Source organism: Pavona decussata, unplaced genomic scaffold (assembly GCF_977016875.1).
Source record: "Pavona decussata unplaced genomic scaffold, jaPavDecu1.1 SCAFFOLD_41, whole genome shotgun sequence".
NCBI lineage: Eukaryota > Metazoa > Cnidaria > Anthozoa > Scleractinia > Agariciidae > Pavona > Pavona decussata.
Window position 1 is genome coordinate 1,880,001 of NW_028145463.1, and position 54,549 is coordinate 1,934,549.

A 54,549-nucleotide genomic window follows, 5' to 3' on the forward strand; every position below is an offset into this window, starting at 1 on the left:
AGAGAGCCGTAAAGGGTAAATAGGTAAAGATACAATATGATTGATGATGATGATGTGATCATTTGAATTGTAGTGTACTGTAAAAGACAAAATAAGAAAAATGAAACAACAAGAGATAAAAGCTCAGTATACAGGAGATACTTGTCACGTCACTGGATAACAAATTAGTGTAGCTTATTAAGTTCAACTTCAGAATGTTAAAAAATATCAGAATTTTGACAAGTATACCATAGTATGGCTTATTTAAATTCAAAAAGTTAACATGTTGAAAAGTAATAAAAACGTTGTTCTTTGAAAGACAACACTTTGGTTTAATATTTCTGAAACAACGGAAAGGTAAACTGTTCATTATCGGAGCTCGGACATTTCACTACACGTCATAAGAAACGTAGATCTTAGAGAGATGCCGTGGTCACGTGTTTAGGGCGTTTGACTTTCATTCTATCATAGCATCATTTCCTTGGAAAAGAACATTTGTTTCTCAATTGACTTTCTCTCATCCCTGACCTATAAATTTAAACCATTTAAGGTGGCCGAACACAGTTTTCAAGTATACCGGTGTTAGTAAACATTAATTGAAAACTACATACTTCTGAGTACCCGAAATTAGCATGGTGCAAAATTAACTATGAAGGAATAAATTTTGATACTTCTTGTTGAGCAAGGCAGTTGCCATGGCAACACAGCAAGCTATTAACCGTCCACAAATAAAGGTTTTCCTTAATTTTTAGAAAATGCACTCGTTAGATTTTTTCCATTTTTTGTATCCAGACAAACTCACAAAATACTGACATAGTGACGCTGCTTTCATGTAATTTTAACAGAGAGATCTCCTGTAAATGTTGGTTTTGCACTTTAATGTTTTTTGAAGACACCCTCTGTTAGATTTTGTTTTTGGTTTGTAGGCGAGTTACGCTTTTAGAGAACTACTGTTTTGTCAAATTTCACGAAATTCTAACGAGCGGTTCCTTAGAAAACAGTTCATTTCCATCAAAACAACCAGTCACAATTTTTTGATCAAATGCGCATGCGTGGCTTTCAATTAGATTTTCTCAGCAAAGATGAAAGCGTACAAAAAGGCTTAGCTCTTCGTGAACTCACTTTTTTTGTTCGGCGAGAAATGAAGAAGGATTCACAAACAAGAAACTGAGTTATTTTAAGAGCTAAACTTACATTTGTGATTTATTTAGTATAAAATCGAGGGATCGATAGTATTTGCTTACCACAACCCTAGCGCGCGCTTGATAGCATCACTAACAGAATCTGTAAAGCGCGCGCAAACTGTGTTCGGCCACCTTAACTGTAAAGCATGTTGGAAAAATACGAGGAAATGACATCCCTTCACGAGGAAGCGAGCTTAAGATTCACCAATCACTTTATAGATAGAAATCATTATGCATTTCTAGTAAGCACCGGGAATTTTGAAAAAAAAATTTTTTTTTTGAAAATTTGTTTTGCCACCACCCTAGTGCATATAGATTTTAACCTGTCAAACTGCAACCTGATCAACTAGACACCCACGCAGGAGGGTGGGGTGGGGGGAAGACTTCCAGTCTCTTCATGCTTTAGAATCTGAAAATAATTACCATTTTGTATATACCACACAAGTGAATAGTGCTTTTCGCGCGCGCTGATTGGCTAGCTCGGAGGTGATTAGCCAAGTGCTATTCACCTCCGAGCAGCCGAGGAGAAACAAGATGGCTTCCCGTTTCGCTAAGGTCACTTAAGAGGAAAACATTTCGATAAAAGAGACGGCTATTACAAAGAATACAAAAATGGTAACAAGGTTTGGTTTGAAGGCATTACATGGTAAGTTGTTTAATCTTTCAATCCTCATATTCTAAGGCGAAAAATTAAAATACAATGCATTGTTTACGAAAACTGTCGAGCACTATAATTACAATGTAAACAATGAAACATCTAATGTTTTGCAGCATGGTTTTAACAACAGGACAAATTTCACACAACAATCTGAGAAAAGACACGTATAGCATCTAAATAAGTGCCTCCAGAAGTTTTATTTCTCCGCAAGAAAGTGAGAAGGAACTTTCTACAATAAGATATCGCTTACCGCGCGGCGCGCGAGATTTTAAAATTTCCCACCATTTGTCGTATGTTGTCAGAAATAAAGTATTTTTTGGTCCACTTCTCATTCAGCTTGTGTGGGATATACTAAAACAATTATTCACCTCAGTGTCGGTGAAAGTGATGGACCATCACTATTCACCTCCACTTTGGTGAATAATTGTTAATCATTCCTGCGCCTCTCACCTCATTTCATTAGTTGCTTCAAAGACGTTACACATCTTTGAAGGCCTACTCTGGGACCTTAAGTCGCCTTAAGTCACCTAAAGTTGCCTTAAGTCGCCTTAAGTTTCCTTAAATACCCCACGGGGGGGGGGGGGGGATCTCATATAGAATTGACCGGGGTGGTCGCCATACATTTTAAGGGGTTAATAGTTGTGGTTGGTTACCCCTCAGGGTATTAAAATGTAAAATTACTTCCATCAGATAAATTGTGGAACCTTTTAGGGTAATAAGCCAAAAAATACGACAGGCAGCAAATGTCAATCAACTGACTTGGTACCTCTTAAATAAAATGATAAAAAAATTGTTCAGATCATGCCTTCAAAACAGAATTCTGATACTTTTAGAGCTTCTTTTCAGAATTTTCGAGTTTATCCCTGTCACTTTTATGTGGGAGCACCCCCCACCCCCCTGCCGGTCTTTTAAAAATTGCTTAGATTAGAAAAAGCTCAAATTTTCCCTAGAGGATAAACTTCCCATTTCAATAAAAACAAATATGAATTTGTTTTCCATAATAGTGTATTCATTGGGTTGTAAAGCAATTGTTGTTTTTCCGGAGTTGTCGTACAGATCTCGTAAGTAGTTATATTTTCGCTTGTATATTTTTCGCTTGATTTCTTGTTCGATTGTTGTACGTTCACTTTTTCTGTTCGCGTTTGTTAATTCTGTATTTTCTTTCGTTACATTTGTTCTAGTGAATCGCGTTAAAGTATTAAAGTGCGAATTTCAAACTGTACTTGGAGTGTCCATTACAAGGAGTGTCAGTTGTGTTCCAAAATTGGTTTTAGATATGATTGTCAAAGAACTTTTATATTGTTTAGGTTAGATTTTGCACCTTTTTTTTTTGTCTTGTTGAAGAGAAATAAACTTGTTATCCCTTGTCTTGTTATTCTCTAAAAATGTCCTGGCTTGCTGAAAATGCCGGGAAAATGATAAGCGCCCACCCCCATGGTCTTAAAATTAAATAAGTGCCAAGCGTGGTTAATCGAATAAATACGGTATTAACACGAGTTTTAAAGCAGGTATGAATTAAGCAATGGATTCAAATTGTGCAATTACTGAGATATGGAAAGGAAAACATAAACAGACTTGTGGAAACCTTTTCCTACATGAACTTTTTATTGGAATATTTTGGATAACACAAATAAATAAAATGAGCTTTTCTTTTCTTTTCTTTTCTTTTCTTTTCTTTCCTTTTCTTTTCAAGAGTCATTGTCTCTCATCAAGAATTGATAAACTTTATAAGCTTAAGTGCACACTGTATGAAGGTTAAAATTATCCACTATTAGTCACTTACCGATTGGAAAACTTATCAAGTGCCGTCGAACAGTACATAAATGTAAGAAAGGATAACTTCTGGATATTGACGTGCCAAATCCATTCGCGATGAGTGTCTGTTTCACAACAACCATTTGACTAAGCATTTGTAAACAAACGGAAAAGCTGAAATGTGCCAGATGTCCGGACCAGCTACCATACTGGAAAACATGAATGTTACGCCGAAGGCGCCAGACGATTTACCCAAACTTCTGGCGCTTTTCGCGCAGCTTTTTGGCGGGTCCAATCGTTGGCGTGGCGTTAACCCGAAACATTTTAAAAATAATGTTTCCTGCGGTATTTCCAAAATACATAATCTACTTGCTGTTTCGACAAATATTTTTGTGGGATCAGATGTTTGTGGTTTCGTTTCTTTGGAGGGTTGACAATGTTTTTTTCGTCCCCTCACCCATTTTTGCCTAATACCGCTGAATTTATGACGTCCACATAGGCAGGGACCGCGGAGGAGGTGGGGCTGGGTCAAGAAATATATATTATTTCATTCCACTTGATCATATCTATCACTTACAGAAACAACTTACCTTACATAAAAGTATTTTAAGGTTTTCTTCGACAAACTCGACAATTTCAAACGGTTTGTCGTTAGTTTTGCTGCTGAACGGACGACTAGATTTTAACCGCGACTTTTAATATTTCCATTCGTTCTTGAATCAGTGTTTCACGAAGATAAAGTTTCATCACTAAGTAAGTTCGAGGGAGTTTTTGCACAAAGGCGTTCATTTCAGTGAAAGCTACTTATCGCCGTTACGTGTAAATATTTGAAACGGAGAATAATGCACAGCTACGGTCATCCTGGATCATTCAATCCCGCTGCCATAGAGAACAAAGAAACACATATGATTTACGGAAACATGAACAAGGAAACTGGGTCTTCAAATTACAAAAGCTGCTGGCTTTCACAAGAAACCATGTCGAAAATTTCTCCCTCATCAGCCTGTTGTGTTGATCAAATGTAAGGGCCAGACTGAAGCATTGACTCCTTTAAGTACTTCAAAAGAAAAGAAAACATATTTTAATTGCTACGATTGAAAATTTACATCAGCGTTGACAGTTTTTAATGCATTTCTAGCCATTTTAGAAGACTTTAAGTTTAAATTTTTTTTTTTTCCGGAGGAGCTCGCCCCCGGACCCATAGATCTGGGGGCATATTGAAGGCCTTTCTGGGCCTGAACTGGGGTGTCTGTATTTTAGGCCTTGAAGTCTTTGTGATGATGAAGCCTGGGTAATTTCTCGGTAATCTTAACAGCTATTTGCCTTCTAAGGCTTGGTTCCCTGATTGGTTGATTACAATAGCTCATTCACAGGCACGAACATCCTGCTTGCCCTTTAGATTAAGGCTTCCATGTGGAACCTAAACAAGACAAATTGCAAATGCCTACTGAGGTATTTTAACAGGCCTAACTATACATGGAAAACAGTCTAGCTTACTCACTGCGCCTTGGATAAAATTCTCCTTAAGTCACCCAAAAAAGCCTTAAATCGCCTTAAGTCGCCCAAAATCGTCTTAAGTCGCTTAAAATCGCTTCAGTTTTACAGTCTGTTTTGCTTAAGTCGCCTTAAATCGCCCAAAGTTACGGCGACTTCAGGTCCCAGAGTAGGCTTCTTTGATATACCTCAAATTATTTGAAAATAAATTACGTGGCTAGAAAACAAATGCGACAAAAGTAATTTTCTCGACGAATATAACTCCTCTGAAAACGATTAAAATATCTGTGTAAAACTTAAAACACGTAGGCTGAATTTTTACGAGCACTTTTTCAGGTCGCTAAGCGAGTGACAACCAGAAATCTCGTGAAAAAAGTTAAGTTACTTTTTAGGTTAACAAGGTCGGCGTACTTTAATAGAATTCTGCTCAAATTAAAGCCACCAAACCAGGTAGCTTAAGCGAGTCGCTAATTAATTTCTCCTGATTTTCACAAATAAGGAGCTACTTGCGAACACTTATTTGATAAAGCTATCAAAGTGGAAAGTAATACACGTTCAATGCTACTCGCTTCTCCACTCGCAATCTCAAATAGGCTGCAAACAGTCTCTCTTTTGTTCGAAAATCCACAGGGAAGAACGCCAAAAAAAAAAAAAAAATGAGCCAGCACAAATTTCGAAGCGCGAGTGGTAAAACCGCGAGCCGGGAGTAGCGCGGGTACCGGAAGGCGAGCCTAAAGAGAGACTGCTCTGCTTTCATACAGCGATTGTGAAGCCCGAAACAATAGAAAACTCCCAAAGCACAGTCTCAGCCAAAACGCTAAAAATCTTCAATGTTTACTCAAGTTTGGGCTTATAGAAGATAATGTCACAGTTTTTCAATGACCATGAAATTCAGAATCCGGGTAATCAATTGTAGCCCTGAAAAAATTCGAAGGAAAAAAAATACGAATTTTTAAGAAAATGCTTTTTTTGTGAGGAGGACTCTGAAACGTTGACAAGCGTCAACAAATAGCTAAAACTATAATTTCTATATGTTTGCATTGCTCGAAATCGGGCGCATTTACAAGACCCTAAGGCTTTCTGCTGACTTGCAAGGGCCCACCTGTTATAAAGATCCCCAAAATAAAGGAATAAATCTCATAGTTTATTAGATATAATCGTTTAAAGTTTGCTTATCATTTTTACATAAATTATGACCTAAATTTGGAAAGCGCTAAATTTCTCGAATTGGGTCTTTGCGATTTTGTTGGAACTCTGTTCAGCGCAAGGCACTAATGCGCACTATGTGTAGCCGAGAGATTCTCACGAAAAAAAGCCGGCAACAGCAGAATTTCGACTCAGACCTAAAAGGGGCGTGGCACTATAACCACGTGACATTTACTCCGATCGCCAATTTTTTTTTGCTATATTGTAGATTGATCTATATGTTATACATTCTATGTGTTACACTTACGATAAAAGTAAAGGTAGGGATACCAGAGAGCTTCATAGTAGGGTGGTACCACCAAAAAATAACTGGGTCGAGTCACCTTAAGGCTTTCCAGCTTATTTTCCTTATTTAACTTGACGAAAAAATTCGTCGATTGTCGCGCTTTTGTTGGCATTCAATCGTTTACCTGCCGACAGCGAAAAAGCGTAAATGAGTGCAGATGCATTTTGTGAAACATCTCCGTTCAAATTCTCCATCCTTCTTTAAAATATTTTATCCAAGCTCATTATGCATAAAAACCTTCCCAGGACGTGCAGTATCTTTGTTCCTGCACATGTAAACAAGAGCGCGTGAAATATTTTGTGTGATTAGCAGCGATTGTCTTTAGTTTCTAATTGATATTCATGACTAATTTTGCAAGCCTCACGCAGATTTCTGAGTTATCCTTTCGAAACATCGGTTGTACTGCCGTGTTGAATTTTAAAGTGGAAAATGATGAAATTTGAAGGCATTAGGGAAAGAAAGAAGTTTGAACAAACGTAGAAGGTAAGCCCTGCTTTGAAAATATTACTGGGTTAAGTTTGCATTAGTTTAGCTGACTTTTAAAAACACGTGCGCTAGCTTGCTGTTCGCTCAAAGTAGGTTACTTGGAAACTTGTCTATAAAGCAGATATTTTAGCCTCATTTCTGCTCTGTAAAGTGCCCGCTGTTTTGAAATATAAGACGAATTTTATTTAGTCTTGTTATTTAAGAATTGGAAGGGATACTGACGCCGTTCTGTTTGGTCAAAATTGTAGATTAACAATGCTAATTTTGAAATTATTTGCGCGGGCAAAATTTGCAAATAGATGCATAAATACATGCGATGCTTCTTTCTGTAAGTGTTTTCTGTAAACGCAGGCTATAAAATTGGAAAGGGAAATAGGAATTAGTATCGTTTCTACGGCGATAACATTTAGTAAAAGCGGTTGTAAATGCATATAGCTATATTTTTTTTAGTCAAAATTTAAAAAAGCGATCTCTGGCTAAAAAGATTAAAAACTACGAGCTTTCGACTGCCCGAACTGCAATCTTCGACGGGTAAAATGAGTGATGAGAAAACGATGAGAAAAACTTTTAAACAAAAATGTGAATTGCGAAATAATAAAAAGAATGTAAATAATTATGAATGTTTGTTAAAAAGAATGTTGTATTGCCCAGGTAACGGGCAAGAATTGTTATCCGCGTTAGGTGTCACTTTGGTGTGCCACGCTTCTAATGTTTTTCTGGTTCTAAAGCTGCCTTTGTCAATAATTTTTAACAAACATTCATAATTATTTACATTCTTTTTATTATTTCGCAATTCACATTTTTGTTTAAAAGTTTTTCTCATCGTTTTCTCATCACTCATTTTACCCGTCGAAGACTGCAGTTCGGGCAGTCGAAAGCTCGTAGTTTTTAATCTTTTTAGCCAGAGATCGCTTTTTTAAATTTTAACTATGTTTCATCCTGGCTACGGCCCCTCAATATTTTCATATATTTTTTTTGCTTGTTTTTGGAAATTACAATTGATCTTGCTTTTTTGCAACTTTGTTAAAATGACTATTGATTTGATAATCTGCTATTTCAGAGAGGCTTGGTCAGTAAATTTAATGTAGTCAACTGACGTGGAAATGCGATGGAATGATGTAGAATGATGGAACGATGTAGAAGGCAGTCTGAAATCATTGAATAAAGATGCGAAACTACAAAGGTGAGAGCTTTCAAATGATACAATCAGTTTCTTTACAAAAATTGGTGCGGATTTATAAAACTACAGAATACTTTTCACTGTGGCTGATCCTGTATAGTCTTCCGAATACTAGGATTATCTTATACGTTTGTATATATTTAATATGATTTTCACTAAGTTGCATAATTCAATCGAAAACTACTAATAAGGAATAACAATGTTATCATGTTACAACCATTTACTTTGGAACGTGGGGTTGAGGAAGGTGGAAAACAGAAAGTCTCCGCCTGCAATGAATTTAATTTTTTTTAAATTTCGTCTTTTAAAATTTCAATCGCACAGTGTTTACGGTATTGAAGTTATGGGTAGAGTCACCCCCCAACCCCCCTCCCCCTCCCCTTCTCGAGGTTTGGGAACGGGTTCCATAGGGAAATAAAAGGATAAAACGCATGCCCTGCAGAATCATTGATATTGGAACTTTTTGTTTTCATTGATTTAACTACAGGAATATGAGAACAGAGTCAGAGGGATGAATCTGAAATGAGTCTAATCAGCATGGAGGAAAGATATCAAATTGAGGTAAAGTATTTTCATATTTTAAGTTTATGTTAAAGATGGTGACTTGCGCTGACTTTATTTCTTTAGGTCAATGGTATTACATTCATTAAGCTTTGAGAGTTTTATTGTTGGGTTTGCTTTACTACGCGCTGTGATTGGTTAGAAAAACTCTCGCCACTTTTTCAAGCAGCAAAGACCACAACCCATTCCCGCGCTTGGTGCGGGTTACATGTATTTGCTTCCAGTTCTTAGTGGTTCATTGCACTGTTTACGTCTTTTGGGATTAGTCAGAGTGACAACTTTGGTTTCGGTTTTAGGACACAATTGAAAATTGCTCTATTTAATGGATGTGTTTTTTCTGAAGACTCAGGGTGATTGAAAATTTAAAATTTGACGTTCAGTGACTTTTGCACTTTCTGGTTCATAATAGTACCACTGTGTCGTGATTATCCCAATTTACCGTAAATCTCTATTACGCCTTCACACCCCCACCCCTCCCCCTTAAGAAAGCCACGGTAAGAGAAGGGGGTGCTTATAAGGAGAGGGGAACTTATCAAAAAAGTTGAGAGGATGATTGAATTCAAATCACGAGTTTTGAACAAAACATAAATAAGCTTTTCCAAACTTTTACGATGATCAGCATCTTCATTCTTGTTTCTGTAGAATATCAGTATTGGAAAATGATGAGAATACACTGATTTCCCGTCAGGGGTGGGGGGGAGCTACCTTGATACTGGCACCGTTATAGGGGCTAGCTGCACAGTTGGAAAGACTTACATGGTTGGTTGAGGGGACAAAGAAACGAACAACAGAACAATGATCCCAGCTCTAAAAAACTTTATAGAGCTGCAGGTTATCAGGGTCCAGTTAAAATAGAGCTTCAAAAGGTGCAGGTCTATACGTTACATGCTCCCAAGAAGGGTGTGGTTACTGACTCATTTTCGTCTGAAATAGGCTGCACCTGTTCATTATCTTTTTCAGCAACAGGGTAACGTTTGTTCTATCCTGGCTACAAGGCCTCGTTTGTTTTTGTTTCGTTTTAATAGCGTATTTTTCTCTTCAGATACACTTAGGCGCGAAGGAATGGAACTCCGCAAGTACTACTAAACAGTGACAAGCAACTTGGATTTGAAAGGTGAGCTCATAAGCTTCACTCGTAAGGGTAATCAGAGCACTGTATAGGTTCTCTATCAGTTATCAGTAAGTATAAAAGTAACAATGATGTGTACAGCGTCCCTCATTTGGCTCTTCAGTAATATGTCGGCACTCTGTCATGTACAAACTGGTCTTAAACTGAACACGGAGTGAAACTTCCCTAAGGATATAAACTTCTTTATGACCTTTGTAATGACAATGTATGTGAAGCACGCCAAAGGGTATTGAATTTTTCAGATTTGATTTCTCGGTTATTTGTGCCCCTCCCTTGATCCTTTATCTCCTTTCCTAACGTGTCTGCTCAATGTTACAACCATGATCATGGAACCAACAAAGAGAATAATAAAAATACTATATAGAGTCTTGACGTTGCTATGTTTTTCTTTCCAGGCCGATTATATCACGCACGGATGGACGGATTTGAGACCAAAAACTACAACCAAACGAAGACAGACTTCTTAAGGATGAGGGTGCGTTAAAGGGTGAGCTAACAAATTTTATTCTTGTTTCTGTAGCATATCAGTATTAAAAAATGATGAGAATACACTTATTTCCCGTCGGGGGGAGGGACTACCTTGGATTTATTAGATACTGACACAGTTATAGGGGCGACCTGCACCTTTTGCAACGTCTTACATGGTTGGTCGAGAGGACAAAGAAACGAACAACAGAACAATGTTCCCAACCCCAAAAAACAATGCAGCTGCAGGTTATAAGGGTCCAGTGAAAATAGGTGAAAGGTACAGGTCTACTGTAGTTATATGCTTCCAAGAAGGGTATTGTTATTGACCCAGTTTGGTCTGAAAAAGGTTTCATCTGTTCATCAACTTTTTCAGAAGCAGGGTAACGTTTGTTCAGTCCTGACTTTAAGGCCATCTTTGTTTTTGTTTGCCTTTAATTGTGGTTAGGCCCACAAAGTGGGGAAGGTTAAAAGACTACGTCTATAACAGAACCGAGATAAAGTTTGGAGTTTCACTTCTGGGCTGTGGATCAGACACTTTTTCCCAAACTGTTCAGGGTTCCCGGAAGAGAAACATACAGTACATTATATACCATTATTGGGCCTTGCTCCTTACATGTATACATCCGACCATACGAATGTTTTGCAATTTATTTCTTCGCGTGCAACCCTAAACGAAACCGTCACGGCTAAATATAATGGCGTTTTGCCCAGGACACCCTTTGTGAGACGAAAATCCAAAATTTACACCCTAAGCGAGGCGACGAGCATCCCCGCCCCTTTCATATGAGAGTCCCCCTCCCAGGGTTAACAATGATGCGGTCAGGATAATGTTCATTTTGCTGGGCTGTATAACTCTGTTAATTTAGTTTTATTTAACTCGTCTGCCTCAAAACAAGGAGACATGACTAATGATATTTTATTGCTTTGTTCATAGCTATTGTAGAAGTCCCTGAGGAATGGAGAGGCCAGGTGTGGATTAAAAAAACTGGACTGGATTACCGACGGAGGACCGAGGAAGACCCGAATCTTTTGGTGCAAGATAAGGTTTAAACGTTTAACTTGTAGTTTACTTACGATTCAGGGCGCAGTCGTTCAAAGCTGATTAATGCTAAGGCTTGACAGAAAAAAGATACAGTTTCACTTGCCAAAATTTTATCTCTCTTTATTACAAAGTAAAACCTTTTATTTCAGACGAGAATTAGCGTTTTTATCAATGCTAAAATCAGGAAAGGAAACGAAATAAAAAAGATTGCGATTTAATTTTTGAATATGAATGTTAGTTACTTATCCTTGATTAGCGTAAGTTTGCTTTGAACAACTGAGCCTAGGTGCAGGCCCGTAGCAGGGGGAGGGGCAGGGGGGGGGGGCTTGAGCCCCCCCAGAATTTTTGGAAGTTACAAAAGAGTTTGCCAAAAAATAAATAATTAAACCAAATTAATGTGCAGCAATCAGTCTTAAACTCTGACGCTGCAAATGCCTTTTCACAGCCCTTTAAAAATGTGTTTACTACCTTTCAGTTTCCTTCGCTAACAGTTTGTTTTTATATACAACAACAACAACAAAGGTACTCCTACCTTGTGAATCGGAAATAAGAACCAAAATGGATCGAAATCAACCAATCTTAAGCCCTAAAAGCTGTTAAAATAAACTACTTGTTTTCTAAGGCATCCGCTCATTTATAGCAATACAAATGTCCTTAGACCTCCTTAGTGTATAACAATTTAGTGTTCGCGCGTTGTCGAAAGACACACCAATATGTCCTCTCAAGAGCCAGAGATAAAATTCTCCCACAGTCGGATTCTTACTGCCCGGTTAAAGCCAAATTTTAAAAGAGAAAGAAAAATTGGTCGTCGTTTGTTTACGTCCTCCTTCAAACGTGAAATTAGGAAACTTCACAAGGTAGTCCACGTAAAAGAAACAGCAAAAAAATGTACCAAAAAGTGTGATGCAAGTTCAAAGTTAATGTTTTACTTACTATTAATCTACTTTCTTTTTTTTTTTTTATGTTCTCGTTGCATCTTAAGGTTACCCTATACCTTCAAGCGATGTAGCGCATCCGGTTTAAACTGTAGATACCTGACCCCTTATATCAAATTAAAGCTTATAGAGCTGTGGCTATCAAACTATGCCAAGAATTTTGAAATAAAATGAATTGCCGAATTTTTAGCGCTGTTTTTTCGATCAATTTTTTCACTTAAAGGAGCCACTTCAAAGAGCTAAAACTCAAAAGGAATTTGTTCGTTTGCCTTCAAATTTGGACAGTAGCTAGTTTAACATATAAACAACAAACATGTGTCTGCGAATTTTTTCTTTCGAAATATTTTTTCTCCGAGAGCGATTTTTGTACGATCACTCCACATTTTGTTCATCCTTTTTCGAAAATGCCCTATAACTTTTCATTGCGATTGGATATGGCAAAACGCAGACACGATTTTGTAGCACTTTGGGTCCAGAAACTGAGGAGCAAATTAAATTAGCGAAAAACAAAATTCGCTTTGACTTGTAGCTTTAAAAAGGTGATTCGGACGCTCGCAATTAGAGGTCGTGAAAAATTCGACAATTCATTTTACATGTATTTTAAAATTCTTGGTATAGTTTGATAGCCAGCTCTATAAGCTTTAATTTGATATAGGGGTTTAGATATCTACAGTTTAAACTGGACTCGCTACGTCGCTTAAACGCGAGACACCTCTGAAGGTATAGGGTAACCTTAAACTCCCTAATCAGTTTGTTTTTTGGGGGGTGACGGGGGGGGGGTAGTTTTTTTTTTTTAACCATTTTGCTGAGCCCCCTCAGTTGTTTTAGCCTTGCTACGGGCCTGAGGTGTGTATAGTTTCTATTATAAGAAGGCCTGACAAGGTTACCCGCGTTTAAGGGAAAATCGGTTGAATCATTTTTTTGTTAGAAAAATATAAACAACAACAAACAAACAAACAGTGTCACTGGAAAGTATTGTCCTTGAAGTTGATTTGAGTGATCACACTTTTAAGGAAGTTGGATTTGCCTTGACATCATCTAATCATCACATCACAATAAACGTACTGCTCAGTAGCTTTCGTTTGAATGGTCACAATTTAGGATTGTATCCACAGGTTCGGATTTCTAGCCACCTTAAACAGCATCAAAAAGAGGGGGCTGTCGAATAGCTATCATTAGGATGATCACACTTTCATCTACAGTCTTAAAAGTTAGATCCACCTTGTACAGCACAATTAATAGTGCCAAAGCTTACACTTGGGGATTTCATCATCAGACTCAAAAGTTTGAACCACGTTGTACAGCACAATAAACAGCACCACAGGAAAGTACTGCTCAGTAGCGTTCATTTGAATGGTCACACTTTAGAATTTCATCCACACACTCAAAATTTAGAACCACCTTGTACAGCATAATAAACAGCACCACAGGAAAGTACTGCTCAGTAGCGTTCATTTGAATGGTCACGCTTTAGGATTTCATCCACAGACTCAAAATTTAGAACCACCTTGTACAGCATAATAAACAGCACCATAGGAAAGTACTGCTCAGTAGCGTTCATTTGAATGGTCACACTTTAGAATTTCATCCACAGACTCAAAATTTAGAACCACCTTGTACAGCATAATAAACAGCACCACAGGAAAGTACTGCTCAGTAGCGTTCATTTGAATGGTCACACTTTAGAATTTCATCCACAGACTCAAAATTTAGAACCACCTTGTACAGCATAATAAACAGCACCACAGGAAAGTACTGCTCAGTAGCGTTCATTTGAATGGTCACACTTTAGAATTTCATCCACAGACTCAAAATTTAGAACCACCTTGTACAGCATAATAAACAGTACCACAACAGAGGACACTTTAGGATTTGATTCACATACTAAAAGTTCGAGCCACCTTGCACAGCATAATAAATGGCACCACAGAAAGGATACTGATGTATAGCTATGACAAAAATAGTCGCACAGATTTAAACGTTAGAACTACTTTGTTCAGCGTAATAATCATTTCTACAACAATATAGCTTTCATTTTGCTTGGTTGCACTTTACTGAGAATTTCTACTGGCCCAAACGTTTTCTAGATCTACTACATTCAACAATATCACACGAAAATAAATCTCCACAACTTCCATTTGAATGGTTGAATCAAAAGCTGTACATAGCTACTTTGCGGAGTTTTGTATGCAGTAACACAGGAGGGTATAGTTCTTTGTCATTGCAGCTTTAACTTAATTGTCACTCTTTAGGTTTCATTCTGACTGACTCAGTAAGTTTTCTCACATACTCAGAAGTTTGTGCCGACCTATCTACAAGTTAAGCAGCACCACAGCAAAGTATCATTCCATATAGCTGTCACTTTTACTCGTTACACTTTAGGAATTCCACAGACCCAAACGAAAGGATCATTAGGTGCACGGTACAGCAGTCCGCGGAAATATAGCTCACCACCTTTCATTTGAACGGCCTAATCAAAAGAGATAGCTACTTTGCAGAGTGTGTTGATAACTAACAGAGGAAGGTCCTGTTTACTAGCTTTCAGTTGAATTTCCTTTCATCAGGCTTCATTCGCAGATACAATAAGTTAACCCCAAAATCACTGAAAAGTCTGAATCAAACAGGAACAAAACCATTTCCGCAAAATAGCTTTTATTTGAATGGCCATTCACAGAATCAAAAGCCATAGTTCAAGTTTGTAGAATAATAGATAACTCCACAGAAAAGTGATCATCAATAGTTTTTTAGTTGAATGGGCACATCACTGGAGTTCAGAAATCCACAGACCCAAAACCTAAGACCGCCTTGTACAGTATAAAAGGAGGCCCACAACAGTTTCTGTCACTTACCTTCAGTTATAATTGGATTGATCAATAGTAGCTCTCTTTATCAGTGGATACTATAACTAGTACTTGTTCACCAATAATTAAGCATATGCTTGATATTGAAACATTATTATATCAACTGATAAAGAGTGGCAGTATAGATTCGTCAAAGTTTAAGTGCTGGAAAGGAAAGAAACCGGTGGCAGCCATCTTAAAAAAAAAAAGAATCGTAGGAAAATTCCATTTGATAGGCTTAAGGACGGTGCCTACTATTGTAACTGCGCATACGTTCTGTGCATCTCGAGATACTCGGGTTTCCTATCGGTGGTGCCTTCTAATACAGGGATATTGGGGCGCGGTTTGAAACTATGCGGAGAAAGCAGAGCTTAGCAAGTGCTTTTGGAATCCAAAAAGAAAATTGGGGATAACCATAAATTTTTCAGAGGTAATGAAGCTTCAATTTGGGGGAAAAAACTCCATATATTGCTTTGTATTTTGCTTTTTAGAACAATAATTTATTGTTGTTGTAATTATCTGTAAAAAATGCCTGGTTACCCCCAATTTTCTTTTAATTTTGATTCCATTAGTCCTTTACGCCGCGCAAAAATACTTCGGTATTAGTAGGAACCGTCCTTAATTCGAACTTTTAAAGTTGAGCAAAATGCCGTTCCAAATTCCACAGACTCGAATGTTACAACTGACGCAAAGTATGTATCACGGAAACGTGCAGTTCAGTAGCTTTCAGATGTGAACGACAACACTTGACAGTTTCATCCACAGACTCAAAAGTATGGACCACCCTATGCAAAAGATAAAAAGCATTAGAGAAAGTAGTGCTTAGCAACCCTCATTCAAATACCACTCAGTTACTAACAGATGGGATGAGGCAGGTTTTATAGTATAATTTGCAGTACAACTGTAGTAAAAAAAATCCTCATTCGTTTTCATTTGAGCGGTCACATTTGGAGATTTCTTCTACATGTCATCAACAGACTCGCAAGTTAGTACCAGTTATTCTGTTTTTGTTTAGTGGTCAAACTTTGGCATTTTACCCAATGACGTAAAAGTTAGAACCAATGTACTGTTGTTATGGGTTTTTGATGTTTGACACGTGCGTTCATCTAAAATCTCAATGGTACCCGGCAATGAAGCAAAATTTGTCTGCTGCCTTCAAGTGAAATCGCCTCTCAACTAACTTGAGAAGCTTGAAAGTTTGCCAGATTTTAGTTTTAACAAAGTCAGACCTTTTTATAATAAATATTTTGCATTAAGTAAACATTTTACTTTTACGGTCACCCAGATGCCTTTTGTTTTCACGATCGTTTAGTTTTCACAACTTAATTTTGCCAAGAATAATAGCAGAACCGTAGAAAAACTATACGAAACGACTGAAAAATGATTTCTGACTAGACAAAATTCTGGTGAGCACAGGTTAGAAGTATTTACTCGGATGAACAATACAAAGAAACGACAAAAACAAGATCGATACAATTATGATTGTGACGACAAAAATAAACACATAACAATAACAATATATCAGACAAAACAAGAACGAACTACAGTCGATTATTTAGGACGGAGACAAAGCTATCTAGGGAAACGAAAACAAAATATGAATAATAATCTGGGGTAAAAAAAAAACCAGACAAACTAAACAATTTGAGCGAAAACTTGACGAACGAAATACACGAAAAAAAAGTCAACACTCAAGAGGAACAGAAACGACACAGGCAATAGAAAACCTTTATAGAAACAGGAACCAACACTGATGGCAGACCAATAAGGAAACACTTTAAACTGACAAGAGAAACTACAGTTTAATAATATTAAAAGGAGACAGCCGGAAAACGAGAACATCGCTATAAAGATAAACAGAACCAGAACGTGACATTGCCTAGTCCCTGTACGGCTTTCACCTAGGCCCTCAAGGTCAATTCGTTTCGGTGACGGATCTGAGGCGAACGGCCGCTTTTTCGCTCGGACCACGTGACCCGAAACGGATTGACCAAGATGAAAAACAGAGAGAGGCCTAGGAACTAGGAAAAACGTGACAGAAATAAGGAGAGCAAAGCTCAAGTGAAACGAGAGCAAAAACATGACAGGGAAGGAACAATACTATGGAAAAACTGAAAAAAAAATGACGACAAGAAAATTAGGGCAAAACTGAAGAGAAATAAAAGCAAACCATGACAGCGAAATTTAAACAATCCGTGACATGAAAAAAAGGGCAAAACAGAAAAGAAACGACAGCAAAACATAACAGCCGAACCAGTAATACTATGGACAAATTGAAATAATTACGACATGAATATGGGGGCAAAAAGGAAAAGAAACGACGGCAAAATATGACAGCAAAACGAGCAATACTACGGAAAAACAAACAATTTATGACAAGAAAATTAGGGGAAATCTGTAGGACAACGACAGCAAAACATGAGAGAAAAACGGCTATTGATCCTTTTGACAAATTGAAAAAAATTACGACATAAAAATTAGGGTGAAAATAAAGAAAAACGCGAGCAAAGCTTGATAGAGAAACGAAGAATCCCATGAAAAAACTGAATCGATCTTGCACATGAAAATTAGGACAAAAATGAAGAGCAAAGGGAGTAAGACATGGCAACAAAACGGGTAATCCTATGGACAAACTGAAACAATTTACGACATGAATAATATAAGGCAAAACTGAAGACAAATGACAGCAAAAAAGACAGAAAAACGAGCAAAAAACTGAATCAATTTACCACATGAAAATTAGAGCAAAACTGAGGAGAAACGAGAGCCAAACATGACGGAAAAACGAGCAATACTGTGAAGAAAAAAAATCCCAGATATACAAAGCACAAAATGAAAACAAGGGCAAAACTATAGCAGTGAGAGAAAAAAAAATGACTGGAAAACATACACTAATACAGCAAAACAGAAAAAAAGACATGACATTACAAAGAGAACGCCAAAACACAACCCGAAAACTGAGCAAAGCTGTAGGTACACGAGAGAAAATTATGATGGAAAACAGGCAATACTATAAAAAGAGAAAGACAAACAAAATATGCTATTACAACGAGAACGAAACACGACCTGAAGACAGAGCGAGGCTGTAGATACACGAGAGCAAAACATGACGGAAAACAGTCAATAGAGAAACAAATTACAACGAAAACGAACACTAAAAGAAAACGAGACAAAACGTGGAAGTAGACCATGACACGTTATGAAAACAGAGACCACACAATTGTAGACTAGCAAGAGCAAAATCTAACAGAAAAATGAACAATACTATGGAGAAACAGGAACAAAACATTACATGAAACAAGGGGAGAATAAGACATGAAAAAACAACAAAACATGACAGAAAAATGAACAATAACATAGAGAAACAGAAACAAGAAGTTACATGAAAACAAGGGGAGGATAAGACATAAAAAGGACCAAACATGACAGAACAACAAAGAACAACATAGAAAAATAGAAACAAAATATCACATGAAAACAACAACAGGACATGAAAACAAAACAAAAGATGTCAGAAATATTAATGAACAATAACTGACAGACACAAATCATCACATAAAAGTAATGGAAAAACTGGAAAATAAAAACAACAAATCATGTCAGAATAAACTCACCATAACATAAAGAAACCGCAGAAGAAAAACGTTAACATGACAAGAAGAGCAGAACAAAACATGACAGAACAACGAACAGTGTTATCGAGAAACAAAAAAACCAGGGTAAAACTGAAGAGTTGAAGCAACAAAACATGACAGGAAGACTCAAGGTAACAGAGATACGTAGCAAAAAATACAAGAGCAAAATGTCACGAAAAAGGATAACAACAGTGCCTACCTTAAGATACAAAAAACGTTGACAAAAAATAGACAAAATGGTGGCATTTACAGTTACAGGAACAAAACATAATAGAAAAACAAGAACAAGACAGAGAAATGAGAGCAACATTTGACGAAAAAAAAAAACTATAGAGAAACAGAAACGAAAGGGACAAGGCTCTACCATTTACAGTAACAGGAACAAAACATAGTAGGAAAACTAGAACAAGACAGACAAATGAGAGGAACATTTGACAGGAAAACAAGAGAAAAACTATAGAGAAACGGAAACAAAAGAGATAAAAGCAACACTTGATAAAAAAAGGGACACAACTGTACCATTTACAGTAACAGGAACAAAATATAGAAGAAAAAGAAGAATAAGACAGAGAAATGAGAGCAACATTTGAAAGGAAAACAACAGAAAAACTATTGAGAAACAAGAAACAAAAGAGACAAGAGACAAAGCGGTACCATTTACAGTAAAAGGAACAAAATATAGTTGGAAACCTCGAACAAGACAGAGAAAAGAAAGCAAAATTTGACAGGAAAACAAGAGAAAAACTATAGAGAAACAAAAAAAAAAAGAGACAAGAGAAAAAGTTGTCAAAAAAGAGACAAAACTGTACCATTTCCAGTAAAAGAAAAAAATTATTGGAAAAACAAGAACGAGACAGAGAAATGAGAGCAACATTTGACTGGAAAACAAAAGAAAAACTATAGAGACATAGAAACATAAGATACAAGAGCAAAAATAGATGACAAAAAAGATACAAAACTGTACCATTTAGTGTAACGGGAACAAAATAAAGTAGAGAAACAAGAACAGGAGAGAGAAAAAAATCAAAATTTGACAGAAAAACAATAGAAAAATTATTGAGAAACGGAAACATAAGAGATAAGAGCTATAGTTGGCAAAAAAGAGACAACTATACAAATTACAGTAAAAGGAACAAATATAGTAGAAAAACAAGAGAGAAATGAGAGCAACATTTGACAGGAAAACAAGAGAAAAAACTATAGATAAACAGAAACGCAAGAGACGAGAGCAGTAGTTGATAAAAAAGAGACAAAACTATACAAATCACAGTAACAGGATCAAAATATAGTAGAAACGGCACGAAAAGGACAGAAATTAGAGCAACACTTGACAGGAAAATAAGTGAAAAACTGTAGAGGACAAAAAACAAACAAGAGCAAAAGTTGACAAAAAAAGAGACGAGACCATTTACAGTAATAGAACAAAATATCGTGGAAAAGCAAGAGCAAGATCATAGTGAAAATGAAGCAACATTTGACAGGAAAACAAGAGAAAAACTATAGAGAAACAGAAGCGAGAAAGAAAGAACAAGATAAGTTGATAAAAAAGAGACAAAACTGTACCATTTACTGTAACGGAAACAAAATATAGTAGGAAAAAAAAGAACAGGACAGCGAAATGAGAGCAAACTTTTGACAGGAAAACAAAAAAAAAAAACTTGAGAAACAAGAAATAAAATGGAAGGAAAAAATACTGTTGAAAAACATCACGAAAAGATGACACACACAAAAAAAAAAACATCGACAAGACCAAATTTATAGAGAATCCGGAAAAAATGTTAAGGGAAGAAAACAATAACAGAACTAATATAGAAGCAAAATAAATACAGGAGACTGAGAAAAAGTAGGAAAAACTGAAGAACAGTACTTTATAGAAACAAAACTTCGGTTAAAACTTGATCATGTATTTTCAATTCGAATTGTTATATTCCCGATAAAAGTGTGTAAAGATAATTTCAATTTAGACCGCTAAGACTAAAGGCATCAGAGTATATAACTACAGGGTCCGGTTTGGTTGAAAGTAAGTTAATGCTAATCCAGGGTTTAGAAGTCAACAGATTTTTTGAACGTTTAAAGAAAATCTTTCATTCGGTTTTCTATGCTAGGTGTGAGTCTAACATTAGCCCAAACTTAAATATTTTGGACCAAATGAGGCAATCGAAATTAGTTTTGCAATTTTTTCTGAAAATCGGACGTTTTGAAGTTATGTCAATATTAAAGTTATACTTGTAAAACCTCGATGCTTCGACGTCGTCTTGTCGCCATTATCAAGAGAGAGATTATTATTCTAAGATTGCGAGAAGACCTATTGAATGTTGAATAAGGCATTAAACAAAGACCTTGGCGCCAATAGAGGCAGTTTGCAAGTGCAGACTATACCATTTAAAGGAACAAGAAAAGTATAGTAGAAAAACAAGAACAAGACAGAGAAAAGGAAGCAAAATTTGACAGGAACACTTTACAGGAAAACAAGAGAAAAACTATAGAGGAACAGAAACATAAGAGAAAAGAGCAAAAGCTGGCAAAAAAGGGACAAAACGGTGCCATTTAAGATAGTAGAAAAACAAGAACAAGGCAGTTTGCACGTGCAAACTGACTCTATTCGCGCCAAGTCTTTGTTTAACGCCTTATGTTAATTTTTTCAACTTTCAAAAGGTTTTCTCACAATCTTAGAATAATTATCTTTCTCTTGATAATGGCGTCATGACGACGTCGAAACGTCGAGGTTTTAGAAGATTATCTTTAATATTCACATGTCTTTGCTTTAGCAAATCTCTGTTGATTAAGAGTTTTGAAGTTATTGTAAATATTTACCCTGGATTAGCTTAATTTTACTTTCAATAACTGGCCCCTAAAACAAGTTTGCTCTAAAAAAGTGCGTTTTCAGAGACTTAAATCGGAGTTGAGTCCTAAATCATAAAAAAACATCAGCCTGACGATTTATGTACGATTTGAAAAAAAAAAAACTGGAAAAAATCTATAGTAAGAGGCATTCTATTGTTACGTTTTGCGTTTAAATAGCAAATTAGTGAAATACAAACCTGATATAGTTTTGTTTCTACCAGGGGCGCTTAAATTCAGAGAAAAAAAACTGAATACAAAATCGTTTTGCGAAAATTATACCCTCAGGGAAATTAACTGTTGTTTACGGAAGCGCACAGAGCAAAAAATCTGGAGGAGACAAACTGTATCAGGTTTCTGTTTTACTTAATAGCTTCGTTCTATGTGTAAGAAGTGAGAGCAATCGCTATTTCACAGGATTTCAACGTTTCCGCTTTTAATAGATAGGGAAAACTAGAAAGGAAACGCGCTTTTAAAGTTGGCTTTAAAACTAGTATTTTGTAGACTATTTCTTTTACATTGTTGTCTATGTTTGATTCCCTTTACTAAGAAAAAAAGCGCTGTGCTTTTGATGGGGTGTTCTAGTACTGAGTCAAAAAAAAATTCTAAGTCTTTTGGCGGGAAAAATCTGTGCAGGCTTAAGCCGGATTTAGCCCTTCAAAGGTCAAGACATTTTTTGATTTTGTGCTAGACCCGTGTTAAAAGCGCAGGACTTTTTTTCTTCTCGGCAACCTCTCCTAGGCAAAAAAAAGTAAAAGAGATAGCCTACAAAATGACTAGTTACCAGGCCCCTTTTAAAAGCGCGAGGTTTTTTTTCATTTATTGTTGTAATGAGCACAAGACAAATAAAATTGAAACAATGAAATAGTTTTAATTTTTTTATTGACTAATTGATATTAATTACAAGTTATTATTGTAGTGATTATGAAAGTAAATAAACTACTTTGGTTGACAATGTTGTGAGACGAATTACTGAAGTCAAAAACGAAAAAAGTCTTTTTTGGAAAATTAAAGAATCAATCTTTTTTGACAGTGACGTCTGAAGTTTCAAACTAACTTTGTCAATTTGTTTGAGAAATTTGCTCTTTTCAAGAGTAAAAACATGGTCAAAATTGAGTTTGTGTGGAAATCGAATTATAAAATTTCAAGTTTTAAACTGACTGACTGGTAAAGTATTTTACTGAAAAAATTCGATATAAATACTGTACAATTTTTGTTAGAAAATTTTTTGGATTTCCACATAAACGCAACATTCAAGCCATGCTTGTACCCTTTGAAAATAGCAAAAAACGAATTTGTATACGACTAGAAAAAAGTTATACGATTTGCCGAAACCGAAGAAAATCATAACTGCACGATACAAAGCTCACGTTTCACTTCGGAAAGTATTTCGGTGCGTCTTCAAAACTACACTTTTTGTTTATATAATAAGCATTTGAACTGTTAGGAGAGCTGTGATCTGAAGCATTTTTCTTAACATTTCTAGAAACTGAATTTCAATCGCGTTCTATACATTTCCACTTAAAGGGACAGTATCACGCTATTTTTAGTAACACATCGAAAATCGGAAAGACGCTATTCGGTTGATAGCAGCCAAGATATAATGACAACATTTCATTAAAAGACTATCAGAATGCAAAGAAACTATCCAAGGATATTTTCGCCGGCAGATGACCAAGATAGAGAGGATTCAAATTTGAAAACGTCTGGCGGACGTTTTCAAATTTCGCTGTTATAACGCACTAAAATCGCCGGTTGTACTATATTTTGGATCAACCTTTCGTCTTAGAATCACTATTAATATTTCTTTAAATAAGCGACTGAGAAATTAATTAACACAGTGTTCAAAGTTTACATTTAGTGAATTTTGGTCAGAAATCATGATATCTCCAATCGATCTCCCATGATACTGCCCCTTTAACTCTCCATTGTTTTTGAGTAAAAGTTTGCATCTCGAACTTACAAGCAATTATTTGTAGAGGATTCCAACTAGAAAACTGACCAAAATTTAGGACGATTACAAGAAACAAGGCATCCTCTCAGCTGTACTAGTGTGAGATTTGGTATCGTGCACTTACGAGTGAATCCCGAATACGTTTAGTACTGAACAGGCATTGTAAACAAGAAGTTCCATTGTAAAAACAGTGATGACACTTTTTAAAGTCTTTTTACCGGGCGAAAAAGATAACCATGTTCAAGCCAAACGTGTCTCCATCCAATTTATAGGTGATAAAAATTTTTTTATTAGCCAAGTAAGTCAAATTTAAGTGTTTCAGTGAAACACGAAAAAATTTCACTTTGTTTGCTGAATTTTCTCATTAAAGCTTTTATTTCCATTCCCCAGTTTAAGTTGATGCAAGCAGTTTTAAAGTGGAACTTCATGTTTAGCGCCGATCGAGCTGAATGATAACTCATGTTACTTTTTCTACCTTTAACGGGACCACAATGTTCCGCCATGTTCATTCTCTCTTGTCTCAAAATTGTGGACTTGAGTCCCTTGCTTGCTTGCTTGCCTTGCGTTGAATCCAACTTCTTTGAACTTCACAACTGAGCAACACAAGAAAATCAACATTAAACACAAGTTGCTCTAGAACAGCCTTCATACATTTCGTTTGATAAATTTAGTCGGGTAAATTAAGACAACGTTTGATTTATTTGCACTTTACAATTGCTCATTTTTGTAACAAATCAGTACATTCGCTTTTGAACTATTTTCGCTTATTGTTTGCGAGCGCATACAACAAATATCTACAGATTAAGTTTATTTTGTATCAAATCATATGTTTGTATACGCCTTCATTCAAATGTTCCATAAACACAATAACCACCGTGTAGCAAAAGCGTATGACGGTTTGAATTATTTGTTTTGCACACTGAGAAATTCATCAATTACAAGACCAATCTTCATAGAAATTGTCATTTTATTTTTTTGCTTCAATAAAATCGGGAACAAAACGGCAAACTTTGCAAAACCAACTATTATTGTTTTACAAAATGTTTTTTATTATTCACAGTTCGCACGCGTTCACGACCTTGCTGTCATGGTTACAAGGCACTCAAGCTGCACCGACTAATAAATTTGAATAGATTCACTGGAAACAATAGGACCCACAACCTATTTCTAGCGAATTTTGACCCTCATTTATCATGCAATTCCTTGGTGGTCTTGTGGTTAAGCCAACACCCCGAACTGGAGATCAACGGCCTTATCTCTGCCGTCGTTAAATTTAAGTAGCTTCGAGGGGCTTGGAGTTCAAGCCCCGATGCAGCCGGCAATTTTGCTTTTTTTTTTTCTTAACCATAATTGTTTCCTTATTTATAGATGTTTTTCTTTTCCTTTTGCTAATTTTGTTTTGTCAATTTTGGCATTAAAAATCAGCAAAGTAAAGACATTTGTAGCAGCCCAACATTAAAATTTCTAGACATTTGTACGAGGCCAATCGCAGTAAAATTTATTGCTTCGTCTAGAGACTGAATTCAGCTCGGCTGAAACTAATTTTTTTTTGGCCTAAGATCAATTCAAGACACACTAAACAGACACTAGGCAGCTAAGACCAATTGCGAGCATTGGATTGACGAATTTCAACTTAGCAGTCGCAAGATGGCAAGTGTTCTTCATGCTTCGAGCAATAATTAACTCAAGTCTGATACTACTGTTTTCCTCGTCAACTAAAAGCTATTCGCCACTTCACGATTAAATTTTTTTTTATTGAAAAATCAATTTCGAGCATTGAATTGGTGTGAAAATCACTGGACGAATTCAACTCCGAACTTGCAAGGTGACAAGCCTTCTTCATGCTTCGAGAACTTAAGAAAATTAAATGTACTGATACCACTGTTTTTCTCCTCAACCAAAAACTGTTTACCACTTCCAAAAATGAATATTATTCTTGATGAAAAAAATCTAGAGTATTCGGTAACGATTAAGGCATTTTCTGCTCATTATTTATTTGCAGTATTTCCGCACTGTGTGTTGTCGTCACAGTGTAAATTGTAAGACGCATTCCAAACAAACTCTCATTCAGCTGTTCCAAAACAAAGTACTACTGGCCTGAGCCTAAAATCTGATCAAAGTTCACTGATACATTTTATGTCCGTCTAAGAAACGGTTAGGAGAAGTGTATTTATCTCTGTGGGCGAACTAGGGTTGCTGGAAATTGTTTAAAAACTTTGCTTGCTTGTTATAATTCTATTATTTCTGGAAAGCCTTACAAAAACATGGTATTTTTTTTTTTTTTGGCGTTGGGCGCACCTCCCAATGACAAAAAACGACACTGAAAATATATCGAACTGAGACATGCTCATTGCTCATTAATCCCGTTATTCTTTTCCAAAAACAAACTGCTCCAGCTCACCAGCTTACTTTTCCCAAAATCATTCTGAGACATTTTCTGATAGTCCAAGGAGAACAAGTTTCTTGGACGCATTTATTAATGTGCCAAGACAAATTTGTCAAAAATGTCTGAGGTGAAATGATCCTCCCTTTGCCGTCTATAAACCCTATTCAGCCTAAGATGGGGAGAGTGGGCGGAGGGAGCCAAAAAGTGCGCGGGCTAACTTTGAATATCCATAACGTTTTTAATATAAAAGCAAACATCACCAAACTTTGTGACTTTTCCTAATAATAATCTGACAACAATTTGATATAATAATTGATTGGTCAGATAATTTGATGTTTCCATAGCAGCAAGATCTTGACAGCCTTTTTTTATTTCTTTCAAATTTGGTATATTGTTTACCTTTTTAATGAGAAATTGTTAGTTTGTTTTCGTAAGAGAGGTTTGGGAGTTTCGACAAATCCAAGATGAAGGCTGTGCAAAACACTTGATGTGATCATTGCCGCATATAGCCTCAACGGTCTTGAACGGCCATCACCGCCCCCCTCCCCCTCCCCCAACCTTATAAGGAAGGAACAAACAAAAGCACAGGCTAAATTGGTAAAATAAATGCATGAAATAGACCAAATTATCTGAGCTTTCTAATACTTCTTTTGCATTTCTATTTGCTAGAGTGAAGCAACAGGAAATCTTCCAAACCGTTTCGACTGATTAACTGATTAGATATCACTTTCAGTAGGAAACACGAAGATTTTCAAGCCAATTTTTCGAACGTGGTTCGTGTTCGTCTGTCAGATCGATCAGAATATATTTTTAAATAAGTGCTTTGTAACCTTCATTAAAAAAAAATTGAAATACCATTAAATTGCGAAATAAACGATCTGTATTGAAATCACTCTTGTTTTTACTTTGTTTGTAAAAATATTTCCTCCAAGTTCAGTCTAGTCAGGTGGTTGTTGCTATGATAACCGATTTTACTAAGATTAACACTATGATCATGTGTCTATGATCTATGATCCCGACTGTAATGTGATGAAAAAACAAGAACGTTCCCCAAATGATGATTTCTAGAGAGAAAAAAATTACTGTTGAATTGCTACAAGCCTAATCTAGGTGGAAAACAAGAAAATTTATATGAAAACTGCCATTTGCAGCTGTTGATTGTTGTTCTTTGTTCTTTTTTTTCAATGCCATTAAGAATCCAACTCTCTTCCAGTCTAATCCAAAATACTGTTTAATGCCAGATTACAAAATGCCTAGCAACCAGAACGCGAGCCGCGCCTATTGTCTAAGGTGAATCAGGTTGTCTTGAATTTTTCAATGTCTTCTTTTTGTGTATGTCAAAAGTAACAAAACAGTCACTTTTTAAATGTCACGCTGTTTCTTCGTTACTTTTAGTAGAAAATAAACAACATGACGTCGTCAAGCACTGTTAGGAAATTGAAAACTAAGCGCGTTCTATTCGAAAAGTTAAACTTTGCTTTAATTTTGGCCAAAGTATTCGGTAAACTAGAAGACTATAGCGCGTTTGCTTCGGCCCTGCTATCGTCATCGTCATCACCATTATTGAAAACTGGCGCAAATTCTATACCAAACAGACAAATTGAGTAGCTACAAATAATAAAATATCAAGCAAAAGATTCAATGCCTATTTTACTGACATTTTTCAAAAATAGCAACCGACAACACTCACTCCAGATTTCACTACTTATCACTGGTGATCCATCTGTTTCATTATTTATTCGAGTCAAATCATAATCAATTCAAATCTAACCGGAAAGGAATCAAATCAGTTGGCAATATGAAATTCGAATCAGCAATCTACCATTTTTTAAGGTGACTTATTTTAGTTTATTGAAATATTTTCAAAGTTCTTACCTTGTTTACGGTGTTTCCTCTTTATCCAATGATTCCAGCTTAATTCCTTCGATAGTCTTTTCTTTCCACTTCCACTTTTGGCCTGTCTAAAAATACAAATCATAAAATAAATTATATTGCCGCGTGCGCTTTTTTGTCACGATTTAAAAATACCAAAATTTCCAATTTAACTACCCGTGTGTTAGTTGGTAAAGGACGCCATCAAAAATGACTTGAGATCCCAAGAACTTTCTCGTCTCTTACTAGATTTTGCGTTTTACATTTTTTTTTTGAGTGGGGCCGTCATTGATTTGTCAAATAGAGAGTGACTTTGAAACGAAGAAAGACGTCTACGAGAATTCGCAACCGTCACTTGTCCACCAACCCCTCGCCCCAATCTGCGCACTTCACCGCTAAGTGCTTATTAGTCTTTTCCCCCCACCCTCACCCCCAAGACACAGGCCAACTTATCAGTCTCCCTCCCTTCCCCCCCTCCCACCCCAAAGATAACAACTTTTCAGTGCCTGACTCTGAATCCAGCTTCCCGGTTAAACTAGAAAACTGACAGTCTATTAAACAGTTGAGCGACCATTTTTTGTAAAAGAAATTTACTTACATCATTATAAAGCTCCTCCATTGTGATTCCAGCTTGCTCTATTGGAACACGCCTTCCTCTTCCAGTTTTATCAACTGAAAATTAAAATTTTGAACATTATAGCTCCGCTACACAATACTGAAGCAAAATTCCAAAATTTAAAATTTGAACTCGGTTCAAGAAAGTAAAATAATAGACCCTTCTCCAAAATGGAGGATACAGATTTGAATGAGTTAAAATTGAACTGAATGAAAAACTGATACCAACTCTGGAAAGAGCACCTTTAGTTTAGTAGCCTTGCAAAGTTTCAGCGTATTAGATTTTATATCAGCTTAGGAAATGTAAGATGAAAATTGAAAAATTTACAGAGGTTTGTATGACTGAGTGTATACGTCATACCCCCAGTCATACAAGCATCTGTAAATTTTTCATTTTTCAACTTACATTTTCTCAGCTGATATTGCACCTGATAAGCTGAAACTTTGCAGGGTTACTAAAGTAAAAGTGCTCTTTCTAGTGCTGGTATACGTTTTTAATTTTTAACTTATTTGAATTTTCGGCCGCCACTTTGGAGAAAGGTCTATTACAATGTAGACTTTTAACTCAGTTTCTCATGCCAAGTTTGATCAGATTCGAATTAACACTGCAGAAATCGCAATTTACATCACCATTTCTTATTACTGAACACGGTAATCTGCGATCAGCGAAATGCCCTATTAAAGGGCGGGGCTTCGACTGTAGAATTTTAGAAAATAAAATAGACAAAACCCCAAGAAATCCTCTGGAATTTTCATCCGATGTTCTAAGCTTGTACACAAGTACTATCGGCTTCCCCTTACTCCACCTTCTTTTCTCTCCTTTATAACCATTCTCAAAATATCAAAGAAAATTAGAAAATTGAAATCAAGTTCCCCGTGGGATTGTTATTAAAATTGACCTGTATTATATTTAGCCTGACAAGGGATGGGGGGGAGGGGGGGGGGGACGGGGGTGACTAAGGTAGAATTAAAAAAAAAAAAACCCGATGAAAATGAAAGGAACAGGTAGCCCCTGTCGTCCTCTATGATGTTGGCTTGTTAATAAAATTGGTGGATATTCTATATGTCCTGATTTAGCTTCAATCAATTTAAGAAAAACATTAGCCTTAGTTATTATATCATTAAGTCCTCACCTTTAAGGTATTTCTCAGTTTATTCAATTATTCCAGTTTGTTCTCTTGTACTGTTTTGTCCCTTTTCAATATTTAATTTGCTGCATTTGCGTTGACCTGTAATCAAAAATGTTCACATGATTAAGTGATTAAATTAACATTCGCGTTCAACAAAGATTGGAACCCTGTTACAATCCAAAATGGCTATGTACAGACCTCGTAGGCCATAGAAGTAGGAGACATACAGCTTATATTAAATCCTAATGTGGCACTAACTACGAGGGAGATTGGTAACGGGTAACAAGTGTGTTGGAAAGTGCTGTGAGGAGTAACACATACTCGGGTTAGCTTGAATTGTATTCAACAGAAACTTTTGAACCTAAGGTAGCGTATCACTTACCCAAGAAAAATGTTCTCAATAATTGTATGTTTTATTATTTGTGGACATTCAAACACAAAGTAGAAAATGGGAACTTGCATGTATGAAGATAATTATCTTACCTGAAACAAATGTTCATTCTCAGTCAGGGTTTCCTCCTCTCTTTAGGCCAGTCTGAGTAAAAATCTGCCTGTAGAGATAAAAATTATTAAATTCTCAGCCTCGGATATTGCATTGCTAGCGTTCTGATTGGTTCACTAAATCCCGGTTATCAGCTCATATACCGTAGTTTGACCTTATATGGAAAACGATTGCCCCAGGTGTCGCTAAGCTAATTTTTTTTTTCGGCGGGAAGCGAAAGTTTCTTCGGAAAAATGGAGAAAAAAAAAAGAAAAGAAAGAAATACCAGACAATGCCATCTCAATATACCAACTACAATAAAAGTCACAAAGTTCGGTATGACACTATTTAATGGTACGTATCTCTGAAGTTTCATTTAAAAATCTTTAAAATTGCAAGATTTTACGATTTAGATCACATAACAACAACAACAACAATAACAACTGGTTACCTTAAAAAATTTCAGGATGGCTTGCAAATCCTGGCGGTAAGAGGTTAAAACCGATCGAAGAAATTTCTCAGGAAGAGCTTTATGCCTGCCTTTATGTTTTTACGCATTTACGAGGACTCCAGTTACAAAAGTTCATCTATGAAATCCGTACGAGCGGCGGCCATAATGTTCGTTTCCGTCGCCCTTCACCACTCAGCAAAACATTTGCACAAATGTACACAGCTCTTACGCTTCTCGATAACCTTGAAGTTTAAAAACTTGCAGTGAATGCTTGTCTCAGTTAGGTTGTACCTCGTACACTTGGACTTGCCTGAAGTGTTTCTGACTGATCAGCTGTTCCGCTGTTTGATCGTGAGCATCCATGTTTCAGGAAATTTCAGTTTCGTTTTCTCTATTGATGTTGTTAGGGTGAAGTCTTGTGACCTACAGGTACACCAGTGTTGGGTTGCGGTCAATAAATTTAATTATTTTGAAGAAACTACAATCAACTTTCACCAACCAAGCTGCAAACCGTTTGTGCACGTTTGCACTGTTTCAGCAAACAAACATTTCTTTCTTTCTTTCTTTCTTTATTTATTTATTTATTTAAAACAGCGATTAGATAATAAAATATGTTGTTTAGCTGAGAGTTGCATTATATGGGTGGGTATGTTTACAAACCAGTTTTTATCTCCTTTTAACCTTTGGGTGAGGGGAAACAAATGACCCATAAAATTACCCAGCTATATCACACATCTTTCTGCTAAATTAAGCAATGTTTTTTGTAAGACAATTTTTTTTCAGTCATAGACTTGAAACAAAAACCTCAGAAAGAGTGTCCCAGAGTCTTGTATTGCCACATTTTTTGTCGTACAAAACCATTACTAAAACCAACCTACTGTAACATGTACTCTCAAAGACATTCATCAAACACTTGACTACTAAGCAACTACTCATTACCACTGTTTAATTATCGTCACATCCAGGAACCCAGATTGTTCATTGTACCAGTCACAACAATTAAAATGTAAGAGGAAAGCGACTGGTAGTGGCACAACAAACAATCCATGTCAATGGGACCTGCTATAATCATCCCACTGACAAGGTATCAAGTCATTCTACTCCTAACTAGTAAGCTGGGATATCATGCGTTTTACAACAGCTTGCTAAAGTTAACTCGAGAAGCTGTGTCGACAGGGCAAAAGATATTGAGACAAGATCTATGGATGGTTGTCTCTGTCAAAAGAGTCATAATGCATGACACAATTTTCTCAGGATCTCACACAGACAAAGGTCTTTAATTAGCATGCTGAAGAACTACCACTATCATACCATGACGTTTCTATAACAAAGTTCAACAGGTATAGAAAGCAAAAGAATAAAACATTCAAATTGGGAGAAAAATCATCAAAGCCAAACCAACTTCTCAAAACAAATTACTGAAAATGTACAATTATAAAAACTGGGAGAGATCTGATGTTAACCAGCGCCCAGTTGTTCGAAAGCTGGTTAACGGTAACACATGATTAAAAGTTAACCGAGGTTTGTATCTCAGTCGTTAAAATGTTTTTAAAAGCTGATTTTTAGCTAAAGCAAAGAAACGTCTAAGTGAAAACTGATGGGCAAAATTCTTTTGGAAAAATACTTATTGATTAGTAAATAAATACGAATCAAAGTTCATGTTAATCCAGGATTAGCTTAATTGGGCTTTGAACAACTGGACCCTGAAGTTTAAATTTTGCACTGTCCAGACACAACAAAGTAAAGTGGAATCTCCCTGGCTAAACCTGGGTTCTTCTTAACCCTGTGATCGTGATCAGAATCTACTCTCTCCTTACAACAGCACCACTTGATTAAACATACGTGACATGAGAACAAAGGCAATGATCACCAAAGATGAAACAGCTTGATTTGAACAAAAATTCTCCCAACTAGTATTCTAAGAAGAATACAGATAACAGTGGGGAGAGAATGTATGTGTTGACATCCAGGTTTAAGGGGTTAACTTCTTACTACCTTAAATTAATGGCTGCAGGCTATCAGGAGTATTGAAACTAAGGGCATCCAACAACCAATCATGGCAACATATTTTAGACTAGGGAAACCAACCACCTGGACTCCTAACTTTGGTGCTTTGAGCTTGTTGGAACAATTTTAGGCAACAACATTGTGCTATGAAGCTATTTACTTTTGGATATCATTGTACAGCAATCTAAAACTTCTGAGACACAACAACCTTGTTTTCCAAGTGTTTGAAAACATGAAACTCCATTGTACTTTATAAAGCTAAGGCCTGGTAAACGTGCCTCATATTAGTTGTAATTTCTCCCAAGTGTAATCATCAGGAAGGGTGCTGCAATTCCTCAGTCGTTACTCTAGACCTTTTCATATCCACTGTGACTCTTTCGTCGTCCAATGACATAAGCAAGAAGTACGATAAGCACGAGACCAGCCAAGGCACAACCAACAGCTATTGGGACAATGTCATTTGAATTTTCTTTTGTTGTTGGTACATTTCCTGTTGGGTTATCTCCGTAGCTTTCATTTTTATCTGTGATAAAAAGCAGGGGACAGAAAGTTTCAATCTGAACCATTTTGAAGAGTTCATACTTTCAACGGCCCCTAGGGCAAACCCTTAGATTACTGTGGTTCCAGCCTTCGATTGTATGGCCAAAAATCCTAAAGGGGGCCTATTTAGATCAAAGCCATTTAAATAATTTTCTGCTTTACTCTTAAGGATGGTGCCTACTTTTGTTACTGCGCATCTTGAGATACTCGGGTTTCTTATGGGTGGTGCCTACCTATACAGGAATATTTTTGCATGGTTTAAAACTATGCGGAGAAAGCAGAATTTGGAAGAACTCTTGGTATTTACGCGGATGCTCTGAGGGGTATACCGTGTCTAAAAACGGGTAGATTTCTTTTTTTTTCCCCTTCGTTGTAGTCACAAATCTGCACATTAATTTATTCATTAAACTCTGCCCTCTCCTTGTGGGGATGTATTGTTCTGATTGTCCTCAACAAAAGCAGGCCAATGAAAATCCATTCTTGTCGCGTATATCGCGAGGGAGGGGACCTACTCATCCCTACCTGTGTGACATCAAAGCATCATTTGATTTATTCATTAAACCTGGATTAAATTTGTGGCGGCCATATTGTTAACATGTCATGGACTCAAGTGTGCCGTTTTCAAACGGAAAATTAACCATTTTGAAGCGGTAAATCGAAAGAATAACTTCTAAGAAGCACTCAACATTTAAAACGGTGGAAATTGGAGAGTTCCTGGCAAAGGAATCGTGCTTTGTTTGACAGTTGTAGAGCTACGATGAGACTGAGAAGAGGTCATTGATACGCTTATGTTATCATAATGGTACCACCATAAGTAGAATAACACAAGGGAAACAACATAACACGATCTTCGTGACTCAAACTATTCCATTAGCAACGATACTTTTATCAATATGCAAAGCATACAATAATATTGGAATAAATGATTCAGCCACAGCATCACGCGTTAATGCCAGTATAGGCATCTTGTTAATTCTAAAAAATGCATGGTTACCCCCCATTTTCTTTTTGGATTCCAACAGCCCTTGCTAAGATCTGCTTTTCTCACATAGTAATAAACTGCACAAAAATACCTCTGCATTAGTAGGCATTAAATAGGACATTTCTGAGTTGTTTTGAACCTCACTATGAAAGCGAGGCTAAGTGCAAAGCTTTTCATATGAAAATTAGTTTTGTTTGCATAGGAATGAAAACTTATCTTCCTAAAAAAAACCCATGCATGAAGCCTCGCTTTCATAATGAGGTTCAAAGCAGCATTAACTTTTTATTCTTTGAAAGAAATCTTTAAGTGTATCCATTTAAATAAAAGCTATTGAGCAGTACATTCCTGTAGTACTGTTTATTATACAATGCGAGGTGGTTCCAATTTTGAATATAAGGAATAAATCAAATTAGCATGGTAGGTGTATCGAATGGTCCCATTTAATTTAAAAGTGCTCGCAAAATTTGGCCTTTGCTCGAATTGCTCGCAAGAATTACACGGGTGCTCACTTGCTTGTGCTCGCAAAATTTTTGCAACTGCTCGTATGCTCGTTAACATGTGCTCGATTCCTCGAAATTTCGTTAATCCCCCTTTTGTAGTTATTATTTGTACATATATAAACGATAAATCAGTTACCCTCGATTGCATCTACCCATGAACGCACGCGCCCAAAACATGTTTTCACGTGACGTCAAACGTCTGAGTTTCAGGTGTCAAACTTTTACGTTTTCCCGCCCAAATGTGTGGTTCACTCTGTTCTCTTGACCGTTCACTGTCAGCGTGGTCAAGAAACTCTTGTGTGCAAGCTATGGCCTATGGGCTTGTTAACACTGAAATATAGCCGGGTAAATGTTATTGCTGCCAGCAGTTTGAAGGCTGAAACAGAGCCTCCGATTTCGCGGCCGATAAATGAAGAAATGAAGTGCCTAATACTCGGAAAGTTTTAAAACTACGGGCAACCTCCAAGATGCAATAAAAAGTGGTGCCATTTTTGCTGGAAAGTTTGCATGAATGTTGCGGCCGAAACAGGTCACGTGACCTAATTTACATATATCATGCATGTCGATGTGATGACATTTTAGAAAAATATAACGCTTCTGAAGTCTCACGATGTTCTGGTTAAATCTTCATTAGATAGACCACCCCCTCGCTTTTTCCAGTAAATAACTAGAGACCGGCATGTCTTAATTTTCCTGAGAACGAATTAAGGACTTGGAAAATGTCTACCTAGAGAATAGGCCTGCAAATTTAAACGGGGTAGGTAAAACTGAGCTTACATTAGATAATTTGCAGAAAAATAGCTGAGATGCCCACAAGATAGAGTTTGCAGGCCTATCAATCGGCCACGTGTACAATTCATGGCTATTTACGATATCCCAATTGTTCATGTAATAAAACTTAGTATTGCTAAAGTAAAAGGTGAAGTTAACTTGCATTTTTGAGGTTTTGGTAACAGTTCAAAAATCAGGGACTATCAGTCGAAGAATGCGTTCAACAACGTCAAAGAAAAAGAGTAAAAATGTTGTTGCCTGCGTTCCTACAAAATATTGTGGCCTTTTAAAAGGAAAATTTGTGTACCCTTACACATTTTTACTCTTTGGATTCTTCAGCTGAAAATTTAAACTAATTCCCCAAATTTACGAGCTGCTGTTGACTACTTTTTTTCTCCATTTAACGACGTATTTTCACCCACCGACCGAAAGCAAATGTTTGAGGTGACCTTTCGCTAACGAAAACGCTTGTTTTTCAGTTCTTCACAATTTAATCCGAATTTCCGAGGCTGGTAACGTCTCTCCAAACAATTGTTCCACGAAATACTTACTTTGATTCATATTCTTGGAAACCCATGGTATAAAGTTTCTAACATAGGTATAGACTCCGTACTTTCCAGGACTTGCACATTTATAACCCCAGCTCGTGATTCCCTCAAGAAACCACGTGTTGTTGAACTCACACACCAAAGGCCCACCACTATCACCTTGACAAGAATCGACTCCACCCTGATCTCTACCAGCACAAAGCATCGTGTTATCAATCTGATGAGGATACGCACGGACACAACGTCCTCTCGATACCAATGGCACAGGAGCCTCCATGAGTACATTTGGCGAACTACCTTGGTAAGTTAGCGTTCCCCAGCCTGTTATCCAGCATTTCTTCAAATTGTTATCAAAAGGAAGAGGATGACTGACATTTGGCATACAAACAAGTCCAATACCTCTCCCAAGAGCTGCGGGTTTTGCGAGTTTCATAAGGGCGATATCGTTGCTTTCGGACAGTGGTCTACTGTAGTTTTCGTGTTTAATGATTTTGGCAACAGCGACTTCCTGCTCAGTTGCAACACTTCCGTTTGTTCTGTAGTGAGCTCCCAACCTAAAATGTACACAGCAAATATTGAGCAAAAGGGTAACGTATGAAGTCAACCTTACAAGAAGTGAGTGTTGAATTGCATGTAAATGGTCGTTGTGAACTAAAGTTGAAAAAATTAAGCCAACCATCCTTGTTTCAATTTATAAAATTAAGGTTTCCTCCGTTATGATATTTTGGAATAACAGATTGAGGCCTTTGACCTCACGTCTACAATCGTCATGAAAGGTGCAGTAATATTTATTCCCTGTCTTGCTTTTGTTGCAAATAGAACGCTTTGAATAGTTGCTTATGTAACTTTCACCAAATGAGTTTTCTGGTCACCGTGTTGATTTATATGAGGGAGCTTTAGCATTGACTTTTTTCAAAGACGACGGCGACGTCTGTGACTGATGAAGACTGGGGTGGAGTCTGGGTTTTTCCCGCCGAAAAACTTTTAGCTTTCCCCGACGGAAACGTCGTCACCAGGGGCGGGGGAGAACACTCCATACCGCCTGGCAGTTTTTTTGTATCAGAATCATCCAACAAAAGTTGACGTCACATCCGGTCAAATTGGCGCCCAGCAGCCTGTCTCGGCGAAGTCGAATGATGGCGTCCGGGTCAGGCTTGATTTCTTCGGATTTTTGAGCCATCCGTATCAGGAATTGTGAACTGTGGATATGAAAGATGTTGTAGAGATATTGCTTTGACTTCATGAGCAAGGGTTTTCCAAAGAAGTGATTTTTTTCTATTGTTTTGACGGAAAATACGAGACAGCTAAGCGTCGTGTCATGGCGAAAATTTCACACTCTCAAAACGAGTGGCGTTCAGACTTTTGGTTCTTGTGGCTTCTGATCGTTCGAAAGCTGAAATTTTAATAGCCTATCCCGTGTGCAACATAATGGAGGAGACATCGTCAGTCATAGTTTGCAGTGTTAACATCGGGAACCTAATTATCACTCGACGTGAAGTGTTGGAAGCCTGTATCATTGGAGCTGTTCCAATTGTCTTCGTTGTAAGAGACTCGTAATCTTCCAGGTGAGTAAATGTAGTTATCTTCATTTCCAGTTCTTTTCTGCTGACGTGAGTACCTTTACATGTGGGCTTTAGAGTAATAAGTCGGTTTTGTGCTTCGTAGTTCTTTAATAAAGACGCAAGTGACGTTCAATTAATAAATAGCTATAGTAATTCTCTTATCTGAAATGCATTCATATTATGTTGTCCTGCCAGTGCAGGCTTGAGGAGGGGCTTGAGTCAGAAAGTGTTTATTGGCATTAGTAATAACATTTAAAGGCCCATTGTCACTTACCGGACGTGATGTTCCACGCATTGAAACGCGAATACCAATCACAGCAGATAAAATAATACATTACCTAGAAGTGATGGCGAAAAATCCCAAAATTTCGCATTAACAGCGGTGAACCATAAGTGGAAACTCGATTGACGTGAAGCATTGTTCAATAAAATAAATACCGACTAACGTCTCTGATTTCGGATTGCAAATACTCGACGACGGTCTTGCAACCATACCCTGTCTAGGACGGGTCCAGGGCAGACTCGTTTGAAATTATATACCCTGTTCAGGGCAGAGAGGCCAAAAACCATACCCTATCCAGCGGCACGTCTCCGTATAGCCCATATAGGGGAGTACCCCCCCCCCCACCGGGGGGGGGTTATCAAAGGACACATGGAAGGCCAAATGGACTTTGAAAACTCTTTATGGCTGACAATGTCATTTGTACATCATATAATTATTTACCAGTTATTTCAGTTATGTTAGTTGGTGCCAAATATTTAAGGGTGGGGAATTGTCTTTTTCTCTGTGTCCAAGGTTGGGGAAGAGAACATGAAGTAAAAAAATATATATATATTTGCAAATTCCTGGAGGTTATCTATCAGCAGTAACTGACCCATACATTAAGTTCAAATAACATTGTCTCCTTTGAACCAATGAAATTCAAAGTTCATTTTGACAAGGAATATTGAGTTCTGTTCAATTCAATGAAAAATCAAAAGTTCAATAACCACACCATCAGTTCAAAAACCACACATCAATTCAGTGACAGTAGACCAATGTAACAAAAACTATAGGTGATGTGTTTTCAATTTTCTCTCCTTGATGCTTGTCAAGGATGCAAATGAGAGGCCTGCTTGTAAATTTTAGATTAGTTCAATTCAAAGATGGCTTAAAAATTTAATCACCACACCAAAACAAAATTAAAAATTTAATCACCACACCAAAACAACAAACCCCCCACCCCGCCAAAAAAAGGGGGGGATTATATAAATGTATATATATTTATTTATAACCACCTGGGTGATAGCAGACCTCAAAATAAAGAGAATTTACTGGTGTGGGTGTTTTTAGTTCAATGGGTCCTGCAGGTAGGGAAAGAGAAGGAAGTGGACAATTTAATTGAATTCGATTCAATTTTATTCACACTTATTACAACGAAATACAATGTATTTTATAGTAAGAAAAAATTAAACGTGGAGAGCACTTTATTGAATGATTTTACCTTCTACGGAAGAAGTGCATAGTGGTCAAAGGAGCAAGGCTTTCGTGTTAGCCACTTGACAAATTGACAGCAGTTTTCTATGGTCTTTACTCTTATAGACAATAAAATGATGTCAAACAATGTTCAAAACCCAAGTGGAACCACGAGCCACAGGCTCGTGGTTTCACAGCCAAGTTTTGGACATTTTATGGCGTTATTTTATGGTCTATAAGAAAACTGCTGCCAATTTGTTTTTTACAATAACATGGAAAAAGTACGAGCGGAATTGGCAATTTTTTTTCGTTGAAAAAGCGTGCGTTACATCTGACGTCATTTTTATTGTCTGTACTTTTATAGACAATAGCTATGAACCAATCAGCGCGCCGGAATTTGAACAGTTATTGTAAAATACCTCTGTGCAATTAAATAAAATAGGGGAAAGTAGAATTGATAATACTGATTGAAGAGCTCTGCTAGTTAAATTAGGCTTGGGAGATGAAAATACAACAGTAAGGAAAAAAGTGTTTACAGCAAATATATAAGTATATAGTATGCGTTAAATTTTTTTAATATTGTTAATGTTTGGCTATCAAGTAGAAAAAGTTTGAAAAAAAAAACATTGTGGCGCAGACACTTAACTTCCATTGGAATTGTTTCCCAGGTTTGTGATGCCACTACTGTAAACCGTGCTAAACCATAATTAGTTCTAGAAAATGGTCTGTACAGGTTTTGACTAGTGGCAAATCTGATATTATATTTATGGATATCACAAGCTAGGGAAACAAGATCATGGATTGCAGGGGGTGTTTTTTTAATTGTATTGTAATTTATGCACAAGGGAACCAATTTTCAACTTAAAAATGTTCTCTAGCTTAAGGATTTCTAATATCTAGAGTAAAATGTTGCATTATCTCTTTTGTGTGCAAAGAAGATGCAGTGAAGGCAGTAATATGGCTTATTTTTATCTTTTTTTAATTTTGTTTGGCATGCAGTACCCCAGCTCATTGACCCGTAATTTCAATACGGATATATGAGCATATAGTATAGTTGTTTAAGCGTATTCATAGAGACATAGTATCTAAGTTTATATAAAATTCCAATTCCAAACAAATATGTTTGCATTATATTAATAGGCTTTATAAGTTATATTACCATAATTTAATTTAGAATTTTCCTTACCTACATGAAATTTTTAGGGATGTACTGTTTTTAATTTTTCGTTTTAATTATTTTATTTTTAGAGATTTAAACAAAAACTCAAAAAGAAAGAGACCAGCAAATCCCCCTGAGACGGCAAGAAAGGAAACAGACAGCAAAAGGAAGAATGCGACAAGACTGGGAGTAACTGCAATGGCCACTTAGCTACAGTGTATATGATTTATTATAATTTACTGTGTCAAAGTCTAATAAATGTCTGCTGACAATAATTTTCACATTGGTGTACAGCATCATGTTTGATTACATTGACGTATTCCTATGATCCAAAATTTGGTCAGTCAAGCTGACCAGCCATATGCCTTAGCTGGGCAGCCACCCACTGGGCCTCCATTACTGTTTTTTTTTTTTTAATATGTTCGCTTTACTTTTTAACCGACTCTTCTTGTCTCTTGACTCTTCTTTCAATTGCCACAATCCCTGTTTCCCTTTTAACAAGCTCCTCCTTGTCTTCTGCTAACTGTATGGCCATCGCAGTTTCTTCCAGTCTTGTTGCTTTTTTCCGTTCGATGTCTGTTTCCTTTCTAGCTGTTTTAGGGGGATTTGCCGGTCTCTTTCCTTTTGAGTTTTTGTTTGAATCTCTAAAAATAAAATAATTAAAAACATTAAATCCCTAAAAATTTCATGCAGGTAAGGAAAATTCTAAACTATGGTAATATAACTTATAAACCCTATTATAATGCAAACATATTTGTCCACTTCCTTCCCTTTCCCTACCTGCAAGATCCATTGAACTAAAAACACCCACAGCAGTACATTTTCTTAATTTTGAGGTCTGCTATCACCCAGGTGGTTAACAAATATATATATTTATATAATCCCCTCCCCCTTTTTTTTTGGGGGGGGGGGGGGGGTGGGAGGTTTGTTGTTTTGGTGTGGTGATTGAATTTTTAAGCCTTCTTTGAATTGAACTAATATGAAATTTACAAGCAGGCCTCTCATTTGCATCCTTGACAAACATGAAGAAGAGAAAGTTGAAAACACATCACCTATAGTTTTTCTTACATAAGCCTACTGTCACTGAACTGATGTGTGTTTTTTGAACTATTGCTATGGTCATTTGACTTTTTGATTTTCAATGAACCATAGGACTTCTAGATTTTTACAAATTTACCAACGGACCACTAATCTGCATCATTGACAAGAAGGAAGTAGAACTATGTACAAGAAAAAGCTACATTATTGGGCAGCTGTTGCCAAATATGATTACAAAGACAAACAAAACAATGGATAAGTGGGCAATAGATTTTTAAATGCATGTAAGCCTGTTACCATTATTTGTAATACATAGATACTTGTTAGTTTCACTTGTACTTTCTGCCTACTCTAAATATGGACCACGCTCCCGTAAAACCCTCTCCCCTCCCCTCTCCTCTTATCTGTCCCATTGGAATAAAAAACCTCTCACCTGTAGTTATTCTTACAATAATTGAGGTCTACTGTCACTGAACTGATGTGTGGTTTTTGAACTGACTGTGTGGTTATTGAACTTTTGATTTTTCATTGAATATTGAACAGAACTCAATATTCCTTGTCAAAATGAACTTTGAATTTCAATGTAATTAGAACTTAATGTATGGGTCAATTTCTGCTGATAGATAACCTCCAGGAATTTGCAGATATACATGTATATTTTTCTACTTTAAGTTCTCTTCCCGAACCTTGGACACAGAGAAAAAGACAATTCCCCACCCTTAAATATTTGGCACCAACTAACATAACTGAAATAACTGGCAAATAATTATTTGATGTACAAATGACATTGTCAGCCATAAAGAGTTTTCAAAGTCCATTTGGCCTTCCATGTGTCCTTTGATAACCCAAAGAGGACTTCAAAACAAGGTAAGAACATCAGTCATGCCACTTGTCTGTGGCTTGTGGCATACTGTTTGTTCTTACCACAATTTGATGTCACATGTGCATAATTATAGTGCAAATAAAAAGCCTTAACCCATGAGCACCCAAGTGGTGAGAGTGCAGATGAGATAAAGGGTGAAGGGGTTGTTTCTTTCATTATTCAATCCGGGGGGGGGGGGGGGGTACTCCCCTATATGGGCTATACGGGGACGTGCCGCTGGATAGGGTATGGTTTTGGCGTCTCTGCCCTGAACAGGGTATATAATTTCAAGCGAGTCTGTCCTGGACCCGTCCTAGACAGGGTATGGTTGCAAGACTGTCGTCTTGTATCTGGCAATCTGAAATCAGAGATGTTAGTCTGTATTTATTTTAGTGAACAATGCTTCACGTCAATTAAGTTTCCACTTAAGGTTCACAGCTGTTAATGCGAAATTTTGGGATTTTTTTGCCATCGCTTCTACGAAGTGTATTATTTTATCTGTTGTGATTGGTGTTCGCGTTTCAATGCGTGGAACATCACGTCCGGTAAGTGACAGTGGGCCTTTGTTATTACTATTGCCAATAAACACGTGTGTAACACAAGAGATAGATGTTGTCCTTTGTCCTAAATAGGGTCTTAAAATAGAGGGCGCTGTCCTACACAGGGTAGGTATTTAAGGTTATTTTCGTCCTAAACAGGGTCAGGGTTTCAAACCCCCAGCAGCACCCCTATACCCAAACATGGGTCAAGTGTCCCCCCCCCCCCCCCGGGTATTCAATACTTGAGAAATAATGTCATTCGCAATAATGCTATTTAATTTATTGTTTAAGATGGCTTGACATCAATAACTTTAACAACTGTCTCACACTAGCAATATGAACCAGGCCACGCAGATACATTTTCTGACTCAAGCCCCTCCTCAAGCCTGCACTGGCAGGACAACATAATATGAATGCATTTCAGATAAGAGAATTACTATAGCTATTTATTAATTGAACGTCACTTGCGTCTTTATTAAAGAACTACGAAGCACAAAACCGACTTATTACTCTAAAGCCCACATGTAAAGGTACTCACGTCAGCAGAAAAGAACTGGAAATGAAGATAACTACATTTACTCACCTGGAAGATTACGAGTCTCTTACAACGAAGACAATTGGAACAGCTCCAATGATACAGGCTTCCAACACTTCACGTCGAGTGATAATTAGGTTCCCGATGTTAACACTGCAAACTATGACTGACGATGTCTCCTCCATTATGTTGCACATGGGATAGGCTATTAAAATTTCAGCTTTCGAACGATCAGAAGCCACAAGAACCAAAAGTCTGAACGCCACTCGTTTTGAGAGTGTGAAATTTTCGCCATGACACGACGCTTAGCTGTCTCGTATTTTCCGTCAAAACAATAGAAAAAAATCACTTCTTTGGAAAGCCCTTGCTCATGAAGTCAAAGCAATATCTTTACAACATCTTTCATATCCACAGTTCACAATTCCTGATACGGATGGCTCAAAAATCCGAAGAAATCAAGCCTGACCCGGACGCCATCATTCGACTTCGCCGAGACAGGCTGCTGGGCGCCAATTTGACCGGATGTGACGTCAACTTTTGTTGGATGATTCAGATACAAAAATTTGATGAGTCTTCTGCCCCGCCCCTGGTCGTCACTTGTCGCTTGTGCCTTGCAAAACAAAACTCAAAGGCTTGAAGATGAATTAATTTAAGAGCATTCAGTAATTGCTCTTACTTGGCTATGTTGTTTACGATAAAGAGTTTGTCCTTCTTTATCACATACGCTTATACATCCAAAAATCCTAATTTTTTATAACAGCAATATGACACGATCAATCTCGATGACATCAATTCAGCCGAATAAAAAAAAAAGTCCTCGCTTTGCTGAAGCACTGCAAATGCCTCCGACTTTCCACTGTCAACAAAGGAGTGTGTGCGACAGCATTGAAGGACTGTGTATGCTTTTGAGAAGAGTGTCCTATCCTTGCAGGTAAGTGACATGATTCCTCGATTTGGGAGACCGGCATCTGTTATGCCTTATAACAAATCACACCTTAAACTACATCTACAAAACCCACGAACACCTAATAACAGAATAGAATAGAAATATCTTAAATCCTCGTGCCCCCCAGTGCTATACTGATTCCATCTCGAAGAAAGTAGCTCCGCTTAAAAATTGCTTCGGATTCGTCCATGGAACCGTCAGGCCGACCTACAGAAAAGGACTTGCTCAGGGAGTTGCTTACAATGGACGTAAAAAGGTTCATCCCCTGAAATCCAATCACTGGTATTTCCTAATGTATTAATTGGAAATTAATACATGGGCCAGTAGGCAAGTAGTAAAACCAAATTCTAACTGTATGTTGCCTAGTTCGTGTTAAGGCTTTCGGAAATGAAATAAGAAAGAAATGGTAGATATTGACTACCTGGAAGAAAAAATTGTACTCATGTTTTGTGGAGAAAGCAAAACTTGCTGTTCTCGCGTCCACGCGCAGGGAGGACGGCTGCCTACCAAAATGTAAGACGTCTACCAAAAAAAAGTCCTACTTCCGGTCACCGTCGCCATCGCAGACTGAGAATCTGAGTTGCTAAAGGTGCCTTTTATATGTTGTCACGATCAAATGTCGTTTATGGGTTTTGACATTCGCTATCTTCATAAAAGTGGTTTATTCATTCATGCAGTGGAAGATAAATCGTCACGAGCTTCTAAACTTATGCTAAATACTGTTTAGGCTGTCTGTCAGTCGGCTGAGATGTTTTTCCGGCTTAAGTTTTTGATAAACGTTAGTAACGTTTTTACAAGTCAGAGTCGTACACATGTTAGATTGTATTCCCTGGTGAAAATCTTTCGAGGATCTTTAAAGATCCTCAAAGATCTTCATGAAGATCTTCGAGGATCCTTATGAAGATCTTTAAGGATCCTTAAACAATCTTGCAAAGATCTTTAAGGATCCTCAAAAATCCTTGCCAAGATCCTTAAGGATCCTCAACTTTCTTGCCAAAATCCTTGAAGATCTTGGCCAAGATCTTTGAGGATTCTCAAAGATCCTTAAGGATCCTTGCAGATCTTGCCAAGATCTTGTCAAGATCTTTAAGGATCCTTTGCAGATCTTGCCAGGATCTTTGAGGATCTGCAAAGATCCTTTGCAGAACTTGCCAAGATCTTTGAGGATCTTCAATTATGTCGCCAAAGATCTTAAAAGGATTTTCAAGGATCCTTTGCAGACCTTTTCAAGATCTTTGAGGATCTTCAATAACCTTGCCAAAGATCTTCAAGGATCCTACAGGATCCTTTGCAGCTCTTGCCAAGATCTTTGAAGATCTTCAATAATCTTGCAAAAGATCTTCAAGGATCTTGAATGAACCTTTTCAAGATCTTGTACTACTTTGAACTTTCGAAAATCACAAAAACATTTGTGACTGAAATTTCTGGTGAATCTCAGAATAAGCTGTTGAGAATGTACATGTAGTATGTAGATGAAAAAGAACATCAGCATGTCATAAAAGGGATAATTTTATTGAACAATCCCTAACTTATTTTAGTTAAGACTCAGGAATTTATTTGTATATAAATGTAGGTCTACAATGCTAAATCAATACAAAATAACTTGTGTAAATAAAATCAGAAATAGAAACATAACTTTTAATATGTATTGTGAAAGAATAATATTCAGCAGATGGATATTTTACCTCAACCATGATGGACAAAATTTTGACTACAACATTAAGCCTGGGTGATCATGATCCTAATGTTAATGTACAAGAAACTGTAATAATTTTTATTCTAAAATTTGGTTTGACAATTGCCAGTGAAAACGTTTGTACAAGAAAACATAATAACAGAAAAACAATAACTTATAGCAAGCTCTGATTATGTACAAAAGTTCTAATGACAAGGCTACACAGTGCAACAAATTTCAACAGATGTTGTTCGCAACATTAGTGCAAGTCAAAATCCCTCTTTAAATTATCAGCCTTTAACAAAACTTAAAAGTTACTGCCTTGTCTGCACAACTTTAACACATTTATAGTGGCTCAGAAAAATTGTAGTTTTTCCCTCGTGATGACCCACAAAATGTGGAATAACTATATTCTAGATAATGAATAATGTAACAAAACAGTGCAATCACAACATCAACAAATGTTGTGCTACTATAAAAATTTGATAGGCATAATAATTGTGCAAGCACAGTGCTAAAAGACAAAAAAGTACCAATTTGCTTGTAATCTACATGACCAAAACAATTTGACGCTAATTTTCTATTAAACTATCAAACATCAAGTAATGAATTCAAGGCTCAAAGTTACAAAATTTTTTATTTTTTCATTGTTCCTGAGTAGTATATATAGTAGTAGAAGTCACAATTCATAACCATACTAAATCAGTTAAAAATAGGCTCTCCTGCTTACAAGTGACTTAGCTTATTGAGCAGGATTTGGTGACTTCACACACTCTGAAGCTGCAGTCTTGGGTATCGGCCTTGGCAACAACATTGAGTTGAAGACCTACAGCAAAAAGAGAAAAAATCATGCACTTTAGTCAGTTCTTCTGTGTGATTACAGTGTTCACATTCGTTTTTAACTGATGGTGCTATTTTATTGTACATGTGGGCATTATAATACTCCACCAAATGACCTTCAACCTTAATCAAATCACAGGCAAATTAAAGTAATGTTATACTCGATCGAATAAGTCACCACACAAATAAAGCTTGCAATTGATTCTCAGTACAACTACAATCATATGATTGTTCATCTCAACTAGCGCTACAACTACAAACTTACCCCATAAAAACATTTGTAAATGTTTTATTTTAAAAATAAATAGGAAATGGCTACCTCGACAACCGAGATCAGATGAATTTGTAGCTAAATTCACAGAAGCACATGCATTCATTTGGTTGAATTGTGCATCACATTTTCAAGCCAGCCTTTTATCAAAATCATTGATATTAAAGCCTACCTGTTTCTAAAAAGTAGTTGTCTACGATTTGTTGCTTAAAGCCATCATTTTCTAGCTTAAAAGAAGAAAAAACCGAGGAAATGTGCCTTGTTTTATTGAGTCCTGCAAAAATCCAAAAGAAACGGTCTTTCTGCGAGCCTGCAGTGTATAGCTGCTGACCAAATTTGGCCTTGCTCGTGCCCAGTCTTCCAAGTCTGATGGAAATCCAAGATGGCCGCCGCTCTTGGCCCGGTGGTTTCCTTGTTTCCTTTATAAAAGAAGTATTGTGCAAGAAAGCGACAAGGTAATCATTTTATGAAGACTGTGAGAAAACTTTTAGCTATTGGAAATCACTCTTTATTTATAAGAATGAATTACTGAGTCTGAGTATCACTAAGACACTATCATGCTGCATGACAAGCACTGATCAGACAATCAGCTGAGTAAACTTATTTATTTGTCTATTGAATTATATCCTTTGGTGGGAAGCCATATAAAGCAGGAATCTTGGTGCAACATATCACAAATTTAAATTGCCAAAACGAAATTCCATATTCCACGTACCCGTTTCTCTGAGACATCCAAGCAATAGTTCCAAGCAAAAAACCAGCAGTATTGATGACATTGCATTATTGCAACTTTCAGAGTTTTAGTCAACAGTCTGTACTTTCCAACACCTTTAAGGTATAATTATTTACTCTGGAAGCTCAAACTCAGTAGAAACAGAAATTTTGATTCTTCATTTTAAAAGTGACAATTAAATGTATTTGTTACTAAAGCGGGCAGATCTGTGTGACTTTCTTTCGAACAAACTATTTTAACTCTATATAATTTTATTTGTCCATTATATTATAAATACAATCTAATAGAATCTTATGACTGCTAACTTAGATATAATGGCAGGAGATCTTAGCAAGCTCAATGAGCTTTTCTATGAAGATCCCCTTATTCAAGCTTAGACTAATTACAGGGCAGATGGTGATTTATTATAATTCTAGATAGATTACTTCTAATACTTGCTTTGTCCTAAAACAAAACTAAAAACCTAATAACCTAAGATACTTTGATTTTGCACATAAGCCTTTGTGCTTCTCTTAAGAAAATTATAACCTTGTAATGATTTCAATTCATTTGGTAAATTATTCCAAATATGCACCCCCCTATATTTTAGTGAAAATTTCCCATAATTTGTCCTTTTGTAATCAATATATACATTTGATGCTGAACGAGTACCATGACTATGTATATTCTTATTTAAAGTAAAGTAATTATTAAAATATTTTGGTAAATTATTGCTAAAGTATGAATACATAAAGAGTGCTATATGTACATGTTTAACTCATATATATTAAGAATTTTCAGAGATTGAAATAGCGCCTTGGATTCATCATGATATTTTGAAAAAGTCATTAACCGCACCAATTTTTTCTGTATGATAATTATCGGTTTCAGTCTAGTTTGGTAAGTGCTTGTCCATATTATGCCACAATATGTTAGATATGGATACACCATAGTGTTATATATTGTCTTTAGTGTTTGGATAGATAACACATGTCTAGCCTTGGCCATGATCCCTGTCATTTTCGCTATTTTTGTTGAGATTTGGTCAATATGCTTTCTCCAAGAGAGTTCGTCATCTATATATAAACCAAGAAATTTTGTGTAATTAACCTTATCAATCTGTTGATCATTTATTTTAATTTCAAAAACTTGGTCTAGTTTTTTTCTTTTAGTTTTAAATACCATGAAGTGTGTTTTCTTAACATTTAGAGAAAGCTTATTGCATGAAAGCCAAGATGTGATGTTTTTTAGTTCTTGGTTCATGGTGTTGTATAAAATATCAACATTTTTATGACTATAAAACAAGTTCTTCATCAAGAAACCACAAACGCTCAAATTTGCTGCCTCCACCTGCCCTTTCATCCCACAAGCTTAGGAGCAATAACCGTTTTATAATTCCGGTGTGCAAGACCAATCGTTAAAAGAACTCTTTTATTATTAGTCATTAGTAGTAGTATGTAGTTTTTTAAATAATGTCCTTTTTCCTCTCGCAGAGTTCTATGCATTCTTCTTTATTATATGTTACCTGTAATTATTAAATTTTTTGTATATTTTGTATATATATTTATGTTTTTCAGTTTCATACAATTTAATTATTTGTACACGCAATTCAGTCTTTGGACTGCGAAGTGTATTTGAATAAATGGTCTTATTGATTAATAAAATAAATTACCAAATGCCTACACTGTAATTGCAAGTGTAATGGCCTTTTATTTTCCATCACCTTTTTTTTCTATTTATCATAGGGGTCTTGCAAACATCCTCATTAAATCCTTGACGCTCATGAAGGATCCTGGCAAAGGTCTTTGCAAGATCCTTACTATCAAGGATCCTTTTAAGATCCGTCAAAGATAACTCAGCTTAATTTAAAAATCCTTTAGGAGCCCTGAGGATCCGGACAAAGATCTTTGCAAGATCTTCGAAGAATCCTTATTAAATTGTTGAAGATTTTGGCAAAGATCTCTTGCAAGATCTTTGAAAGGATCTTTTAAAGATTCTTCAAAGATCCTCATTAAATCCTTGAGGATCCTGGCAAAGATCTTTGCAGGATCTTCAAAAGGATCTTTCTAAGATTCTTTAAAGATCCTCATTAAATCCTTGAGGATCCTGGCAAAGATCTTTGCAAGATCTTTAAAAGGAGCTTTCTAAGATTCTTTAAAGATCCTCATTAAATCCTTGAGGTTCCTGGCAAAGATCTTTGCAAGATCTTTAAAAGGATCTTTGTAAGATTCTTCAAAGATCCTCATTAAATCCTTGAGGATCCTGAAGGATCCTTGCAAAGATCTTTGCAAGATCTTTAAAAGGATCTTTGTAAGATTCTTCAAAGATCCTCATCAAATCTTTGAGGATCTTGAAGGATCCTTGCAAAGATCTTTGCAGGAATCTTTGCAAGGATCTTACAAAGATCCTTGCAAGATCCTTACCAATTCCTTGAGGATCTTTGCAGATAGTATAACAAGATCTTGCATATGCAGGATCTTTGAAGATCTTTGGAGGATCTTCAAAGATCCTATAAGGATCCTTTGAGGATCTTTATCTTTAAAGATCTTTGGCAGGTCTTTGAAGATCTTTAAAGATCCTTGAAGATCCTGTGAGGTTTTTCACCAGGGTTATGTGGTGAGTAAGTTTTCATGGAAATCCTATCGTTATTTTACACTTACTTCACTATGAATCTAGACGATGATCTTTTATGTATACAATGAGCAGCTGTCACAACCCAGTAACGATCCACTAAAGATCCACCGCACAAGAGTCTTCCATTGTAGACCAGCATTGCCTGCCACGGCCAGCTATTGACTCTTGAAACTGACCCACCAACAATTCGGCTATGGCTTGGTCGAGATCCACAAAATGCTGGAATAAAAAAATTCCGATATTAAGCGTTGAATAAAAGGAAAACTAGAGTAAAACGTATGCAGTCAACAGCGTCTACTGGTTTTGGTAATTAATTTGTGCGTTGGTCGAACATTTTAAAATCAATTGTATGAAATATTTTTACGAAAATTTCAAGGCAACTTAAAGTTGCACTGCGCAATAGAAACTCATTTCTGTGGTTACATTTCACCACCGCTAAACGCAGTGCTAAAGTTTGAAAGGTTCAAGTTTCATGGAACAGGACTAACCACTGCTTAAATGACAACCATTAATGTTCCCGTCTGTCAGAACTTTTAAAGTCACCGAATATTTTGTATTATTTAATCTTTTTTTATAGCGGATTTAATAGCAACATTTTGAGATAATTTAAGTTTTAATTTTTTTTTCATTGCATTTCATATTAATTTGCTAACCAATTCCTTAACGAATTCCGTCATTGTGGTATTGTGGTGGATGATAAGATAGGATTTTAAATTTAATTAATTACTCCCAAAATAATGTAAAAATTACAAAAATTATTTTGCAATTGATTATCATTAAATACGAGCTAAGTGTAGGCTGTTCCAGAGGACAGAACCGCCAGCTTTGTTTGACAACTTCGTTTGCCTACCTCAGTATTCAAAGTTTACTTTGCTCTGTTTTCTGCTGTTTTTGTTTGTATTTTTTTTTTTGTTTGCTGTTAACTTGTTTCTCGTGGCGGTTAATTTCCAGACCCTGCCTGGTTTGTAATAGTGGCATATACAGGCAAGAGACCATAGTCTCTTGATACAGGTCGATCTAAACTGGAGCTTTTAAAAGACGTTGCAAAGTCATTCGAATTCGTTGACCAGATAGACTGGGCAAATTGTAATTTTTCTTAGACAAACGTTGTGCAATAAAATCTGCTCTACACGACACTAATCAGATTAATTCTGAATTCTCACCATTTCCAGCCTTGGTCAGCATGACAACAACTAACACTAGAAAGGATGAGAAAGAAATGCAATCAAAATGAGTAATTTGGCCATCTATGCGGGCATATAATCGTTTTCATGCTTTACTTCAGTGTATTCGTGTTCAAACCGTAGCAGTACTATTCTAGGAAGTTTCTTGTTCTCATGATAGGACAAGCCTCGTATGATTATATGATATGAGATAGTTCAAGCCCTCTTTGTCGAGCAAACCATGTACTAGATTCTTTCTTTGACTCTTTGGAAAGGCGGTTATGCAATGGTACTTCTTTGTGAAATTTGTGTATTTTCAATGCCTTGAAAGGATTCACCGACTCAACACCAAGTTCGTGCAACAATGGGTCGTTGTGTTTGAAGAACTTATTCTGTTTAAGCACGTTGATGAAATTACTGGATAAAAATAAAGAAAAAAGTCTTTGGTCATGCACTATAAAGGACAGCAATGTAGTTTTCAATAATACATAATACATGTCAGTTGCGGTGTAATTTGGCCAGTGAACGTACTAAAAGAACATAAAATGTCCAGAGCATTTTCGGTACACGGCCAGGAGACTGAATTATGAGATCATATTATGTTTCATGTAATCGTATCAAACACGAGAAGGCGTGTTTCATCAGATATCCAAACACTGAGAAGTAGGTTGAAAAAGCGAGGGGCAGCTGACTTCAAGGTGTTTGGATATCTGGTAAAACACACTTTCGAATGTTCAATATGGCTTCTCAAATGATCAATAATTCTTGGAGAAATTCAGGGCTAAAGTTGGCAAAATTTTATGGTAATTGGGAACGCATTTCCAAACCATGGTCACAGTAGTGATTTTCTTTGTTTTCTCTTGATGAATTATTAATGAGTTTGAGAAGTTGTATATCAAACACGAGGAAGAGTAGTTCATCCAATTTCCGAACACCCAGAAATGTGTTGAAAAAAGAGGTACAGCTGAGTTTTTTAAACCAATTTCGAGGAGTATGGAAATAGGATGAAACACTCTTTCGACTGTTTGATAAAGCTTCTCAAACCATTCTCAAACTCATTAATAAATCATCAAGAGAAAACAAAGAAAATCACTACCGTGACCGTGGTTTGGATATGTGATCCTTATTACCATAAAATTTTGCAAACTTTAGCCTTGAATTTCTCCAAGAATTATTGATCATTTGAGAAGCCATATCAAACACTCGAAAGTGTGTTTCATCAGATATCCACACACCTCGAAGTCGTTTAAAAAAACTCGGCTGCGCCTCGTTTTTTCAACCTACTTCTCAGTGTTTGGATATCTGATGAAACACTCTTCCTCGTGTTTGATATATTACTTAATACTTCATGAAGAAAATTAAAGCAACCAAGCTTAACCCTATCTAAGACAGGGAAGACGGATCCTGTCTGCTCAGAATTTGAAAATTTATAACTTTTGTGATGTCTGAGCATACACTATCAAACTAGGCTGCGAGCAAGCCGCTCTTCTCCCAGAGCTTAGCATGATGATTAATTTTCCTTTCTCTTTCTGAACTTTAAAGGCGCCCCTACGACGTTAGCTCCTCGATAGTTCGGCTGCATTGCACAAACTGATCGAGAGAGTATAAATCATCGCGAATTTATTCAGAAGACGCGAAGGTAATTTTTTAAGTTTCGTCTTCGTCGTCGTCTCTGCTTAAGGTCCCTATTGTTTTATATGGGGAGCATTTGCACCAAAGTCCAAACCCATACCCTTTTATACACCCTTATTGACAGAATAGACAACCTTTTCATATACCTTCCATAGAAAATGGTACCCCTTTCTCATGCCTACAGTGGTAAATTAAAGATGCCTCTCTGTTTGGTTGGCCTCACCCAAGTGGTAGCTTTCCCTACCCTTTTCAATTCACCTCTTCAAAGCCCTACCCTTGTATACAAGTCCAGCCTGAAAAAAGGTACCCCTTTTGTGTGGAGCCAGGTACATCACAAAATATATAGTTTATTGAGTTAATATGTATATACTGTCCTGTTGTTTTCCTAAACAAATGTAGATTGCAATGCAATGCCTTTTGAGTTTCCCAATATAAATTTTCTTCCCACATTGGAAAAATGCTTCTCTCTCAATCTGAGGGTGAAGAAGCGTTAATCTAATTTAAGTTAAGATGTACATGAAAATGCACTTTTAAAAAGTAGAAACCGTTGTAATCTAATACTTTTCCACTCATTCTGTATATATTTTAACCAGCTTTACGTTGTACATTTACTTTTGTACTTTACATTTGTTGTACAGGTTGTGCGGTACGAAACTATATAGTAATAAATATGCCAAGTCAAATCTTCAGTTGATCAGACTGTCTTAATCTATTTATGCTCTAGTTTTTCTATTGAGCACTCTGACAGCAGTTCTGCAAATCAACTAATATATATATATATATATATATATACATATATATATATATATATATATATACATATATATATATATATATATATATATATGTATATATATATATATATATATATATATATATATACAGTCATTTCAACTAACGTTGTCGGTTCAAAGCATGAAGCTAAAAGACAAGACCGAAAGTTTACGTGGGATTTTTATGAATAAATTCATCAAAATCAGTCATGCCTGGAGAAAACAATAGGGTGTAATTAGCAGTTCAATGACCTGCACGTGCATGGATGATTTTGATGAAATTATTCATAAAAAATAATCCCACAAAACATTGCGGTCTTGTCTTTTAGCTTGATTTTAATCCGACAACGTTAATTGAAATAGCTGTATATATATATATATATATATATCGAGCTTTGTAGTTAAGTAATTAGTCCATGTTCAGGAAAAACTGGGGCACGACAGGCCTGTTTCGAAAAGCGTTGCCTTCTCTCTTCAGGTGCGAGTTGAATGGCCAAGATCTGGTCTTTTATAGCGAGGGTTTTATGCGTGTTTTAACAGGTATGCATTGGCGTGCCGGCATGTGCTTGTTAACTCGTTTCTTTTGTTTAGGGAACTGCGATGCGGCTCGCACAGGATGAAGTACTTCTCATATATTTATATAGACACATTTTGTAGGAAGTTCACAGGTCATGTTTCATTTCATGCAGATGTTTTTAATTAGTGTCATGTCTAATTCCAAAGAAAAGCCTCTCTCGTTTTTCTCTCCCATACTATTCTTTGACCTTGCTTAATAAAATCTTGTGATAAACCCTAATTGAAGTCTTGTTAATGACTAGCATATTCCTTCAGCCTAG

General features: G+C 36.6%; 1 protein-coding gene and 2 long non-coding RNA genes across 3 annotated transcripts; 1 reads left to right on the forward strand and 2 right to left on the reverse strand.

Annotated features, from left to right (window-relative positions):
- Positions 1-35,541: 35,541 nt before the first annotated feature.
- LOC146482990 (CUB and peptidase domain-containing protein 1-like) lies at positions 35,542-51,435 on the reverse strand. Its single transcript, XM_085106613.1, has 3 exons — positions 51,309-51,435; positions 50,172-50,364; positions 35,542-36,470 (listed from the first exon to the last, which is right to left on the reverse strand). The coding sequence occupies exons 1-3, from the start codon at positions 51,328-51,330 to the stop codon at positions 35,852-35,854; spliced, it is 834 nt and encodes a 277-aa protein (XP_084962739.1). The 5' UTR covers positions 51,331-51,435; the 3' UTR covers positions 35,542-35,851.
- LOC146482991 (uncharacterized) lies at positions 36,936-40,374 on the forward strand. Its single transcript, XR_014864025.1, has 2 exons — positions 36,936-37,481; positions 40,183-40,374. It is a non-coding gene; the product is annotated as an uncharacterized LOC146482991 (long non-coding RNA).
- Positions 40,305-43,626, reverse strand: LOC146482992 (uncharacterized). The gene is made up of 2 exons (XR_014864026.1): positions 43,116-43,626; positions 40,305-40,737 (listed from the first exon to the last, which is right to left on the reverse strand). It is a non-coding gene; the product is annotated as an uncharacterized LOC146482992 (long non-coding RNA).
- Positions 51,436-54,549: the final 3,114 nt, after the last annotated feature.

What these genes read in the sequence shown, in the direction of transcription:
- LOC146482990 (XM_085106613.1), bottom strand. Translation starts at nt 51,330, where the DNA reads ATGCTGACCAAGGCTGGAAATG. An exon ending in GCTGACCAAGGCTGGAAATG is followed by an intron (nt 50,365 to 51,308) that starts GTGAGAATTCAG and finishes TTTTTATTCCAG; the next exon opens with CATTTTGTGGATCTCGACCA. An exon ending in TCGTCTAGATTCATAGTGAA is followed by an intron (nt 36,471 to 50,171) that starts GTAAGTGTAAAA and finishes TGTACATTTTAG; the next exon opens with GTTGGGAGCTCACTACAGAA.